Here is a 71,031-nt window from a genome sequence, read left to right as displayed (position 1 = left end):
ACCTGAGATCTTTGATCAGCTTCTTAAATCACCATGCAGTCGGCCGATCTAAGGTTGCATGATAGAACAACTCAAGGAATCTTCGACCTACTCTGGTACTAAGTAGAAATCACTAATTTGCGTTTTAGATAAATTCCTTGTGAAGAGAAATAAGAAGAAGGTGAAGAGTTTCAGTAGTAGAGGAGGAAAGAGGAGAGGAAAAGGAGTCGGATGTCAACCAGAATTAAATTAGTTTTGGTCGCCAACCTCTCTTTGTATTATATACTCAACTTAAAAGAATAAGATATTACAAGAACGCCCTTAGTAGGCTGGCTACTTAATTAGCTGAACAATTACAACTTAAAAACATAAACTAATGGGCCTAAATCACAACAACTTCCAAACTTAATAACTTAAAAATAAGAAATAAATAACTGGGCCCAATAACTAGAAATCGGCTCAACTCAACATGCATGCATGTATGTATGTATGTATGTATGTATACTTCTATATATGTAAAAGCTTGATTAGGTTCACAGGCTTTACAAGCCGAGCTTTGTTGGGCTCGAGCTTGGTTCGAAGCTCGGTTTAGATTGAGTCGAATCAAGCTTTCATGAGCCAAGCTCAAATAGCTAGTGAAAAGTTGGGCTCATGGCCCCCTAATCATATGTAAGTGTTGTATTAAAAAAATGAAAACTTTGAACAATTAATATTGGTTGTGAAAACTTGAGGAATATAAAATTGGTGAGGACTACTGGATTGAGCATGTGGCCAATCTAAGGTCCTTTCTGATGAATGGTCTGGTCTGGATTGACCAAAAGATCCCTCTGTGGCAGAAATAGTTTAGTCCATGTAGTGAGTCTCCTTACTTGATTGGAGAAGTCTCCTCAACTTAAGTGATATGATGTGGCAATTTTGAGCTGGTGAGCCATAACCAAGTAAGAAGTCGGCCCTTTGGATCGACGATATGTTCAATCATTTTGTCTATATCAACCCCAATGACCTAAGTAGTTGAGACTTGAGAATTGTTCTACCAAAAAAAAGGGAAAATTCCACTTTAGTACCTTCAACTTTGTAGGTAGTGCCAAGTTAGTACCCAAACTTTCAAACGTGTCACTGCAGTACCTAAACTTTCAAAACGTGTCAAGTTGGTCCCTACCATTAACCAACCATTAGTTATCTATTAAAAATCTCAAAACTATCCTTCAAAGGAAGACACTGTTCATTGTCTTATACCTTGAGATTGAATTGGTTATCTTCAAAAATAAGAGAGAAAAAACATGAAATATGATAGAGGGAAACAATAATTGAAAGCAATGAAATAACTTGGCAAGAACAAGGTTCAAAGTATCAACATGTATCGACAGAATCGTGTCGTGCCGATGGCTTCCTGATATGCCCCTCTAAGGGTTGTATCAGGTCAGACCATGGTTTAGAGGGTAGACGGGACTTAAACCGACCCCTCTGAACCGGTTTTGAAAAAAATAAAACTTAAAAAAAAAGCATTGATACAGGCCGGTACGCCCTGATACTTTGAACCTTGGACAAGAATGTGTTTCAGATCTAAAGGTAGAAGACAATGATTTCATTAGTCTAGAATCTCAAACACCTCAATCGGTTTAGTCTCAAGGTAGAAGACAATGAACAATGTCATCTTTTGAAAGGTATATAGTTTTGACATTTTCAACAAATAACTAATGGCCGATTAACGACAGGGACCAACTTGACACCTGCAAAAGTTTAGGTATTGCAGTGACACATTTGAAAGTCCGGGTATTAACTTGACACTAACCAAAGTTCAGGATACTAAAGTAAAATAATAAAAAAAAAAGATAGTAGTTTGGAATTGAAATGAAATATAATCTCCCCTTAGTATGGACAGAGGACTTCACATGCAACTTGCTCTTATCCACCCTGGATTCCCCATTTAAGTGTACTATTTTATTTTATACCAAAAAACAAATAAAAGACAAGCAACATAGGTTGGAAAGCAGGGTTTATCATGACAAGGAATTTTTGGCCTAACTTGCCTCCATATCCATTATTATATGGTGAGGGACGTGGGAGAATTTTGAGCACAAAACAATGTGTTCGATGGAAATCTCTTTAGTAATTCAGCCTTTTCAAGGAATGATTCTTTTAACTACCAAACCCGCTCAAACCAAAGCTGCAGAAGGGTGCGCTCTAAACCTACTCAAAACTTCAAAAATATTTCTTTTATACATACGAGTAAAGGTGCTGGCTATGGGGGCGGAGTTACGAATTTTTTATGAGGGGCTAAAATCTAAAGTTGGATTAGAAGTGGGGGATAATAGATATAAATGGGGGCATTAGGGGAGTCCAGATTTCCTATAAATTTTTTCTACCCACTCTCTACTGCCGTGAATTGGAGCTATACATCTCTAAAGTGAGTAGGAAATCCAAATGGGCATAGGGGGGCCAACCATTGGGTTGAGAATAGGGGAGGGAAAAATTTTACAAGAAAGACTGTATTACAAATGGAGATTTCCGGACCATAGGGGGGCCATGGCTCTCCTGGGTCCCCCTGGCTCCGCCCGCTATAGAAGAAGCTCAACAATATTTGGTGCAGCAAAGCACATAATCATAACCCAGGGAAGAAACAACAAGATTGCTGGTCCAACAATATGGTATTTAGTTTTTACCTCATCTCAAAACTATACTACTCAGCCATTCAGTTCAGTAACTACTGCATGCCATGTATTTGGTTTGATAGGAAATATGATAGGAAAAGAAAGTTGATAGAAAAATTTCAACGAAAATATGACATGGTTTAATTGATTTTTTTTCTTGATTCAAGAACTAATGATTTCAATTATTTGGTTGGACAGAATTAGAATCTCACTTTCATTCTTGGGGAATGCCATTATCCCATTTGAGGGAATGATCATTCTCCCCCCTCCCTTGGGAATGATCATTCTCTCCCCTCCCTTGGAAATGAAATCCCATTTTAATTCCCATTTCGATTCCTGTCTGAACCTAAAAGTCTAGAGAAATAGACCATTCCTATCCAAAGATTTCAATTTTATTTCTAATTCGGATTCTGATTGTGACTGCAAATCAAATGGACTCTTAATAACTGTGAGATTAATCTTTGTTATGCTAAATAGATAAAATCCAGGAAACATCTCCCGTGCTTGCCATTGGGAAATGTTCCAAATGCATCTTATGCTGAGATGTGCATGTGGGGCGCTGAAGTGATCATGTTGTCAATGCTACACTTCCAATATTGTTGCGAAAACAAGTAAACAACAATTTTTTTCTTGTTAAAAAACAATGTTAACTAGAATTCAATTGTTATAATTCTTTTTTTGACAGTATTCAACTATTCATACATTTAAAAAATGCCATCTGATCTACCTCTTATTCAGTGTCTATTACGTTTCTGTCCCAGGGGTGCTCCCGGGTCCTTCATGGAAGGAGCGAAAGTGAACTCTGTAAAACATTAGAGCTTCTTCTAGGGCCGATAGACACCTTTTGTTTCTCCACAACCCATGATGGATGAAGGGAGCTCTCCAACTCTTTCCACACCTTCTTCAAATACCACGCCCATACCCATGTAGAAATGAGATTCTATATGGCAATGGAAGGCCCAGATCCCCGGGTTATCTGCCCGAAATCTCAGAGCAGTCCATCCATAACGATGAACGGGCACCGTGTTCTTCATGATGGGATTAACCAGGTTGTACTTCTTCGGATCATTCACGGGGTCGAACTTCCCCTTTCCATACCCCAACACCCAGAAATCATGTCCGTGCAGGTGCCATGGATGTGTTTCACTTGTGTTGTTCGCCAGTGAGTTTGCATTTTGTAGAATAATGTCCACTGTAGAATTGAACTTCAACCTGTAAATGGAGTTACTGTAAGTAGCATCAGGATTCTTTGGGACGCTAAAGATATCGTAGCTTGCGGAATCATAATTTTCTGGTGGTGGGGTTTGATCGAACACATGGGTCATGTTCTTCTTGAGCGCAATGAGATATGGGGTATGAGGGAGGGTGAAGGAGACATTATTAACAGACCAGCGCATGTAACCGTCTATCATGTTCTGTGTGTTGAGGAGCGTAATGACTCTATCAGAGGTTAGGGGAGGTGGGATGATGTAGCCTTGGCGTGCCTTAATGGCAACACTCTGCGCCAATCTGTAGTCCGAGTCATTCCACTGAGGCCCTGTCGGTGGAGCTGTTCGAGGTGATCTACGGGGATGGTTCGGATAGTAATTGAAGATCGCCAAGCCGGTTGGAGTAGTTCTATTTCGACTGATCACGTTTGTAGCAGCCCAATAATTCCTTGAAGGGTCCTGATCTGTTCTCACAAGAACAGAGTATGTCTCCCCAGAGTAGATGTTCAGGTTTTGTACAACGAATGGCTCTACATAGTGTCCATCAGCCTCCACAACTGTCAAGTTGTGCCCCTGTATGACAGAAATCGATCCACATTCAGTGATGGCCGAAGTCAGAGAGTTAACAGAAACGCTCAAAGTTCACATATCTGGTGACCCATTTACCTCAATGGCGAAATTCAGTGCAGATAGAGACGTCAAGCTCCCAATCCTAAGTCGATATGTCTTCCCCGGGACGACTATTAAGAAATAGGGAGAGCATTCTGGGTTTGTCGAATTACAAGTATCAGCTTGTAGGCCTGAAGCCAAGCAGTTGAATCTTCCTCTTCCTTGTATCAAGAGCGACTGGAAAACAATGAGAAAGTTCAGAAAATATATATGCAGAATACAAGAAAAATTGGAACGTTTGATTGTTGCTGAAGACTCTGGAAGAGGATTAATGAAATTCACCTGAGGTTCTCCCACCCACACAAAGGGTCTCGAAGACAAGCCTGCAGCTTGTTCATAGGTGCTTTTGTGGTACCAATCGTTAAGGATGATGCTTCGGTCGTAGTCGTATGAGAATGGCTCCTTAACACCATCAGGAACCAAGACTCGTATGGCACCATACAACCCAGCTTCTCTTTGCATCCCATAGTGCGCATGGTACAAATATGTTCCGGGCTGCATAGATTTCAAACTTTGTTCATTAATTTCAAACTTTGAATGAAAACAAGAGACTACTATAAACAGGGTTCGTCTTGGGTTACTGGAATTTACCCTATCCACAACAAACTTGTAAATGAAAGTGTCTCCCGGCAAAATTGGACACTGAGTTACTCCTTCTGTTCCATCCATCCATGGGGTTCCAATCTGCGATTGATGGTGCAAAGAAATGAACAAAAGATGGAAACCCAGAAAAGTTCAACATGATTAATGAAGAGGGAAAGAGCCCACACCTGTCGGATTCCATGCCAATGAATTGCGACATTCTCTGTCACCAAACCATTCTTAAGCTCGACAATGACGGTATCGCCTTGCTGCGCTTGTATTGTCGGCCCTGGGGTTCTCCCATTGATGGTAATCGCCAGCTTCTTATAGCAGTCTGGTGATTTAAATTCATATTTAACCTCCCATTTGTAGTGGCGAATTCTAGCATCAACTGTTGGGGCAAGTATTAGAGTAAAAAAGACAGACCAAAGAAGCAACCCGATTCCAACTCTTTGATAGTGCATGGTGGCACACAGCAGCATCCAGTTCTTTTTCTTCGTTTTCTGGTGGAAAAAAAAAAAAAAAAAACGGCAAATCTCCAATCTTAGGAGTTGTTAAATTTCCGGTCTTTGACGAGAAACCGGTGGAGAAACTGGGACAGGTTGTGTACCAACTGGGTGTTCCACATTTAGATGTGTAAATATAAATTGAATTAGGCTCCCCTCGGTCTCTTCGACGAAAAGGGAAAAGACCAGTATAAAAGAAGACTGGATCATACGCTGATACGCGTTTAATAAAAGGCAAAGAAAAGAAAAAAAAAGGGTGAGTTGAACTTTGAACTTTTTTTTTTGAAAGAAACCTTGAACTTTGAACTTGATTATCCTATTCTTTAATTGACTTAAAATATAACCAGAGTTTTTCAAAAGGACTTGAAAGATATCTTATGGACCGATTCCATTGGATTTAAACATTCCCTGACCGGTGAAACTTCAAATGTGAATTTATTTAAAAATTTAAAAATTTTATTTTTCCCTTTTCACTTATCAGAGTCATAGTCATGAAACTTTCCTTCTTTTTTGGCCAATAAATTCATTGGATTAAATCTTACTTTTCTCTTCTTTTTTTTTTCTTGTTTCCCCACTTTATGTAAAAGGATAATGAATCGATCTTTCACTTTTCCTTTCCTTGTTGGAGAATTGGATTACAAGATACATTCTAGTAAATGAAAAAAATAAACCATTGATTTGTTTCTTGAATTCAAAAGCCAGAGCATTACAAACCAAGATATCAATTGCTTATTTTTCTTTTAATTTTTCTATCACTTTGATTACATAAAACTCTAAATTTTGTGAAAATAAAAAATTCAAAATTGTCAAAAGTGAAAAAACAAACACGACATTATTAGAAAATTAGCAAGACAGGAAAGTTTTCAATTGGGTAAGAAAAAAATAGAGCAAACTATGGATCCAATCAAAGTTGTAATTTATTGTTTCACTGTCATATTCAAAAGTTCTACAATTTTTTTAACAATATTTAAAGCCATCATGAAGTTCTGGAGCATCATATCATTGATAGGTTTATTATCTAGGACTTAAAATTATTGGGTCTATTAAGTTATTGGGATTTATCGTCTCTTTGTTTCTTTTTGAAAATATGAAACAAAAGTATCTTTTAATTCTTTTTGAAAACTAAGGGTATGTTTAAGTCAATTAATGGAAATTCAGGTATTTTTAAGCTTTTTACCTGAAGAAAAGGCATAATCAAATATTATCTTCATGGACAAATCAATCCCCAAAACCTAAGGATCTCAATTTCAAGGGTGGACACGAATCAAGTTTTTTACAAACTATTCAAATTTGACTCAATTTAAATTGAGCTCGAACCCAATAAAGCTTGGCTCATAAGGTTAGTGAGTCTAATTGAACTTTTATACATACATATATATATAAGTGTGTATATATATATATACACACACACACAAATATATATAATAAAATTATTATATATACAAAAATAATATATATATATATATATATATATATATATACACACACAAATATATATAATAAAATTATTATATATACAAAAATAATATATATATATCTTTTTCTATATATTATTTTTTATATGTACAATAAAATTTTATTTTATACATATAATAAATAATTTTTATATATAAAATCAAAATATTATATATATTATATTTTTATTTTTAATTTTTATAAAAAAATTGGCTCAGAATAATTGAGCTAAAACCAAATCGAGCTCGAACTTATGGTTTTGAGTCAAACTGAATTCGAGTTCATCTATATAGCTCAAGCTTAAACCTCCAAATTTTTTTGTAAGTCAAACTTGAATAGCCAAATATTTGAATCAACTCGACTCCACTCCACCCTGAGCTCAAGATACCGCATTTTGCAAATATAAGAACAGGTTATAACATAAGCTTATACCATTGTTGAATTCATAGATCGGATGGGTAGGTAGTACTGAATTACAGATCCTTGCGAAAAGAAGCAAGTATTGCCTGACGGATGCTGCTGCATTTGAATGTGTAAGGTGATATTGTTTATAATGAATACCTAGGTAACAACTACAAGGGTTTTCTTTTTTCTTTTTTCAAATTTACTTTTATTAACAAGAAATGACATAATCAGTTTTTGTTGTCTCGTTTTGTTTTTTTTAATGGCTTATGATTTCTTATTTCCATCAATGCTTTTTGATATAACCGTTTTCGGCCAAGAACCAATGTTTTGTGATGTAAAATTTTTCGGCAAAGTACCTCGTTATTCGACCCGGTGGTGGCGTGCCTTAGTGACGAGCTACTTGGTGGTGAACTCCCTGGGGGAGAACTGCTTGGTGACTAACTGCTTGGTGGCGAACTGCCTTGGTAGCGAACTGCCTGGTGGCGAACTGCCTTGGTGGCGAACTGCCTGGTGGTGAACTCCCTAGTGACGAACTGCCTGGGGGCGGACTGCCTTAGTGGCGAACTGCCTGGGGGCAAACTGCCTTGGTGGCGAATTGCCTGGGGGCGAACTGCCTTGGTGGCGAACTGCCTGGTGGTGAACTCCCTGGTGGCGAACTGTCTGGGGGTGAACTGCCTTGGTGGCGAATTTCCTGGGGGCGAACTCCCTGGTGGTGAACTGCCTGGGGGCGAACTGCCTTGGTGGTGAACTGCCTGGGGGCGAACTGCCTTGGGGCGAATTGCCTTGGTGGTGAACTCCCTAGTGGCGAACTGTCTTGGGGTGAACTGCCTGGGGGCGAACTGCCTGGGGGCGAACTCCCTGGTGGCGAACTACCTGGGGGCGAACTGCCTTGGTGGCGAACTGCCTAGGGGCGAACTGCCTTGGGGCGAACTCCCTTGGTGGCGAACTCCCTGGTGGCAAACTGCCTTGGTGGCGAACTGCCTTGGTGGCGAACTGCCTGGTGGCGAACCCCCTGGTGGCGAACTGCCTGGGGACGAACTGCCTGGGGCGAACTCCCTACTAGGTGGTCGATGCCTTAGAGAATGTTGGAGCTCCCTGGTGCGGCGCAATCCGACTGCCCTCAGCATGAGGTGGTCTTCTTTCCTTTGTAGGCTGCGGGAGATGAGGGACCTACGAGAACTTCATCTTTTCCTCCTCCTTGTAGATGGCGGGAGCTGAGAGACCTGCGAGAACTCCATCTTTTCCTCCTCCTTGTAGGTGGCGGGAGTTGAGGGGCCTCCGAGAACTCCATCTCTTCCTCCTCCTTGTAGGTGGGGGGAGCTGAGGGACTTTCGAGAACTGCATCTTTTCCTCCTCTTCGTAGGCGGCGGGAGCTAAAGGACCTGCAAGAACTGAATCAGAGGTCCCGGGGGTACTTTCCCGGTGGGGGCTCTCCGATGCTTAAGTTAGCACTCTTATTGTAGAGAGCTTTGAAGATAATATGAGAGAGCTAGAGAGCAGGGTTACTTCCCTTTCTTTTTCCTCCCTTCCCCTTTGGGGGGTGAGGTCCTTATATACTGGAGTCCTCGCGGGTTAGGTGGGTGAAAACCCTCCAAACGGTAAGACCCATCGCATCCTGTCAGAACTGGGGTACGGTGGTGAACTCCTTGAGGTCGTCAGGCTGGCGCTTGTGTCAGGCGGCCAGGTCGGCTTCTGGGCCGGGTTGCCAGAGGGGTGCTTGCGTCAGTCGGCGGGTCAGTGTCTAGGCCAGGTCGTCAGGTCGGCGCCTGTGTCAGCCGGCGGGTCAGTGTCTAGATCAGGTTGTCAAGCTGGTGCCTGTGTCAGTCGGCGGGTCAGTGTCTAGATCAAGTTGTCAAGCTGGCGCCTTGGCCGGATCATGCTTTAGGCTGGTCCAGGCCGGCCAGGTCGCGCAGGCCGCGTGCTAGGCCGCGCGCAAGCCGCACGCACGCCGCGCGCAGGTCACGCCAAGCCGGCCAGACTGGTGCCCGGGTGGGCCACCAACTGCGTAAGTTTGTTGGCTGGGTTTTTTCCTAGTTGTCACGTGGTGCCACGTGTCAGAATTTTACTGGAGGGCCAAATCTGCCCTCATCAATAGCCCCCCACTCCCGAGTTGATAGTAACTCAGCGAAGGGAGTAGATTGCTTTTGGCTCGTAAGTCGATGAGCTAGTAAGTGCTGATCTAATTACTAGTATGGCCCGTAGGCTTTGGGAGCGACTCGTAGTCTATTCTTTTTTGACTTTGCCAGTGCCGGAGAGGCGACCAGGTCTTAAGCAGTAATGTGGCCCGTAGGCTTTTGGGAGCGACTTGTAGTCTACTCTTTTTTGACTTTTGCCCGTGCCGGAGAGGCGACTCGGTCTTAAGCAGTAATGTGGCCCGTAGGCTTTTGGGAGTGACTCGTAGTCTACTCTTTTTTGACTTTTGCCCGTGCCGGAGAGGCGACCGGGTCTTAAGCAGTAATGTGGCCCGTAGGCTTTTGGGAGCGACTCGTAGTCTGCTCTTTTTTGACTTTTGCCCATGCCGGAGAGGCAACCGGGTCTTAAGTAGTGAGGTGGCCCGTAGGCTTGGCCTGCATCAGCTTCGTAATGCCGGTCACCTACTCCTACAAGAAGCTACTAGGGGCTCGACCTTCGGGGGCAACACCACTAACTTTAGGTTGCCAGCTCACACGGGAGCCTTGGAAGGCTCGACCAGTAAGGACGCCTATGTAGTTAGTTGGCCGCCAACTCCCGCGGAAGCCACGAAGGGCTCATCTTTGTAGGGGGGACCTTGCGGAGAGGACTGATGTGGCATTATCTTAATTGAAAGTAAGGTTGGTAGAGCTACTTAGTCCGTTAGCTCCCTGCATAGTCTCTGAGTTCATAAAAAATGTAAACTATAAAGCGATGGTTTCAATTTCTAAAAAGTGAGGACTTTAGTTTTGGCAAGATGAGAACTTAGCTTTGGTAGGATGAGAACTTAGCTTTTTGTAGTGGGTTCCCACAAACGGCGCCAATTGCTGTAACCATTTTCGGCCACGTACCAATGTTTTGTGATGTAAAATTTTTCGGCAAAGTACCTCGTTATTCGACCTGGTGGTGGCGTGCCTTAGTGATGAGCTACTTGGTAGCGAACTCCCTGGGGGAGAACTGCTTGGTGACTAACTGCTTGGTGGCAAACTGCCTTGGTAGCGAACTGCCTGGTGGCGAACTGCCTTGGTGGCGAACTGCCTGGTGGTGAACTCCCTAGTGACGAACTGCCTGGGGGCGGACTGCCTTGGTGGCGAACTGCCTGGGGGTGAACTGCCTTGGTGGCGAATTTCCTGGGGGTGAACTGCCTGGGGGCGAACTGCCTTGGTGGCGAACTGCCTTGGTGGTGAACTGCCTGGGGGCGAACTGCCTTGGGGCGAACTGCCTTGGTGGCGAACTGCCTGGGGGCGAACTGCCTGGGTGGCAAACTCCCTGGTGACGAACCGCCTGGGGGCAAACTGCCTTGGTGGCGAACTGCCTGGGTGGTGAACTGCCTGGGGGCGAACTGCCTTGGTGGCGAACTGCCTGGGTGGCGAACTGCCTGGGGGCGAACTGCCTGGTGGCGAATTCCCTGGTGGTGAACTGTCTTGGGGCGAACTGCCTTGGTGGCGAACTGTCTTGGGGCGAACTGCCTTGGTGGTGAACTGCCTCGGGGCGAACTGCCTGGGGGCGAACTGCCTGGTGGCGAACTCCCTGGGGGCGAACTGCCTTGGTGGCGAACGTCTGGGTGGTGAACTGCTTGGGGGCGAACTGCCTTGGGGCGAATTGCCTTGGTGGTGAACTCCCTGGTGGCGAACTGCCTTGATGGCGAACTGCCTTGGTGGCGAACCCCCTGGGGACGAACTGCCTGGGGGCGAACTGCCTGGCGAACTCCCTACTAGGCGGTCGATGCCTTAGAGAATGTTGGAGCTCCCTAGTGCGGCGCAATCCGACTGCCCTCAGCATGAGGTGGTCTTCTTTCCTTTGTAGGCTGCGGGAGATGAGGGACCTACGAGAACTTCATCTTTTCCTCCTCTTTGTAGGTGGCGGGAGCTGAAAGACCTGCGAGAACTCCATCTTTTCCTCCTCCTTGTAGGTGGCGGGAGTTGAGGGACCTCCGAGAACTCCATCTCTTCCTCCTCCTTGTAGGTGGAGGGAGCTGAGGGACTTTCGAGAACGGCATCTTTTCCTCCTCTTCATAGGCGACGGGAGCTAAAGGACCTGCAAGAACTGAATCAGAGGTCCCAGGGGTACTTTCCCGGTGGGGGCTCTCCGATGCTTAAGTTAGCACTCTTATTGTAGAGAGCTTTGAAGATAATATGAGAGAGCTAGAGAGCAGGGTTACTTCCCTTTCTTTTTCCTCCCTTCCCCTTTGGGGGGTGAGGTCTTTATATACCGGAGTCTCGCGGGTTAGGTGGGTGAAAAGCCTCCAAACGGTAAGACCCGTCGCATCCTGTCAGAACCGGGGTACGGTGGTGAACTCCTCGAGGTCGTCAGGTTGGCGCTTGTGTCAGGCGGCCAGGTCGGCGCCTGGGCCGGGTTGTCAGAGGGGTGCCTGCGTCAGTCGGCGGGTCAGTGTCTAGGCCAGGTCGTCAGGTCGGCGCCTGTGTCAGTCGGCGGGTCAGTGTCTAGATCAGGTCGTCAAGCTGGCGCCTGTGTCAGTCGGCGGGTCAGTGTCTAGATCAGGTCGTCAAGCTGGTGCCTGTGTCAGTCGGCGGGTCAGTGTCTAGATCAGGTCGTCGAGCTGGCGCCTGTGTTAGTCGGCGGGTCAGTGTCTAGATCAGGTCGTCAAGCTAGCGCCTTGGCCGGATCATGCGCTAGGATGGTCCAGGCCGGCCAGGTCGCGCAGGCCGCGCGCTAGGCCCGCGCAGTTCGCGCAGGCCGCACGTGCGCCGTGCAGTTCGCACAGGCCGCACGCACGCCGCGCAGGCGCACGTCAGGCTGCGCGCAGGTCATGCCAAGCCGGCCAGACTGGTGCTCGGGTGGGCCACCAACTTCGTAAGTTTATTGGCTGGGTGTTTTCCTAGTTGTCACGAGGTACCACGTGTCAGAATTTTACTGGAGGGCCAAATCTGCCCTCATCACTTTTAACTCGTCGTTGATTTGGACGGTCAAAGCATTTCAACCATCGTCCAGTCGATTTCCCAACAACGTCCTACAGCACATTCTCGCTGTGTATTGAAAACATCTTCCGATTATAATATTATCATCGGAAGATGTTTTCAATACACAACAGGAATGTGCTGTGGGACATTATAGAGCACCCTTATTTGACCTGGCGGTTGAATCATTGATACACTGGATCTGATCATTGGGTTATGGGTTTAACAATTCATAATTTATTAAAAAATTTTGAAGGTTATAACTTTGTATTGCTATTTTTTTCAAGGAAAAATAAAATACTTTTTGCCCTCAAATCCTAATTTTCAGAATTTTCACAAGTAAAAATATAAATTAGGCATAAAACTATCAGATCTAGACTACCAAACTGTTGACCTGTGACCCAGAAAGAAAAATGGTTGAACCTCCGGATCAATTTTTGAAACACTGATTTACATTTGTTCCTCATTATTTTTTTTCTTATTCTTACTCTTTTTTAACAATAAATAGCATAAGCAGTTTCTTTATCTCATTTTGTTTTCTTTAACCTGTGTTTGTTTTCAGTGTAAATATAGATACATGTAAAACTCCACTCTTGTCCGCATTTTCATGTGTTTGATTGGGATGTAAATTTTACATCTAAAATCGATGTAAACTTCACACACGCAGTTGAATTTTATATCGATAATCGATATAAATATTACATTGATTTTTTAGGTACTTTTATATTGACTATCACATTTTAAAAAGTTTAACAGTTCACTCATTTTAAAATTATTTGAGTTCAATTCCATCAATATACTTTTACATAAAAAACAAACACAACCTTAATGGATTTTTCCTTATTATTTATATTTGTCCCCCCTTTATTTTGGGACATTGATGTGCAGTTGGCCAAAGAAATGATAAAAATAAAAATACATTGTGACTTTTGTCCAAAGAAAATTAGAAAAAGAACTAAATCAACGTTGTTTTCACTGTTGAAAAAAAAAACACAAGTGAAAAATGCATCGATCCTTGAACGTCGATGAAGGAGATTCTATATGCCTAAAACAAGGTTTTTAAAACTGGATCAGACAGGGAACTATTATGGGTTTCGATTCCCAGATTGAACAGTCTAATTATCCGATTTGAATGGACAACTCGTTTCGACAAAAAAATAAAAAAAAAATCCAAAAATACAGCCAAAAACCATTCTCAGATCAAATCAACGGTTTTTGGCCAAAAAACATTTTAGGGGTTAAAAATGGAATCGGTCTGATAACCGATTCTTGATTTTTCTAATCCAACCATTCGGTCCAGTCTAGTTTTGAAAACACTGGCCTAAACATATTACTGAGGGTGGTCCGGTGTTTTTGAAATATTAGAAAAAATAATGTGATAAAGGTACTTTCGGATCCAATGGGTTGGATCAGGCCTGATTATCCCGATTAATAGTTGGTTTCGGTTCTGGGTCCTTGTTTTACAACACCTATTAATAATCGGACCTGATCCATTGACAGCCCTCTGGATAATAAATGCTGTCTTTTCTTGGACAAAACTATTTGGAGTGCTCTCACAGCATTACCGGCTTGAACAATTTTCATTCCATCAATCAATAAAACTGTAATCTCTCGCACTAGCAAAATCTTGTTCTCCAGTCTTGAACAATCCTTTATATATGGATCGATATCAATCCTCAAAGTGAAAAGTAAATTGAAACTTCCAATCTTATTCATTTATCCTTTTTAGACCTCTCATCTGTTGTACTTGTATGATTTCTATCTTAGCGAGCGTTTGGTACTGATGGCTGATGCCATTTTGTTAATAAACAGTGCCAACATATGAAATCTATTTTTTGAAACTGATGTTTGGTTAAATGTTTTTTTCTTTTTTGGAAACATGTTTTGTCTCACACCATGTCTTGGAAATCGGAAAAAGTATGGTTTGAGACAAAGCCATTTTTGGTATTTTCCATGAGACAGCAACTATGCACTTCAATTAAAAAATGGTACAGCACTGTTTTCTCAAAAAATACACCTCTCAGAAAATAACATTGACTCCAAACATGGCCTACGGTCAATCCTAAAAGCCCATACGTGTTCTTTGCTGGAATATTTTTCTGTATTCATACTTGGTTATTTAGAGTAAATAATGACAGATTAGATAAATTAAGTAATAATTTTATATATGAAGCCATCTTAATTACTATTAGTTCATGAATTCAGTAAGACAAAAGAAATGACAAACTATATAATAAACGAACTCTTAAGTCTTAAGTCTTTGACGACCAAATTATACTTCCAAGGAACAAGATTTAATTATAATCAAATATTAATAATTAAAGCCCATACATACATATAGAAGGATGAAAAGAATGAGAAAAAAGTATTTACACCTGGTACTGATAGAGTTGTAGGCCTCTGTGATCTCCATTCGCCTCTTTTTTTTCCCTTACTAGACTACTAGCGGCAACCCGTCCGATGCACAGGAAAATAAAATACAGTTTTTGACAAATTATTGTAATTTATTTAGGTTTATATTATTTGATAATTTGAAGTAATTATCATCCTAAGTTCTACCAAATTTTGGAATTTAATGGTTATTTTTACAAAGTTATACTAATTTCTTCTATTTTATCATATTTTATGGAAATTAGAGATTATTTTTCCCTAAGTTCTACTAATTTCTGGTAATTTCTATTATATAATGTGTGAGTTTGTGAAAACGACAGAATAACAAATCTGTCAAATTGGTGTCTTAAATGATACAAAAGTATGGACATCTGACCTAGCATAGAACCGAAAAATATTACCTGGTAGACACCGTGATTATTTGCCTTAATTTACAAATTTCTTTGTTTCTGAATTGCTTTTTAATCTGAGCATTTTGTGAATGAACAATTAACTTTAATTTACAAATTTATATTTGTCTATATAGATTTTCTGTATTTGAATTTTCTATGGTTTTTATTTAGAAGAATTCAACAATGATATGGCATAAAAGTATATATAGTAATCAATCAGCTGACATTCAGGCTCTGAGTTGTTAGAGTTGTTCCAATATCACACCCTTTCCAATGTGATAGAAATTGCATCATTGACTTTGAAAAGTTGAAGGTATTAAGTTTTGCATGTCTTGTCTTCTCGATGGGGTATAAGATTGGATTTGCAATTATAAGATGAGGGGTGTCATTTAGGTATGAATTGGTCCACATTATATCTTTTGGTAGGAATCAATCCATATTATATCATAATTCATAGTTGTTTTGAACTTAGACAAATTGTGTGGAATAGATTAGTCCATACCCACAATAGTGTTTTATAGTCCATACTATATTTTTTGATTCTATGTATCTCATCTACATTTATGAATGATCTACACCAACATTTTAAAAAATGACCTAGAAATGGAACCGTTCTGGCCACTGGTTTCTGGATGGACAGTCTAGTTGTTTGGTTCGAATAATTAAAAATAAAAAAAATGGTAAAAAACCGTTGAACGGTTTGACTGTTCAACCGCTCGGATCAACTGTTGTTGACTTTTTCAACATTTTTGGCCAAAAACCAGGTTTGGGGTATAACGGAACCACTTGCCTGGACAGTTCCCAGGCAGAACGGTCTGACTGTCCGAGTCAACGATGGTTTGAAAACCTTGATATACACAATTAATCATAATTATCTAATTTTTGCATTTTATATGATAAATATATTGAAAAATACATCAATGAATTAATATTAACTAATAAATATTATTTTTATAAAAACAATAGTAAAATAATTAAAAATTAGAAAAATGTATTTAAAATATTATTTTATTGATAAAATATTAAATTTTTAAAAAATTAAATAAAAAAATAATTAATGTTTTATTAACAAAAATATTAAAATGTAAAACAAATAATAGGATTTCAAAATGTGACGAAGTTGAACCGGTCCCGTCCATTCCCTGCAGAACGGGTGTTCATCCCGTGGACACGGTGCCGAACATCGCCTTAATTAGTTAATGCTTATCCACCCAAGAGAGAGGGAGAGAGAGAGGAGGCAGAAAAACTGGACCTTGTTCAGTCAGCTTTGAATATTAAAACAAACCGGGAAAATTGCCATATAATATAATGCATCAAATCTACGGTGGTAAGAGCCCACTACCACGTGATACATTTTGGTATGTAGGCCACTGGCCACCTATCTTGTGACTAATTGTGAGCAACTTCACGACTTGTTTATCTTATGCGAGTTGTAGTCTTGTATAGTCGTAGCAGACATCCAAACAGCTATTGAGAGTTTCATAGAAATTGCGATATTAATGCGGGGCAGCCGCGCAAGAATGATGATCAGGTACCCTAGCTTATCAAAGACTTTGAACGACACAGTAATCAAACCAGTATAACTGGGTTTCATGGATCTTTTTCTTTGCGTGGACTTTGACAGTTTTAAGTCTTTCTTTATAACTATCAAAAAAGTCTTTATTTGAGTGAAGTTTGGTGTATGGTGGACTTTTCAGCGTTCATAAAAAATAACCGATCCAGATTTTCATTCAAATTCTGGGTTTTTGATTGTTAAAGTCATTTGGGTATCATACAAGTAGTAGGAATATATTTTCAACGTACGACTGTAAATAGACCTTTTCATGGGCTGGGTCAGGCCGGACTTTCACTATCATTAACAGGATTTTTTTAAGCCTAAGCCCGAGCCCGGCCCAACCAATAGGCCTACAATTTGGGGTCAAGCCCGGCCCTTATAAGAAGCCCGAGCCCAAAGATCAATCTAACAAAAGATTGTTTTTTTTTTTTTTCACTTTTATTAAAGATTGTATGGTGAGTTTGCTTGAGTTCACCTAAGTTCACTAGTGGCATCGGTGCTCACTGGAGAGAATGATTTCGCTTGAATTCACTTGTGGTGTCTCTAATTGAGTTCATATCTCTACCCCACAAGCCACAACACATCCCGCCCGTGTATTGAGAAAATCTCCCGATATGGTGTGTATGAATTATGTCTTGGGAGGTAGAGGTGTCGCCCTTCAGTTGGAAGACATCTATCAGACCACGAAACCAAAATATTAGAATAGAGATGGAAAATCTCAGTATCTCATGGCTGTGGAAGGAAGGCAACAATGATAAATGCCCACACAGCCCCATAAAGGGTCACATGGCTTACATGCATTAATTTTTACATTGTGAATAAGAAGCATTAATTAATGTTAATTCCACTAAAAACATAATGCCAAGTTTGTCGATTTGAATTAAGAGGATGGTTGATATGGATAATGAAATTGTTACATTTGGAGTCATCTCTACTTTTCTTTTCTCTCTCCCAAAGTTGGAAACTAAGAATTAACAAATGCATGCTTATTATAATTTACTTCAAATGAATAAATATTATTATCATTAACTAGTTAATAAGCCCATTGCCTAATATGGGGAAGTCATATGCATGCATGCATGCATGCGTGCATATTTTCTTTGAAAACTGCCATTTAAGTGGTAAGTCTTGAAGTATTTAAATTTGCATTTTTATCTAAGTTGGAAGACTAAAATTTGGTTTAATTTAAAATGGACCCACCTTTATGTGAAATTTTGAAAGCTTTTGTTTTCGGCTTTCTATTTGAGCAAGTTAAAACTAGAGATTCAATTTGTTATTATATACAGGGTATGAGTTAACATTCTAATTTGATTCCTAACTTGAATTAGAAATCCATGTACCCACCCCTTTTTCCGAGTGGGATGCCTAATCAGTAACCACACGTTTGAAGGGAAGAAGCCCTCTTGTCTAAGACGACTTTGCTTTAACATGAATCAAACAAGCTTCTTATTTTCTTCTATAATATTTGAAGAGTCCCTCTATCATACTGAAAAGGCATGATTATCGTCTTACTCAAATGTATAATTTTTATACATTGAGATCTGAAATATACATCCTCGTAAGACGTTACTATTTCTTTTCGTTTTGAGTGCAACTTAAGCCATTACTATTTTCTGGATGAAATCCAAGACACTAGACAGCTTCCTCAGGAATTATATATTCCGAAGGCTTGCCCGTGTAAGAATCAAAATATGAAGTTCACTATTTTCTGGAGTTCTCACGACATTCACTAGCGTCAATGGATTGTTATTACATTTACAATGTCATGAGTTAAATTATACACTGGAAATTAATGTTCCTCAATTCGAGGAACTTGATTTAATTTGGGGGCATAGCCTTGCTTCAATTTCCTTGGAACAAGAAAGACGAGACCACGTCTCAGGGAGTGAAGCTTTGTCAATTTTTATATTCTAGTCTATTATTAAATTGCCGCTAGTAAGCTAAATAATTAAATTAATCGTTTGAGCCACTTTTTTATTGTAATCAAACCATCGTGTATGTAAGAAATGTTGTTAAATAATTATTTTGGTAGTCAGCAAGTGGGAGGGTCAAGGGTGGAAGTGGAACTACCAGTTCCTTGCTATATCTACTAACTCCTAACTGCAACTTCAACGCGGTATTTCTTTTTTATTATCAGAAAAATAATAATTTGTTAGAAGTGGAGGACATCAATTAAAAGGATAAATCTGTGATGCTAGCCCGACCCGGTCTCCCCTATTAGGTTGGGTATGGAAACAGCTTAGGAACGGGGATTGGGATAAATTCCCCATTAGGTTGGTTAGTTGTTAAGGTCTCCTGCTCATTATAACAGAGATTTCGAATCGAATGCTGCCTGAACTGGGTTGGGGATTTATGGGGTTTGGGGATGGGCTCCCCCACACCCCACACCCTACACACACCCACACCTTTGTATAGCCCCTTGGAGTCAAATCGAATGTAAATTTAATATGCTTAAAATATTATTTATATTTTAAATTTTGAAAATAGTTCTGTATATTTACAATAATATCGTTACAAATTTTATATGTTATTAACCTGCTCCCGTGTCATTCCTATACCAATCAACTCCCTCTTAGTGAATTTTGATGAACATCAATTAGATAATTCATCATTTTTTTTTTTTGTAAAAGGCAAAGTTTTTAAAACTAAATCGGATAATGAATCAGTTAGGGGTCTGGTTCCCAGGTCGAACAGTTTAACTATTCGAACCAAATGGATGGCCCATTCTGATAAAAATAATAAAATAAAATAAAAACTGGTTAAACCGTTAAACAGTTCGATCACCCGGCTCAGTGGTTTTCTGACCAAATCAATGGTTTTTTAAAAAAATAATAGTTCTGAGATAAAACGGAACCGATCACCTGACCAATTCCCTCTTTTTTCATTCTGATCATCCGATCTGATCTGACTTTAAAAACCATGATAAAAGTATATTCCCTCTGAGTTTTGCTTGGGTGGGTTTGATTGGTTAACCCGTCAAACTGTTCTCGTATCATTGTCGAACCCTTTTACAAAATTCAAATTAAATAAATTTTAAAAAATTCCGTGATGGACAATAATTAGCATGTGATGAAATAGTAAATTATGTGTGTAATGATTCGATGATAGTATTATATTATACTCCATAAAATAATCCTCTATTGCTCTATGGATTAGGATGTTTGCCACGCATTACCTTGTTCTACTAAGAACTATAAGTCTATGACAAAAACAAAAATAAGATGAATAAGAAAAAGAGAATTTATTTGAAAATCAGTTTTCTTTTCCACTCTCATGATTGAATATTCTGGTATATTTTTTTTCCATCTTTAAAACATTATTTAAATTTAATTTATTGTAAGAAAAGACATTAAGGTTGTGTTTGGTCTAATTGGTGCTTTCAACCTGAAGCCCCTTCAATTGAAACGCTATTTCATCTTGAAGAACAAAAAATGCGTTTAGAACCTTGTTTCGAGGGAGGTATGTTGGTTCCAGGGGTGCAAGTTGGGTTGACTTGAGTTAGTATTTTACACTGCTTCGGGCTTTTGCACCCGGCCAATTCGTATTTTGACAAAAAGCCCAACCTGATGCCATCCAAGTTGTACCCCTAGTTTGTTTATTGTATTGGTGCATCCATGTAAATCTCACATTGATGTCACATCAACTAGACCGTTGAGAATTGAGACTTAGGATATCAAGAAAGAGAATTAGAAGTGCAAGTCAGACAGGCTAGGCTGGGTTTAATGTCAATCCAGGCCCAATCATATGGATTAGGCTTGAGGCCTTATCCTGATGTTTCCAAGTTGAGCCCAACCTTAACTAAAATTTGACATATTCGGGTTGGTCCTTTGAGCTTAGGCCCAATGTATTACAAAGTTGCATGGAATTACTTATTATCAATAATTTAAATTTTTAAGTAGTAAATTATATATTTAAATATATGTATGCATGTATGTAGGTTGATATGCATTTAAATGTGTATTATAGGTATATGGTCGGATTGGACTTACTGGCTTAGGTTTGATCTAGCACTGGGATAAGGTTGTGCTTGAACATGGGGTTTTGGGCCTAGGACCAGACTGAGGATTAAAACTCCCAATCTCAACGCATTTAAAATTGGGCGAGGATAGTCTGGGCTTGGATTAGAGCTGGCCTAAGTTGCATCCCTAAAAGAAATGTTAAGTTTATATTTCTTCAAACAGCCCCTGCACAAAATCTATAGTAAATGTTTTTAGTTGGTAAGTCTCTTGTTGGTTGTAATAGAGTTTTGTGATCGAATCACACCTGCACCAGGGTTGGGAGATGGGCTAACGGGCTACCCCAATCCCCATAGAATGAGGGAACCAAAGAAAATTAATTAATTAATTGCTGTATTTCTTCCTCATTCTAAGCTGAGGATCTCAAAATTGATCAGTTCTTTTTTGTTTATTGGATATGTACACGAAGCCGAAGAGCTGGTAACAAATGTAAACTGTCCTTAGGTAGAGACTAGAGACTGGGACATGGGAATTGTTCAATAGCTTGTGTAGCTAAAGCTGAACCATCAGAATAGGTGATGGTACCGTATGCAGCATCCTGACCTAGATCATGCGGTTTTTATTTCTCTTTGTTTTAGAAGGTCCTTAGGGCAAATTCATCCATCAACAAAATTCGGTTTACATCTCTTGGATAACGGTGTCAAGGAGAAATTCAAGGACTTGGGACCATGTTTTCACTCTCGTACAAGTAGTAACAAATTTAGCAATCTTGCGGGTAGCCAATTTTTTCCTTCTAGACGCATGATTTAATCGAGGAGCTTGAGAAGGAACGCAGAAACTGTTTGCATTCAACGTCCAAAATGCTGACAGAACTTCTTTTATTCAATGAAGTGGTCCTTTGTGACAACTGAGGAGTAATTTTTCCTGTTCTAGCCAATGGATAGAGTACTGATAATATATATATATATATATATATATATATATATATATATATATATATATATATATGGTCCTTCACAGAAGAGTAGAAATAAATTTCAAAGGTAAGGCATGGAAGTCTTGATGATTATGCTTTCCACCAATTGAAGGGATAGCATAATCATCCCAACATATCTTCCAGCAGTTCAGGAGATTACATTCTGCTGATTTGATTAAACATTAAGAGATGAACCAACAAGCAATTTAACTCAGGCAATTCAGCTGCTGCTGAATGGCTCTTCCGCAAACTATGTTTAATGATAACGGGAGAGATTATAATGGCACCATATATAAAAGAGTTATTGCATCATGTCTTGGGGATGTCATGTCAATGAGAGCAGCCCACTTGGATCTGTCATCTGCTCCTACTTGGACAGGTTACTTTGATATGAATGTAATGGGTTAGGTCCTTAGGATCAGGTTCTTCCTGAAATATTACACAAGTAATTAAAAATGGTTTCATGTTAAATGGTGCTATTCTAAAATTAATATAGAAATCATAAGAGCCCATTTGGTTCGCGGGAATAGGGGTTTGGAGTTGGAATCATAATGGCCCACTTCAATTGGAATTCCATTTCTATTCTTAGTGAAATGTTATTTCCTTAAGAAATGTCGTTCTTCCCCTTTTGTTGGGAATGAGATTCTATTCCAACTGATTCTAATTCTTTTTTGAACCAAATAGGGTATAGAAATAAACCATTCAGCTGATTCCGATTTCAAAGGATTCTAATTCCAATTTTGATTCAATTCTGTTTACGAAATTAATGGATCCTAAACATTTTTATTTTGCAACTAACAGGGTATGGATGTAGGGCCAATCCTACAAATTTAGGGAGAGCTTCTTAACTCTGAGGTTTGCAATGACGATTTATACCTGCAGACGTAGGTGCTAGTAATTGTGTCGATCGGTTGCTTGAGTATTCATCCTCAGGAAGCGATTTAAATGCATGACACAGCGATTGCTGATTAGCCCAGTACAGGATTTTCATTCAGTCTCTTTGCATGAACCGTTGGTGAGCCTATACATTGAGAAGCTACAGTCCTTCCTCAATTCGAGTATAGCTATTTGAATTTTTTGTGTGGATATTGAAATCTTTTGAATTAAGATCATTCAAAATTAATCTTACAGATAAATTCCCTAGAAACAAGCAGAAGTTTTAAAATAAGTAGGATTAATAATAATAATAATAATAATAATAGGAGTATAAATCAAGATATACTTAGAATTGGAGATCAAGAAAATTTATTGTGACCATTTTTGTACCTTGGTTCAATAATTCACAACAAGGAAGAGATTGGGGAGAGTGTCACCAAGACTAAACCAGGTTGAGCAAAATGGATGGATGCATCTAAATTTTTATATAATAGAAGAATACCAGTTAGATTAAAAGAAAATTTCTATAAAACAGTTGTAAAGTTAGCTATATTGTATAGAGAAGAGAGGTGAGTAGTCAAGAAACAACGTGCTCATTAAATGAGTATGGAAAAAATGCAAATGTTATGATAGATGAATGGAAAAACCCAGAAAAGATAGGTTTAAGAATGAAGCCATCTTGAAGTCTAAAAATAACTCCAATAAATGATAAAATGAGCAAGAATATATTAAAATAACGTTTCAAAGTTGTCATCTTTATTAGGATTATATATATCAAAGATGACGTTTCAAAGTTGTCATGTTATACGCAATTATAGATGTCAAATACAATCAGCTGAGACCTCGATTATCAATAGCTGGTTTAATTCTGATACTGAGTTTTGTTCCCCGATTATAATTGGGCTGGGACCAGTTCCACTCTTTAGCAAATCAGACCCGACCCATTAACAGCCTTATGCATAGGACAGAAGACCATGAACATGCAGTGTGGGCCTTGATAATGGAGTTTGGGCCTCTGGGGGGAGAGGGGCAGGCTTGTGTCAGCATTTGCAGAAGCTCTGCACTTCTGGCGCCTGGAAATCTGGAGGAGCGAATCTTATCTTCTATGAATTCACTCACTGCGAGTTTGGTAGCTCTGCTTCATTTTTTTTCACTTCTACAATTTTTCTTTTATTTTTTTCGGAGGGGGAGGGGGGGTGCGGTTTGACCATCACTATGCTAAACCGATCAAAACATCTAAATTTCCATTAGGCTCAGTAGAATGTAAAATCTTACATTTTCTACTATTTTATATATATTTATACCTTATATATTTGCATTTGCACTCCTTTCAAAATAAGCCTTAAGTTCAGTTTAGACAAATACAAATATGTATAATATAAATATATATAAAATATAAAATTTTACACTTTATATATTTATATTTGTATTTCTTCCAATTTGAGCCTTAGACTGAATTTGAAAGAAGTATAAATACAAATATATAAAAACATAAGATTTTACACTCTACATATATATCTGCATTTTTACTCCTTTCAAACTGAGCCTAATCTTGGAATTCTTGCGCAATGAGTCCACTCCCGTACCAAAAAAAAAAAAAAAAAAAGCCTCTAACCTTTTGACGTGCGTATTGTATAATTTATTTGTCCGTTATCAAAAAAAGGATTAGGGTATTTTAGACAATTAACCAAAAACCCATGCATTTTGGCCATATACCAGTCATCAGATAAATCTGACACCCGGGTTGGCTAGAGGATTTATGTTGCTCCATCTCAAATTCTATTTAACTATGTTCTTCTTACCCAGCAGTGTACGAGGACTGTAGGACACACAGATACAGTCTCTCTCTCTGCGTGTGTGTGTGTCAGAATCTCAGCCATGAACATGAAGACGACCAAGAAGATGAGAGGTTTAATGTGCCAGTCGCCCGGGGCGACGGCGGTGTGTATGCCAGGATACCCCCGATCAGTGGTCGTGCCGAGGAGGCCGGACAGATCGTTGGTTGATGATTCTATGTTGATCAACTCCAAGTACTCTCGGCTCATTGAGCCCCGGAGGTTGTCTACTTTGGGTGATAACAGACCAGCGCCACTGTCTCTGTCGTCGTCCATCCGGAGGGAACGAGAGTTCGAACGAAGGTCCTCGAGCACTTGCTCCATACCCACTTCACTAGCTTCCTCTGATCAGGCCTTTCAGGTCAGAGTAGTTCACAACAACCACCTATTTAGAATATTTCTTTCTCCTCTTTTCCTCTTTCTCTACCTACCGTTGGACTGTCGGACAGAGTTCTGCAACCATATGAAGTCACGGGTTGGGTCCTTGCTTCAACGCTGGCACCCCACATTGTCAGTTTTAATCACAGAAATTATATTTAATTCATAGAGTATTTTGTTTTCTTCGATGAAGAAGATGTAAACAAAATAAAAGGAATATTCTGCCTTTTCTGTCCTACTTAATTTCTTCTCCTATAGTTAAGAGAAGGGCTAAGTAGCTTGTAGTTGGGATTTGGGAAATTGAGAACGGAAACTCCAAAGTCATGCAGAAGCCGATCTTTTAGCAAATTCAGAGTCTTAAGTTTATCTCACAAATCAGGATGCATGTCCTACATGCATGCATGCCTACGGCATCACATCCCTTTTCTCTTTTATTTTTTTCATCTAATTCAAGAAATCTCTTAGGCTGTTTTTGGTTTGAAGGTAAGGAAACCTTTATAAACGTTGTAAAGGTTTTCTTACCTTTCTCTTTTTTTCCTTATCTTTTTCCCCCAAACCAAACACAACATTAGGTAGTAGGTGGCTTTACTCCCTCTGCACATGGGTTTGTATGTTTTACACAGGGAATGGGAAAACGCCATTAAAAAAATGGAAAAAAGAGATGAAGAGAAATTAAAATGAAAAAAACAAATTAAAGATTTAAAAATAACGAATTAATTCCATTTTGTTATATTTTAACTTCTTAACTGCAATTTTCTTTTTCTTTCACAATTTACTTTTGAGGCAGGTGGTTGTTATGAAAGTTTCTCTTCATTGCCAAGGTTGTGCTGGTAAAGTGAGGAAACGTTTATCCAAGATGGAAGGTATTATTTCTGTTCCCTGCAGCAACTGAGTTGATCGCTTTCTCCTCTTGGTTTGGTATATATTTGTTAATTAACGTGATGTTTATGATGTTCATGATAATAAAAGGGGTGACTTCATTCAGTATAGACTTGGAGACGAAGAGGGTGACTGTGATGGGACACATCTCACCTGCAGCCATTCTGGAGAGCATATCCAAGGTGAAGAAGGCGGAGTTATGGATGAATTGTTGAAAGAGATCGATGTACTTCCTTTATATATATATAGGTTGTTGAATGGACGACTACAACTTGAGAAACATTATTGTATTTGGATCTTGTTATCTGAAAAAATGGTGTTGTATCTGCAGCATCAAAGCCAATCATATACATTGTTAAGTGGAACAATGTATTTGTAGGTCAATTTGTTTCAGTTTAGGCCTCTAATGTTTGAGATGAGATTATCATAAACCAGGGTTCAATTATCATAAAAAAAAAAGACATAATACATATTGAAAAAAACTAGCAACCAATCAACCAATATCATAAAAGTGATAACCAATTAGATGTTTATTTATCAAATTCACAAGTGAGTTTTGATTAATCAATGTCCTTTTGCTATCATATCATTTCCGCTTCGTCAATTTTTCCCATATAAACTATTACATTGTGTTTTGGACCAAAATCTCTTAAGGGTGTTCTGTAACATAAATGCTTCTTGTTTTCATTTTTTCTGAAATCACCAAAAATGGTAACATATTTTTTTTGTTTTAAGAAATAGAAATAAGTTGGTGTTTTTTGAAGGGTTCAACTATCATATGGAAAAGACATAATATTCAAAAAACAACTGACCAATAAATTAAAATCATAAATATAAAGTGTTTTTTTTCAGAATGCATGGATGAGTTTTGACTGGTCAAAACTTTTCATACCATATCTTTTTTGCATCATAGATTTTTCCTTTTTTTAAAAGCCATTCATGTTTTCACAACTACTAATATGATAGTTTTTTGAGTACATATATTGTATAGTATCTATAACATGATCATACGACAAAGGCTTATTTTAATCAGTGCTAAAGGTTACCAACAAACCTGCCTAACTCTAATGAACCTGTCTGAGCTGAAGCATGAGCTAGGCCATTAGTAGACCCAATTTACATAAGCAAAAGAAGCATCTAAATCCCTGGCCAATTTTAAGATGCTTTTATCTAGAAAGAAGATATCTGACTTTACTTCAATCTTTGAATCCTTGCCCATCGTAACCAAATTCAAGTAGTTCTACTCAAGCACCATAGGAGCAATGACTAGCTCTAGGCCTTTCATATAAGCAATTGCCTCTGTCCCCATTGGGTATCTGGCCTCCCCAACATGATGAGGATGGGGAGTGAAGTTTTCACCCCGCCCCGCCCGATTGTATATATTAAATATATGTATATATATATATAAATAATATATTTATATTATATATTAATATATTTAAAATATTATTTATATTTTGATTTTTTCCTTTGGCTCAGTTTGAAAGGAATATACATATAAATATGTACAGTGCAAAATCTTGTATTTTGTACGTATTTGTATTATACATATTTGTATTTATACTTTTTTCAAACCAAGCCTTTATTTCAAATAATTCTTTTATCCAAAAACAAACTTTTAATTAAAAATTTTGGGAGGTTGGGCCTCTGATGGTAGAGGTGTCAATTCGACTGGATTTAGTCTAACCTGATCCAATCCAAATCCAAATCCAATCCATTAAGATGTAAATGGATTGGATTGGAAATATCTAAAAATATATAAAAATTTACAAAAATATATTAAAATGAAGAAAATCTAAAATTCACAAAAATATATCCTTTTGGCATTGAAAAAGCACTTTTATAAAAGTGCTTTCATAAACATGAAAGTACTTCATAGAAGTGCTTTTGTAAAAGCACTTATATAAAAATACTTCTGTAGAAGTGCGTTTATAAAAGTGGTCATAAAAGTTATTTTGCAAAAATACTTTCATATAAGTACTTTTATAAAAGTATTTTTGTAGAAGTGCTTTTGTATAAGTGCTTTTGTAAAAGTGCTTTTGTAAAGGTTCCTTCATAAAAGTGCTTTCCTAAAAGTACTTTTATAAAAAGTGTTTCCATAAAAGTGTGTTTGTAAAAGTACTGTAAAAGTTTTTTTAGTAAGTGATTTCACAAAAGTGCTTTCGTGTAAAAGTATTTTTACAAAAGTGCTTTCCTAAAAGTATTTTTTGTAAGTGTTTTTATTAAAGTGATTTTATAAAACTATTTCTATAAAAGTGCTTTCGTATAAGTACTTTTCATAAAATTATTTTTATAAAAGTACTTTTATAAAAGTGTTTTCGTAAAAGTACATTCATAAAAGTGATTTTATGCCAGTTTCAGTTCTTATTGGTTTCAAATTGGATAAGGGTTTGTCCTCATGATTGGATTATTGGAAATTTGGTTTAACTTCAATTTAGACCAATAAGAATATATATGAATCAATTTATTTTGGACTGACCCAATCCAATAATTATAATGAACCGTCCAATCCGATTTAATAAAATTTGGATTGAATTGAATCCAATCTAAAACCGATCGGTTGATACCCCTACCTGATGGGGAGCTCACACATCTGTCAGGGATTAGTGATGAAGGCTAAATTTTTCCTCGAAAGAGATTAAAGTTGGGATGGGAATTATTTTGAAAGTTGGGGTTGGAATTGAAGAATATAGTCCCTGCCTTGAACCAGGCCCATTATCATTCCAGCATGCAAAGTAGAAGAAGCTGGTCCAGAACCATCGAAAATCAGCAACCAAAATATCTCTCAAATGATTCTTTAACACAGCTCCATAGCCAACAATACCTATTAGTTTGGAATGTAAATTTGACAAACACCCCCTAAAGTAACAAACTGAGAGCTAACACTATGTTATTTCTCTTGCTCTCTCTTATTAAAGTATCTTATATATCTCTTACAATACGTGTATGGAATTACTATAAATAAACCATGAAAAAGCATATAAGAGGTGTTTGGTTCCATTGTGCATTCTTTTTCTATTTGCATTTTTTTTTTGTGATTTTTGGGAAAATGTTTATGCATGATATTGTTTGGTTCTATTCATGTAAGAGCCATATCTGTCACCACACCAAGAAAAAAAGTAAAAAATGACATTTTTAAAAAGGGCATATATATATACTGTTTTCTCAAAACAGGATGTGGTTCCAACATGGCAGAAAACAGCGATGGAACCAAACACCACTATAATTTAGTGAATTATCTGTTTGCATGTGTATTAATTGTTAAATAATCAATAATATGTAAAAGGCTAAAAGCAAATCCAACCATATTATAATAAGGATTCAAAATGTTACATTCGTTAGGTTAATCCTAGACCAACCGACAGAATGACAGACTTTTGATTGTGAGCTAGAGATAGCTCATTAACTACAATATAAAGTGTCAATGGACCGGTTTTGGATTGGATCCCATTCAGACCAAAATTAATTTGGATGGACCAATAAGACATATTGGATTAAACCTGTCCGGTCCAAAATATTTATTAGATTGGATTGGGCCTGGTCCCTCTAGAACAAATTTATATTCGATTGGGTTGGATTAAGCCAATATCTAATCCATTGATATAAGATAAGAATATATGTGTCAATGGACAGAATTTGGGTTGAAACCAATCTAAACCAAAATAAATTTGAACAAATTGAACAATCTAGACATTTAATTGAACTGGTCCAAATTGGTCCAAAACATTCATTAGATTGGATTAGACCTGGTCCATTTATAATGGACTCACATTGAACTGGATTGGATTGGACCAAATCCAGTCCAATTGACACCCTACTACAATGTGCCTGTTCATATTGATAAACACCACCTTAATTGACTGTTCATAGCATTTTTTTCCCAGGGAGGGGGGGAGGGCAAGGCTAATATGATTACTTGAATATGATCATAATTTTCATAATCTAATACATGACTCTAAATACCAAAAATGCTAACATTTTTATTTAATTTTTCACTTGATGTTTAATATATCTTTCCTTTTTCAAAAAATTGGTTTCCCTGATTTTGCTTTATTAATTACAAAGGGGATGGCTAGGTTAAGGCCATTGGGCTGGGAACGGGGTGGGGTGAATTGTATGAGTGATCACATAGATCAAGTTGGACTTTACACTTATGATAAGGGCTATAGCCTAGGCCCAACCTGGCCTCTTCTAGCCTGTCTTTCAATATATGCAGGTCGGTTCAGGGTTGGGCTTGAAGTATTAGGTATAGACCCAATCTTAAAAATTTTGGTATGCGGACCTAGGCCTAGGTCCAGAGCTAGGTATAAACATAAAATCTAGGTTCAAGCTAGGCTTATGTGGATGGGAATGAAATGATCACCCCTAGCAAAGTGATAGGGTGGATGGGCATTGGGCAGCAAGGCAGGGCAGCCAAATAGTGCATTAGGTGGGCAGAGCAGGTATGGGCAAGGGGCTCCCGCATGGGTGCCTGTGTACGTTGAGCAAGGCATGAGATACATTTGTGAACATGTCCCATTTGAGACTTTTTTCAAATATATGGGGTTCATCCATTGAAACCCTACCTACAATTCTTAACCTGTTGACTAAAAAGTGTACTTAATTATGAATAAATTTCTTAAACCACTCTTATAATTAGTAAATTAATTAAATATATCCCTATTGTCTAGCATTACCCCTATTATTTCGGACAATTGACTAAACGTTCAAATGCGCCATCAGGCAACTATTATAACCATCAAAAATATCAAAACTACCCTTTTATATTCTAAAATGCCGTTTTCGTTTGAGAGAAACCTTCTCGTCATGTGACTTCCACTACCGTTCCCCATTTCTTGTCATTGAACACCTCGATTTCGAGCTCCTCTGCTTCGGTTGTCTCTGGCGATATTCAACTTTCGGTCTGAATTGGTACTCAGGCCGATGGTATGCTTCCCGAGTCATTGAAATTTGGATGCACTTTATGTGAATCACACTTGGTCGAAGGTTTATAGTCACCGAAGCTCTACTTCCTCCACCTTATCTGAAATGAATAAATAAGGGGTTCTTGATTTCTTCAATAATACGAAGAAACACACCGATTATTCAAACCTTATTGTAGCGAATTATCCCAAACACTAAAATCTTGTTGTCCATCAAACGTCTGGAACCATGATTACCTAGTTCTTCACCGATTTTGTCCTTTTGTTGATGTGCTTTCAGATAAACTTCTGGAGCCAAAAAATCTGTTACTTCAAATTTTGCTGCCCGAGTTTGATAAATCTCATCTTGCTTCGAAGCTCAAGACCTCCATCTTGCTTCGAACCATCAACCGTCGAAGGCGCTAGATATACGAGTGAAAGCACAGTTGGGGTTTCAATCTATACGAAGCAGGCGGATTTGCGAGTAACTTGTTTATATTAATCACTTGATCGATACTCAACAAATCTAGGCACCAGTTTGAAAGTTCAGAGATCTCCAACCTACTGCCAATTTTGCCATGAAGGTGCTGGTGCCGGAGGGGGTCAATGCAAATGACGACGGCGAAGCTGAACCTGACCCCAACGATTCCTCCTATTAATTGAAAAGCTCTCTAGAGGGATTTACAGACCCTTGCCTTGACCGGTGCTTCCAGCTTTGCTCCAACCCTTCAAAAACCCCTACTTCTCGAAGAAATAAAGTTTTGTTTTTCCTCTACAAGTGAGGGAAAAAATAGAGAAACCACTAAAACTAATAATGTCGAGGGAAACGAAAGATACCTTCTGGCGACCGCCGTCGCAGGCGATGACGACGGTGCTTTGGTTAACTGATGGTTCGGTTTATCGGTGTTTTGGTTTTTTTGATTTTATAATATTTATTATAAAAATATATATAAAATATTATATTTTAAATAATAAGTAATATATAATATATTATAAATATATATTTATATATAATGTGTATTTATTAATTTATAGTATATAAAATATAATATACATAAATATATAAAAAATATATAAAAAAACATGTATATCGGTCAGTTCGGTTTTTCAGTTTTTTTGCTCACCCTAGTGAACTCGGACATATGCATCAAAACGAGAGACAAAAAGGTAAATTTAACTTCTGGTTATAAGTTTGAGTTCAAGGATAAAATAGATATTTCATCCATTTCATTCATGTTTAACGATACTAATAAAACCTAGTCAATTGTCGGAAACAGTAGGAATAGGATAGCATTAGACAATTTTCAAACAGTAAGGATACATTTAGTCAATTCGCTAAACCATAAAGGGTTGTTTATGAAATTTACCCTTTAATTTTTGATATTTACCAATTGTTACATTTCAATAATTAAACACATGGATAAAAAGTGTATTTAATTGCCCAAATCTGATTTTTCATGTATAAATATTATATAATCATTTATTTAAATATATAATATCTATATGTATGTCAATAATTATAAGTTTAAAGGCAAAAAATTTCAAAAGCATGATAACTAGAAAATAAATAAAAAAAAATGGAAAAAAGAAATAGACTAATTGGACAAACCCGAGTTCAACTCAATCTTGAAAACTTCAAAATTGGTCTGGTGTTAAGGTCAGGGTTGGGGTTGCATAGCTTGCCTTCTGTTAGTGTTGACCTCAACCTGACCCGACTTGCACCCCCCTATTTATACTTGATAAGTTGATAACTTATCAAGTATAAGTAGTTATATCTTCGAAAGTAACTTGCTTGGGCTTGTGGTAAACAATCAAAATCCATTTTGCGCCTCATGAGTTCAAGAAAAACCTATGTCATCATTATAATAAAAAAAAAAAAAAAACACAAAATAATACAAAAGCATCACAAACCATTTTAATGGGTCAATGATTCATTGCTTGGAGTAGACATAGTTTGGGCTAGGGTTGGGCTCGGGTTTGGAGGAGATTATATCTCTTGCAAGAAAAGCTCTGCACACATGACATCCAATCGCTCAGATGTTTTCATGGTTTTCAAAATCATATTAGACCAGACGGTTAGATTGGAAAAACTGGGTCGGTTTCATTTTACCTTAAAACCGTTTTTTGGCCATAAACTGTTGATTGGGTTATCGAATTGTTGACCCGGATAATGGTTTTTGTTTTTCAAAATTTTTTGATTTTTTTTTCTGTCAGAGCGGGCTGTCCACTTGGACCAGATGGTCAAACCGTTTAACTCAGAACTGGACCCTAAAACAATTCCCTATCTTGTCCGATTTTAAAAACCTTGCCCCAACTTGCACCACTAGTTCTTAAATATAACTAGGGTAACGTTTGGAACCAATGTTGTTTCTTGCATGCTGATGTTGCATCGGTATATGTCGTTTTCTCAGAAAAATGACATTTTTTTTGTTTGGGACCATTGCTGCCACTTAGTCATTTTTAATGCCACATTAACAAACAGTTACCAGCAACGATATAAAAACAAGAAAATGCCCAAAAAGGCATTTCTCAGGCTATGTTTTTCTCAATTTCCAAGATGTCTTGAGAAAATGTCTTTTAAAAAAAACGCCCATCCAAAAAGGCATCATTTTCCCTAGCAATGAATTTCCTATGTGGTGCTGTTTCTTTTTTGAGAAAATGGCATTGGTTGCAAACATATATGCCCTTGGTTTATCTTCGAACATGTCTGGGCATGTGATAAACAACCATAACCTATTTGGGCTCATTCATACTCTGAACAACAATGGAAGAAGATTTGGTCTCTAAAAAGTTTCAAAGCACTTCATTTGAAGTATTTGTCTTAATAGCATTGCAATTAAGTCGTAATTATTTAAACGAGGTATTAGTCACATTGCAATCAAGAAATCATAATCATGTAAACCAGGTATTAGTCACAGTAATCAATATACCCTCTGTGTGGAAATGCTACAGAAAGTATTACTCATTCATGCTCTTCTATCTTGTGACCAGGCCAAAGCTTCTTTTGGCTATAAATTCAGTCTATATTCTAGGAATGCAAACACAACCCCCTCTTTTTCTAAATGGTGGAAGTGGTGATTGAACACTTGAATTTTGCTGATGATTCTGTTACTGAATACTATGTTGTTTTGTTATGGAATTTATGGAAGGCGAGAAATGATTTTATTTTTAATGGAATGTGCAGGTTGGTGAAGTGAAAACAATTTTACTTCAAGAATCAACAAACTTTTTGTGCTCCAATAGGAAAGTTTCTTCGATTGTTTTGAAACCTGGCTGGTGAAAGTTAAAATTGGTGGCAATCACTATAAGTCTCTGGTTTTGGTTTTCTTGATAAACAATGAATTTGGGAATTTTGTGTTTCCGAATTATGGCCCTTGCAAGGTCATCTCTGTTGATTTGTCTAAGTCCTTTGCTATACAAGAATGTTGTTTTCTTTCTAAGACCTTTTAGGACCTATTCATTTTTAATAAGTCATTTGAATAAGGGCACTTACCCAGCGGGAAATAAGCATGGTTTTCAAAACTGGACTGGACCAGGAAAACCGGATTTTTCTCAAAATCATTGATTTTGGTCAGCAAACTACTGACTTGGGCGGTTAATCGTTCGAATAATTGGTTTTGACAAATTTTTATGTTTTTTTTTAATTTTTTTAATTTTTTTGTCAGAATGGACTGACTATTCGGTTTGAATGATTAGACCGTTTAATCTGAGAACCAGACTCCTAACTGATTTATTCTCTGGATCGATTTTAAAAACCTTGAAAATAAGTGCACCATTGTTAGAATGAATAAATTTGTCCTATTATATTTTATAAACTTTTCTTCAAATGGAAAAATTACTTATACACTTGAGAGATGACCTAAAAAAAATAACTCTACTACATGGGTCACAATTTATCTAAAACAGAATACAAAAAAGTTGGTCAACAGAAGCTATTTTCTTGCTGATCAACTTTTCCCCTTCCTATTTCCTGAAAAACAAATAGTCCTTAATATGAATTCTTTTGACTACTCTCCTAATGTCTGGTCTCTCCTGATTTGTTCCCAAAGATGAAATTGAAGCAGCTCATTTGCTAGCCTCAAAGGGTAATGCAGGTAGCCTGTTTGCTGAGGGGGATAATGTTCAATTTCAGCCCCCTAGTTGGTTTTCCTGTCCGTAGTTTTCTGTTTTTCTTTTTCTTTTTTTGGGGGGAGGGGGGTGGGTTGGTTATATCAGATAAGGACAATTTTTGAACCCCAATATCAATAAAAGTAATATATTTAATAGAATTTCAAAAATAAATTAATTTTTTAAAAAATAATAAAAAAAAAGGGTAAAATTGTTTTTCATCTTCTTCTTTAAATTATTCATCAGAGCCACCCACCGCCACCTCTGGCACGTCTCCGACAATCAAAAAAGCATCGCTGATAGTGGAACACCAACAAGTTGTCTTTTTGCTAATATTATGTATCGGATTCCTTTCACCAAGCTGGAATCCGCCTCTTCATAGATCTGATTCTCTTTGTTTCCTCTGTTCAAATCTTCCTTTAACTACCTTTGTCTTTCTGTTGCAGGCTCCAATTGGGGCTCCATCTCTGAAGCTTACTCTGGCTCCTTTTTTTCTGGGTTATAGATTGTCCCATCTGCAATCTGGTTGGGTTGTGAAGAAATGGCAAGGTTCCTGCTTCAAGATCTGTGGTTCATTCTTTTAATCATGGCAACACGTACTTGTTCCACCACCAAGTTACTTAAGTGAATTGGTCAGCAGTCAAATATCGGGGTCAAGGAGTAAACTTATGTCATCATTATAAAAATAAAAAAAAAACACACACACACAAAAAAAAACCAAAAACCCATTTAATGGGTTAATAATTCAACCGCCCGGTCAGACAGGTTATACGTTGTCCCGGACCGGGACCGGTCCATTGACCAGGCTAAATGGCTAATAACGGATTGAAAACACTAGAGGCCTTGGTGAACTGCTTAATCAGAATTTGGGGTTTAAGTACATATTTGGGTGGTATCATGTGTTTCCGGTAGCATAGTGGAAAACCTTCCAATCGTGGAGCTAATTTTTCTGTAGGCTCTTTCTTACGTGGAAACCTTACAATGATGGTCTTGATCCTTCAAGTCTCGACAACGTTTACCACGTGTTAAGTTCTGCCGTATCACCACTCACCAGACCCCACCAAAATGTACAAGCCTGCCAGCCTGGGCCTAGTTGAGTGTCAAAGAAGCTCGAGTAAGAACTTAGAGGCTGAAAGATGGAAAATGGGTACATCTCCAATCGGAACTGCCAAATGGGACAGATATCGAAGCTGGATGACATGATGACACGAGCCTCACAAGCACATCCTGAGGCGCCCGAGTGTGAGGAGCAGATCCCGTCTCTCTCCAATCTCCATGGTTGTTGGTGAGGACTGAGTACTGAGGACAGGATCAGTATTTGAATTGGAATTTGCTCTTCAACGTACCTAACTCCCCTTCTTACCAATTACCAACAAACCCCTTCTCGTCTCTATTTTTCTTTCCCACCAACCCCGCCGTCTCTCTCTCTCTGTTCCTTTCCTTTTTAAACGCAACAAATCAGAGGACGGCGCAGTGCAACCCAATTGATCGCCCGCCATGGCTAGTTCTTCGATTCAGGGTTCCTGCTCTTCCAACATTATTCCCACACCAGCTCGTCGTCATCGAAATCGACCTCTTGGAGTTTCTTCCGATCGGGAACCTTTCAGATCCCTCTCTTTCTCCTCTCATCTCCACAACCTCTCCTTAAAGTATGTTCCCCCCCCCCCCCCCCCCCCCCCCCCACCCCACGCGCGCGCACACACACACACACACACACACACAATTTTGCTTCTCGTTTTGATTACTCTATACTCTTCTTTTCATATTTCTTTTAGAATGAATTTTGCCCTCCAAATCCTTTCATTTGGTAGTTTCCCCTTCTTCGTTTGTCTTTAATTTTCTCCTACCCTCTCTAATTTCTTGTGCTGTTTTAATTAGCATCGATTGACTCAGCAAAACAGTCAAAGTTATACCTTTCTGGAATAAATTTTCTCACTATAGCATGATTTTAGTTTATGTTACGAGGAAATGAGACATGAGTCTTTCAATCAAGTCCAATTTTTATTTTGAAGAAATCCTTGTTGAATTCGTTTGTTTGAGAAGTTTATAAGAAATTCTTTGTGAAGATTTGACGTAAGGTCAAAACACCACTTCATAGGCCACTATGCTGTTGATCCTTCGCCTTAGTACTTTTTATACTTTTTTCTCTTCACTAATCTGCATATGTGGCTGTTTCATGTTCTCTATATTCTCCTCATAGATCCTTGGGGCAAAGGTTGCACGTGCAGCCATTTAAAACGTCTGCTGTGGTAAGAGCAGAGTGCAGCCCTGAGAAAATGCAGATCGACATCTCGTTGAGCCCTAGAGTAAACTCTGTTAAGCCCTCAAAGACAGTGGCTATAACCGACCAAGCAACTGCACTTGCACAAGCTGGGGTACCGGTTATAAGGTTAGCGGCTGGAGAACCTGATTTTGATACCCCGGCTGTAATTGCAGAGGTTGTTAATTAATAACTTACGTCTAGTTTGTTCCTCTTCTCTTTTATATTCCATTTTTATTAATATTACTAGTAGTTTCCACGTAGTTTCTCTATTTTCTCCCACATTATTATTTTTTTTGTTTATTTAAATTTAGGCTGGAATAAATGCAATCCGCGAGGGCTACACAAGGTACACCCCAAATGCAGGTACTTTGGAGCTCCGGAAAGCTATTTGTCATAAGCTTAAAGGTTAGTTCTTGGTGTTGTAAGCATAAAATTTTGCATTGCTCAAACTACTTATCTGCTTTGGATTTTTGATGCTTGTTTTCCATGAAGATTCTAACATATGTTCCCTAATGTTAGAGGAGAATGGACTGACTTATACACCTGATCAGATTTTGGTCAGTAATGGAGCCAAACAGTGTATCCTACAAGCTGTGCTTGCAGTTTGCTCTCCTGGTGATGAGGTGAAGTAGCATATACCTTCATCAACATCTCTCTATTGACAGATATTGTATAATCTCTGGGAAGTCAACTTTGGGCTTTGCGTCTAGAGAAATAACTTTCATGATATGGTCTTCTGTTGTTGGTATATTGCTATGATACATATTACAAGGTCAATTCATTTTCTGTGAGTGGCTATTGCAAATACCAAGTCTTACTTTCTGTCATTTATCAAAAAAAAAAAGTCATACCTTGTGTCAAAAACATGCTTTATTAGATGAAATTTAGTTTATCATATTATATAAACTTTCATGTATATTGACTTATTTCTATTTATGTTTGCTATATATTACATGAACTAAGTTATGTTAGAAATGTATATGATAATTTGTGAAATAAACTGTACAGACTTGCCTGCACTTCAGAAAATTTTCATCTCAGACACTTTGTATCAGGTCTGGAGATTAACATCTTGCTTGCCCTTTACAAGGGCTCCAATGCCTACTATTCTTGTTTTATTGTTTTGCCTCTTTCTACTTTCTGAATTCAGCTCCTAACATAAACTTTGCCAGACTAAATTAATAACTAAACATTTGAGACTAATTAATTCTATCTTCATACTCACCGCTGCTTTTCTGCCAATACTTACCATGGGCAAACGAGGCAGAATTACTGTCTAAATCTCCTATATTTGGTAAAAGTTAATTCCTTGGGATGATTGATAGAAGACAATGGATCTTTATCTAACTAACCAATACTAAACATTGCAATGTCACATGACGTGAGGAATGGGTATGGAGAAAATATCTTAGTAAATAGTAATCTGTACAATGGCCATCGCCCATTGATGTTTCCGGTTGTTTGGGGTCTTGGGATGGATAGACTGGATACAGTGAGGAAAGGGTATAGAGAAAATTTGTTAGTAAATAGTAATCTGTACAATGGCCATCACCCATTGATGTTTCTGGCTGTTTGGGATCTTGCGAGGGATAGACTGGGTACAGACCTAACCTTTGGCATTCTTTTCCACAAAGTGGCCACTCTCAGTAATCTGTAAAATGATGATAGTAATAATAATGCACTTGTATAACCATAGTTTTCAGATTGCTAAGCTAGGAAACCGGGGGGGGGGGGAGGGTGCCTTGTTGCCTAGGCGATGAATTTTTTGAAGTAAAAAACATGTGTCCTAGGGTAGTTTCCTGGGTTCCATAACCATGTTTCCTTAATAATCCATAATTTTCATAAGAAAAGTATACTTTCCATATTTTCCATATTTCTTAATAGAAAATCAACATATTCATGAGAAGAAAAAGAAGAAAGAAAAGAAAATTCACTAAAATATAGAGAGGAAAATGAGTTGATTAGACAAAGTTTTAAGTTCTTCCTTACTTATTTGTTCTGGTTTTGAAGACTTTTTTTTTTTTTTATTGGAAACGGTAACATCTTACACTCTCAACCACTCAGACAAAGAGTGTTGACCACAAACAATTTCAAGTATAACAGTACAGCCCAAAAAAAAGTTTTCCCTAAATGTCCCCTGCTTTGCCAAGCTATCTGCCACATAGTTTGCTGACCTCCTTACCCATTTGAAAATTACTCCAGCTTCCCTTGCCAAGCAGATTATTTCCCTTATTTGCTGTCTAAAATTCCATATACCCGACCTCTTTGTTTGCAATCACCTTATTAACAGTTTAGAGTCCCCTTCCACCTCCAAGTTCTGAAATCTCCATTGCTTGGCAAATCTTAGGCCTTGTAGGAGAGCCAAAATTGCAGCTCTCAAAGAGTCTTCCACTTCTATGGGACCAGAGTATAGTGCCACCATTCTGCCCTCCCCATCCCTGAAGACTCCCCCAGCTCCTGAGGGTCCTGGATTACCCATGGAGCTTCCGTCAAAGTTCAATATTACCCTTTGTTGTGCTGTAGGTGTCCAAGAAGGCTGAAGAATAGGCTATCTGGTTGAAGAGTTTGCCACTGTTGACCAACCCCTTTGTATATCATCCACTGAAAAGTCTTTAAATAAGTCACTAACTTTCAGCCAATGTATGACTTTAATGGCTACACAGTCAATGATTTGTTCTTTTGATCTTTGTGCCCCTTGGAATATTCTATTATTTCTTCCCTCCCATAAAGGCCAAAGAATGGCTACTCTTGTTGCCCTCCACATCACTTTTCCCCTTTTCTTTAGTAGTAGGAAAAAACTTGGGTTGAAAAGACTTGTCACATCCGGGGGAGGGGTCCACCTAGCCAAATAAGGAAGAAAACCAACTCCACACACAAGAAGCAAAGGGAGAAGAAAGTAAAAGATGTGTTACTATCTCACCATATCCCAAACAGAGGCAACAAACATGAGGGGAGAGATAGTAATTCGACCTCCTTTTTTGTAAATTATCTAGAGTATTGATTTTCTGGAGCACCACCTCCCAGCAAAAGGCTCTTATTTTTGGGGGTACAGGATTACACTAGACTTCCTTTGTAGGAAAGGAGCCTCCTAGGTGCGAGGATTGAAGGAGGGCAGAAAAAAAAGGGCATAGGTAAAGGAGCTAGAAGGAGACTTTGACCAAATCCTACTGTCTTAACAAGAGAGGTCCAAGAAAGCAGTATTAAGAAGGGAGATAAGATCATCTACTAGGCCCATTTCAGATTTCCTTAACGCTCTCCTTAATCCTAGATCCCAAGAGTTTTCGTTAACAAGCACTGAAGAAACCACTCTCCCTTTGTTGAGGGACAAGGAATAGATGGGTGGATATCTGTCTTTAAGAGGAGTGTCCCCAAGCCAGACATCCTCCTAGAAGTGTACTTTATTGGTCCAATACAGCATTTAGCAATGTTTGTGTTGATTAAACCCTAACAAATAAGAAAATAATAAAAAAGAAATTAGTATATAAACACACAAAATAAGTATTTAGATGAGGCAAGCCTCCAAGGGTGCCTTGTTGCCTAGGTGTTGCCTTGACAACTATGTGTGTAACCCATTGAATATTGTTAGTATTAATACTTAATAATAGCCATTTGATGAGGCAAGAAACCAAACCACTTTAAAATGGAAAGTGAAATATCAGTAAAAGAATGTATCCATTCCCAAACCATCCACTTAGTAGGGTGTCTGACTACCAAAGAGAATATGTTTTGAAGATCACACTTTTCTAGGTTTGTCTTGACATAGTTTTATTGCTTGTATCTGAGCATCCTTCCCAGTCAAAACCATGATGACAGACCTAGAGACTTAATATGTAAAATTATGAAGAAAACTAGTGCTGCATACATACTTTGTAAAACCTTTTCTTTATTAAATTTAAAGTTTACTATTCTAATGATAAAATTTTGAAACCTAAAATGGTGTATCGCAATAATTTTTTTTTGCTTCAGGTTATAATTCCAGCTCCATTTTGGGTAAGCTATCCGGAAATGGCAAGGCTGGCGGATGCAACACCTGTAATTCTACCGACACAGATATCTGATAAATTTCTTTTAGACCCAAAGCTTCTTGCATCCAAACTCACTGAAAAGTCAAGGCTGCTGATTCTTTGTTCCCCTTCCAATCCAACTGGATCTGTTTATCCGAGAAAACTGCTTGAGGAGATTGCCGATATTGTAGCAAGGCATCCTAGGCTTCTGGTAGGATCATGAATCAATAACCTTAGTAAAAATTGAACACAATTATGCTCTCTATTTATTCATCTAACCTTAATATTTTAACTAATACTCTTTTATTTTTGTCTATCAGGTTTTGTCTGATGAGATATATGAGCATATTATTTATGCACCAGCAACTCACACAAGTTTTGCTTCTTTACCGGGCATGTGGGAGAGAACTTTGACAGTCAATGGTTTTTCCAAGGTAATTTACCTGTGTTATGTATTCATACTTTGTTGTGGCTTCTTACCTTGATTTTGTCATGATTTTGCAGTGACCAATACCCATTGCAAGCTGAGCACTAACTTTTAAAACTTATCTGTATCATTTCTTGCTCTATGCAAAATTTGGTGACCTGAAATTGGATTGAAATGGATAAGATGCCTTTGTGAGTATTAATGATTGAAGATGGACATTTACAGGCCTTTGCGATGACTGGCTGGCGTCTTGGATACCTAGCTGGTCCAAAACACTTTGTTGCAGCATGTGGGAAAATCCAGAGCCAGGTATGCATCTCATTTTGAATGTTCACCTATTATTGTGATTTCACCAACTGTAGTGACCTTGATTACTCAGTGGCTTGTCTAGAGCAGTAATGACATTCTTTAACTGCTCTCTGGAGTATAAGATCTATCGGATTAGTTGCATCAAATGGTGGGTCTGATCCCTTAGCATGTGAGATGCATTCAGGGATCAGGAGGCCCCAGCCATCTGATGGATCCTACTCTGAGTACTTTTTGGCCGGAAAAAATAAAAGAAAATAATAGGTCTTCCAAAATGGATGCGGATGTCCATACCTTTGATTGCATTCTTTGGAGACAGATTTATGGTCAACTTTCCAAATGGTTCTATGGGTTGAACATTGATTTAAAAGGCATGCCTAGGCGCTCAGGCAAGGCACATTTTAAGGTATGCACCTTGCCTAGGCCCCAGGCGCAGCACTTTCAAAAGGTGCACATGCCTGGTGCACCTTGTGAGCATTGTGCTTCAGCCTAGGCATGCACTTTTTTTATTTATTGCGCTTTTTATTCTTTTCCGAACCTACCTTAAGACCCAACATGGATTTGTTTGGGCTTTCCTCGAGGGGGCTTGGTACAAAGGCAGCTTGTAGAATCAAGAATGCAAGATGTTTTACATCATATTAGCTATTTGAAGTAATGCAATCGAGGAAACAAAAAGAAATCGTGGGTTTTACATGCTTGAAAATGTTTTATATGTTTGATTTTATTTTTAAATTTAAAGTTGAATACGCTTTACATGTTATGTTTATGTATTTTAATTTTAGGTAATAGGTTTTTTAAAATATTTATTTTAAAATTTAAGTTTATATTTTTATTATATTATGTTTAATATATATATATTTTTTAATTTTTGCATTTTTTGCATTTTTTGTATTTTGTGCCTTGCTTTGAAAAGGTGTGTGCCTTGCCATGTGCCTTGCACCTTGCGCCTCAGGCGCAAATTGCCCCTTGCATGCTTTTAAAACACTGGGGTTGGATTTGGGCCAATTTTTGCATAGAAGAAACGCACAGGGGACCCAGCCACATATATATCCATCACCTAAAAGGTTAACTAGGGTTCTGCCCTTCCTTAAGTGCAGACATTTTTCATGTATAGTGTTTTCTATGCTTCTCTTAGTCTCTCTCTAGTTTTCACCTAGCTAAAGCCATACTTTCTGCAGAACCTCAGTCAGGTATACTTAGAGGGTGACAAGTCCTGCTTGGTTATTTTGAGTCTTTTCCTGTACAATGCAAAATTTTCCTGGTTTCACTGATTCATGATGTTGTTCCAGTTCACATCTGGTGCTAGCAGTATTTCTCAGAAAGCAGGGGTTGCTGCTTTAGGATTGGGGTATGCCGGAGGGGAGGCAGTCTCTACAATGGTAAAAGCATTCCAGGAGCGGCGGGATTTCTTAGTCAAGAGCTTTAAAGAATTGGAGGGTGTCAAGATTTCAGAGCCCCAGGTAGCAATTTGTATTCTGTCCCTTTTTAGCCATGTATGTAAAAACTTGTCTCTCAGTTGAAAATCCTTTGAATTTGCAGGGTGCTTTCTACCTGTTCCTTGATTTCAGTTCCTACTATGGAGCAGAGGTTGAGGGGTTTGGTCTCATCAAGGGTTCTGATTCCCTCTGTCGATATCTGCTGGATAAAGCACAGGTATTGGTTGTATTGTTATTTGATAATGATAAATGACCACAACAATAATTTTTTTTGGTATTGAACCACTCGCCTTTTTGCCCCCATGGGGGCCGTATTTCAATTTTTCTTGGCATCAGTGTTTTTCATATTGAGATTCCTTCCTAGTTGTTCATCAGGCTTCGGAATATATGCCTGAACCAATGTCTTGAGTTATTTAGGAATTGGTTGGTGGCTGATTTCACAGGTTGCACTCGTCCCTGGAGATGCATTTGGAGATGACAACTGCATCCGTATCTCCTATGCGGCATCCCTTTCCACACTGCAAGCAGCCATGGAGCGAATCAAGGGAGCAATGGCTTTACTCAAGCGTCCTGTTCCTGCTTGATTGGAAAAATTCCTTTGATGGAATTGTTTTCACTATTGATGTCTTTGTATCAAGTCTATGCACTATGTACTAATTATGATTGGAATGAGATAATTGTAAGGGCGTATGTATTAATCTCTCTGTATTAGTCTAAGAGTTAAAAAATGTCTCTTCTATTTTTTCTTCCTCTTCCAATTTTGGGATGTTTATAACGAATGCTCACAGCCTCACAATCGTTACAAAGCCACAAGCTCAAGATGCTAGATGTGTATCCCAAGTTTAAAGATTCACATCTCTTGTGCATTTACCTGAATACCCCTTGTCAGGCAATATTAACAGTGAGTGAGTTCCTTGGCTCCCCGCTCCCATGAAAGATCCCGAGTTCTGATAAGAAAGCCAAATGAAGCCTTTTTGGCAGGACTGGAGTGCATGTACAAATTCATGTTGCATCCTTTGAAAGTTAACACTCGCGAGTGGATGTGGAATCGATTCCTGCATGGAAGAAGTATTTTTTTTGTTGCTTCACATGTACCAGGAGCAGCCCTCACTAAAAGCGGCCGGGAAACCAAATGGGCCAAGTAATTAAGCTGGAATCTTGTTTTAAACCAAATGCCTCTCTTTTTGTTTGCTGTCGCTATTCCTCGCTAACTGCAGTTGGTTTCGGTTTTCCTCTCGCACAATACATCTCCGAGAAGCTAAGCTAAGGACGCCTTCCTGCGATCAAACTCTTAACTTGAACTGCAAGACAATCTAACTCAAGAAGAATATCCACCGATGCTGCTTTCCATTTCTGCGTCCTCGTCTCCTTGACCATTTTATAAGTAACCTCATGATGACGACAACAGGGGTGGGAAAGAAATGGCGGTTCCTAATTCCAGCGGTGAAGGTGCGGCAGAGATTGTGTTCTTCGACTTAGAAACGACAGTGCCCGGCAGAGCTGGACAACGGTTCTGGGTGCTAGAGTTCGGAGCAATTGTGGTCTGCCCACGGAAGCTCATTGAACTGGAAAGCTATTGTACTCTGATAAGACCCGGAGACCTCTCTGCGGTTGCACTGAGGTCAGGGCGAAGTGACGGGATTACCCGCCAAGTGGTGGCGACTGCACCCACGTTCGAGGACGTCGCCGATAAGATATTTGGTATCTTGAATGGTAGAATATGGGCAGGACATAACATCCAGAGATTCGACTGTGCCCGTATCAAGGAGGCTTTCGCTGACATTGGACGCCCTGCTCCCGTGCCCGTTGGTGTGATGGATTCCTTGGGAGTCCTGACTCAGAAATTCGGCCGGAGAGCTGGTAACATGAAGGTAGGTCTGACGTCTAATTAACCACATACATGCTTAATTGCTTATCAGTATCTGACATGAGAAAATGGTTAACGACGATGGGCCTAAAACCCAATTGAATGTTGCACTTTGGTCCTATTTTTAGAATGAAAATGTGGGCGAAGTGGAAGCAAAGAACGAACGACTGTAGTGTAATGTTTATTCCCCTTAGCTAGTCAGTAGCCATGCACAAGATTCAAAATATTTATGGCTGTTCAAGTTTTTTCGCTTTGTTTCATTAATACCCATAAATATAGGCTTAAATTAATAAGTGTCGAGCTTGACTTCTTCATCTCTTCTTTAGATGGCGACATTGGCTTCGTACTTTGGGCTTGGACAGCAAAAGCACAGGTAATATGGATGCACATTTACAACTTTGACATATATAGGAAGCAAACAAAACTATTACTGTGGGACTTCTCCTTAAATTCTAACTGCGGCAACTGCCTGGCAGGAGCCTCGAAGATGTCCGGATGAACCTGGAGGTCCTCAAGCACTGTGCAACTGTTTTGTTTCTGGTAAATATATTATATATGGACAATTTTACTTTCTGCTTTTTTTTTGGGTCTGTTTTAAATTTCCTTGTAAAGTAACTTGGAACAAGGTAACTCCATTAATCTTAATCTCACCGACCGGTTTGTTTAGGAGTCAAGCCTCCCAAATGTGTTGGCTGGTAATTCCCAGGGCTCCCCAACTGTAACAACAAGGAGCAGAAGCAACGGAAGGTTGTCATATGGGGAAGAAACGAGCAGAAGATCTCCTCCTACTTCTATTGGGCACCACAGAGCAGTTCCTTACGTAACTGGAAGATTTGGAAAGGTCCGTATTCTTCTTCTTCAATAAGCAATGGTTCTTCATAGCTAAAATACTATTCAGTTAACAATTAATGCTTAAAGTTGAATTCCTGATGAAATAACAGATGACGGACAGAGTAATAAAGGATCTCCCATGCAAGGCCTACGAGAAATCACCACTTAGTAACTTCCTCAAGCATTCTCATTCTGTACTAAGATGAACAAGGAAGAGGCTTCAAGTTTTCATCCCCTTCCATTGTTAGCAATACAACAGTAGTCAAATCGGAGAGGAAAATGAAAATTGCAGAAATACCTTGTGTCATCTCTGGTGAGCGTCTCTCTCAAATTGGAAGTGGACATCGGCTTCTTTCAATATAATGCAGACCAAAGACTCGTGCTAAGATTTCCTCTCACTCTCTATAGAGCTTGGTGCTCCGTGCTGAACCAGAGTCACGAATTCATGAAATGTGAATATGTGATTCTAATCCTAGATGTTTCCTTTGTATATTTTCATTCATTTACCCTACAATTGTGTTCTGTATTGAGAAATGAAATCGTTATTTATTATTGATAAACACACATGGGATAGCTCCCCTTTTAATAAGTTGCACCCGAGGGTATGTCATCCCATGATTGACAATAATGCCCCATTAGATTTTTGGTAAGTTACTTATCTGCGTAAATATAATTATTTGGGTAATTTTTAACACTTACCCAAGTAAGTGCATTTATGCATATTCTTTTATTTCTTAGGTAAATAAGACAATGACCATTTTAACCATAAAATCCATTATTAAGGGACATTTTTGTCCCAAAGTGTTGACAGTGGGAAATTTATTTATCCACTTTTTTCTGGTCCCACAAATATGAAAAAAGACCATAAGATTCAGTGAAAACCAAAATCTTATTGACCAACTTTTCCCCCTCAAAATCTAAAAAAAGAATGCCCCCCAAAAGTTATGAGATATTCCTCATGTGCGACTGGTGATGGGTTCTCCTATTAAAAAAGAATTCCAACATGATCTGTGTCACCTGTGAGGTGGTGTGAAGAGCATTCTATGAGGAGCAAATCTGAATCGTCATATCTCATCACCATAAGACAGGTGTGGGATCCATCGTGTATGAACGTGCCGATACGGATCATGTTGGAACGGATCTGAAGGAATTTTGGTTGAGAGGAAGGAGTTCCGAACTCGTATGATAGGATCATGTGGCCAGCATTTTATGGTCTCTGTATCTACTTCACCTTTAAATCCCACTAATATGATTATGACAGTCAGCAGTTCAAAGTTGAAATTTGCATCTTCAAATATGGTAGGAGGAGCAAGTGGGCCTAGACATTTTCAGGGCTCCAAGTGATCTTTTCACATGAAACTGTTGTGTCACTCATCTAAAGGCTGTTCATAACAAGACTCAAATTGATCAAATCGACCAATCCAGTTCGATCCAATCCGAGTTGGCCGGTTTTTCTTCATCATTGGTCGATTTTGGGTTGCAAAAAAATATAAACCGATGGTTTGGTTTGGTTTCAGTTTTCAAACCGACCCAAACCGACTTAGATATATAATATTATATATATATACAACTTTATTTCAGAAATATACATATTATATATAAAATTTCTGATATATAAAATATCGGTTTTAATCCATCAAATCATTTTTAATTTCCAGGCTTCCGGCCTTTGCTTTCTTAAACTTGAATCTTTTATCGTTCACACCGAGAGAATCATTCACAAAACCGATCACGTCGGCTTTACTTAATACTGGGTCGGTTTCGATTTCATTTCTAGGTAAACCGACCAGGTCGGGTTGATTGGAAAAATGCCAGTAAACCAACCCAACCCAACCCGTGAAAAACCCTAATATAGAGGAGCCTTTGGGATGTCCATGTGATCCAAAACTAATTACAGTTATTTCTATTTCTTTCGTTTACCACTATTATATGCTTTCCTAGCTTTCTTTAGTTTTTTATAAAGAAAACATTATCAAAGGAAAAATTATAAAGAAAACATTATCAAAGGAAAAATTATAAAGAAAACATTATCAAAGGAAAAAGGAGAAATAGTTTGTCATTACAGACAAAGTCAATATGATTATATATATATATATATATATATAATTCCAAACTTTATTCTAACAGTTGGATTGGCCACTTTAAGATTTTATTAAAATAACCCAAATAATTGAAAGAAAATAGGAGAGGATGTAGACCGCTTTGCCCCAAACCTAGATACAAGAGATTTCTCTCTCTATCTCTGATCCCAACCAATATTAATAAAAAAACAGAAAAAAAAATAATCAATACAAAGTGTTGAAAGATTGTAGTATGCAAAAGAGTGATCAGACCTACAAGGGGGAATGGATTCAGGTTCAAAAATTAATATGATACTAATTAGAAATTTGGTGTAACTAAAAATAAAATCAATGGGCAAGAGGGGTGCAAAAAAGAAGAAAACTCAAGAACTTTTAGGGCTTGGATGAGAGAAGTTGGGCTTCCGTCATCGGGTTGGTCTGGGGCCCAGGATATTGTTTTCTCCATTCCTCACTCCCTTTGGCCTTTGCCCCCTCTTCCCATGGAAGCCTTATCCGCTATGTTTTTTTCTTAACCTGGCGTGGATCAACTGTCGTTGATGTTGGATCAATTTTTAAGTGGATAAGTAATTTTCCTACTTAGGGGAAGGCGCTAATATTTGGATGGGACAAAATTGACACTTTTAATAATGATTTTTTATGATAAAAATGGTCATTGCCTTATTTACCTAGGAAATGAAAGAACATTTAACTGGATAAATGCATTTACTTGGGTAAGACCCTATTTGATGATTAAGTACTTGTTAGTATTTCTTAGAAGTACTTATTTTAACAACCGCTTAAGGTTGTTTGGTAACCCACTTTTCACTTCACTTATTATGTTTTTAAGCACTTATTGGGGTGGGGATGTTTGGTAAACTACTTTCCCTATAAGTGCTTATATTGACACAAATGACAATTTTAACCATCACTTTACTCATATATATATACATATTTTAATTGAGAGTCCACGTGGACCCCACTTCAAGGTCAGTACTGTTTCTGCCATCGATGGCCCGGTACCCCAGTCCCTGACGTTGTTGGTACACCCTTCTGCCAGCTGGTACACCGACCGTCGACTGGTACATCGACCGTCGACGTTGTGTTGGTGGAGAGATAGAGACAAGGAGAAAGAGGGAGAGAAAAATGAGAGAATGAGAGTGGGGGTATTTTAAGTATTACAAGAAAATATTAGGGGCTGGTTCGTCCCATTTTTTGGAGAAGTAATTCTTTAAAAAGTACTGAAAAAAAACTAACTTGAAATCACTTTTTTAAATAAGTGCTTCTTTAAAAACAAGTACTTCTTACCCTCTTTTTTACCTAACACCCATAAATATTTAAAAATCACTTAATGTGCGATCCCATGTCTTAAAAGTACTTGTTTAAATGAGTACTTCTTTTAAGTGTTCTCAAACACTACCTAAGTAACTTTCCAAAAAGGGAACAGGACCTAAAAAATCCCACAAATTGAGACAAAACAGAACACCCAACAAAAGAACATTGGGTGGTATTATATTTCAACTTAATTATATGACAAATGTGATTATCCATACAATTACCACCAAATACATAACACATATATAAATTAAGCTTTACATACACAATCACACACAAATTACAATGCAGATACTCCTTGCATACATACATACACACAAACCACCAAATACATAACTATTTGGAGCGCTCCAAATAATTAAGGATTGGCCATCTTAGAGGTAACGCATGCATCCACGGCTTCGACGGTGGTGAGGAAGATCGATGTTGCTCCAATTTTGTTCACAAAGTTGGCCGACTTTAGTTTGTGAATCACGTACCACCATGGGTTGGTAATTGCTAACTGCATTTATTATAATGGTTGTGGGTTGTAGTAATTATACTATATGAACATCATCTATCATAAATTACAAGGTTGCGACGTGAATTAAGTACCTGTATACCCAGCGAAACCAACCTGTTGTGAAGCTCTTCTAATGCAAGGATTCCCGATGTATCGATATTCATCAAGTCTGTCACCACATATAACCCAAATCTGGCCACTCAGAAATATATTGAATTCTGATTTTATTCATTTTGTAATAAACCGAAATGGGTATCTGACGATATATATAGATTATAGGCAGAACTTACCAGACAAATCAAGGATTAATACTTGAGTCCTCGATTTGGCCTTTTTATCTTCTTCTTCTCCTTGCCCTTCCTTATTCACCCACAACATTATTCTGATACAAGCACAAGTAACAGAATGGTGTAAAACTGTAATTAAATAAATTTTCTTCTCTCTCTCATACACACACAACACAAACAGACAGAGAATGAATTTTACCTTTCTTTGATGGAATTGGCATTGACAAAACAAAGGAAGGCAGAATGAATGCGGATTATCAAGATGCCTGAAGTCTTGACAGCCATAGGATACTGATTGGTACTGCAGAAAACATCAGTTCCAGGAAGCTTTCCGAGAACCTCCGTGCCTGGTCTAATGGCATTCAGTAAGATCCTCCCAATGGATATGGTTACCTGCAGTGTCCCTACCATGATCAACCCACAATCTTAAAAAAATGCTCATCTATAAGATACGGATAGAATTTTGACTCTCTGATTGGTATTGGAAGAAATCTATGCCAACAAGAGGTTGGCTGGGCGTTACTTCAATCCGGAAAATAAAGAAAATCAACTAAAATTAACCCTCAACCTCAAGTAATCTTAAATCCCAGTTGCCACCGAATTGGACGTTGACAGGGTAGCCTGCCTTTGTCTACTGGTATATCCACTTACAGTACTTTTGCCTACATTAAAAATAAAAGAACACAATCATCCATATATGCTGCATCAGGTCCTACCATTGCAGGTGGATGTTTTGGGGGGAATCATTGACCCCACCCACAAAGATCAATATGAGGTTCATATTGTTTTATTTGTTAATGGGAATTGAAGAAAATGATACCGCAGCAAGAAGACCGATCTCCACTGATACGAACAACACTCCAAAGAAAGCTCCAATGCAAGCAAGGAAGTCTAGTTTGTCGATCTTCCAGATATTGTAAGCTTCATTGAAGTCGATGAGTCCAGGAAGCGCGGACAAAATAATTGAAGCAAGGATGGCAGTAGGGGTGTAATATAAGAGCCTAGTAAACAGTTGCAGTGATAGAAATACTGTGGCTGCCATGATGATATTTGACACCCCTGTTTCACAGCCCGCGCTGAAATTAACAGCAGTGCGCGAGAATGAACCTGCAGTATTTATATCAAACGGTTGGTACTCGGTGTCCAGTGGTTATCCCATCTGATTAGTTATACTATTGTTGAACACTCATCACCTGTTGCTACATAGCATGAAGTCAAGGAGCCTGCAATGTTCATGAAGCCCATGGCAGCCATTTCCTTGTTCCCATCAAGATGGTACCCTCTAATGGATGCAAATGATCTCCCAATAGCAATGCCTTCCTAAAAGTAATTGTTACAAAAAAAGTTACAGCATAGAGCTTTTCCTTTCTTTTGAACTACAAGAAAGCATGCAATTTAATATAGGAGAATTTGTAATCAGTGCAGGAGTAATATAAAATAGACCCTCTTTGGCTTTGATAATTAGAATTCTAGTCCAACTGTCCAATTCCAGTTATTAGAATAGAGAAGCCTGGTAACTGGATCACAAACTACCTAATTACCTTATTTCTACTTTGGGAGCAGAAATATTGATATACCATCTTACTTTCCATTGTCCTTACTTCATGGGGCCACCCAAATCACTAATGCTGTGTTTGGTTTGACAGAAAATAAGAGAGATGAGGGCAAGCATTCTTTACTGGAGTACAGGACCATGATTAAAAAGCACCCACCGCGAGAGCTACAATTGCAGAAATCAACCCAGTTTTGGCAGCTGCTCCGACATTTGGGCCATTGAGCTGTAAGTGCTTAGCTGAACTTGGACTGATGCCTCCTTTTATGTGTTTTAGTATCTTGATTCCATGCTTATCTGCTCTCGTCAGAAAGACTATAAGAGTGGATAATATAACAGAGAGGAGAAGAGCAATAGATGGTAACCAGAAGAGTTTCTTGTTCTTTTTGCCCTGTAAACATAGAAGGATTTTCATATTAATTTCAATAAAAACATCATGGACAGCAAAGGTAAATGATGAAGGTACTTAGGAGGAAAGATGCTGCTTACCAGGAATCTGGCCATTAGGATGAAAATCAGGAATGAACACCCAAGCGCAGCGTTGAGGGGGTACCACTGGTATAAAAGAAGCAGATGAAAGTTGACATCGGATGATGTATCTTAGATGTCATAAAAGAAAACAGTATTAATATCTCCTTACTGGATGATGGATAGATCGCCACACAGCTTCTGCAACGGAGATGACATCAGTTTTGTCTGTGAAATGATTGATTCCTAGTAGTCCCTTCAACTGTTGCAGACCTATGACAATTGCAGCACCTCCCATGAACCCAACAGAGGCAGCATGTGAGAGGAAATCCACAAGGAAACCCAACCTACAGAATCCCAAACAAAGTAATTTGTTTCCTGAGTAAAACATGGTGGCAGAACTATATATCAAGACATAACACTTGATCAAGAATACCACCTGAACAATCCAAACACTGCTTGAAAGACACCAGCAAAGAAAGTTGAAGTGAAAACAAGGTCTCTATAAGCAATGGGATCAGACACGGGGTCTACTAGTTTCGGAATCATGGATGAAATTAGCAAGGAAACCACTGCCACAGGTCCAATGGCTATCTCTCTTGAACTCCCCATAAGAGCATAAATAAGAGGCGGGAGAACACTTGTATCTGAAAAGAAAAGGCCCAAATCACATACTCATATTAAACCCATGGTGAAGCTCCTAATCTGCAGATTTGTAGACAAACCTCATGCTTAAACTAAATTAGCTCTGTTAAGATGCCTTCGTAAATTGAATTGAAAGAAAGAAATTAAAACATCGTTAACTTAGAACAAGCTACTTACAGAGCCCATACTGAGGATCAAGCCTTGCTAAATTAGCATATCCAATACTCTGCAAGAAATTGGGAATCATAGTATTGATGAAACAGTAACACAAAATAGAGCAGTAGTAGCAAAACACCGGACAGAATTCTGTTATCAAGTTTGTGTACCTGTGGAATGCTGAGGCTTGCTAGAGTTAAACCTGCCATCAAATCATTCCTGAACTTAGTTGCCTTGTAATTCCGAACCCATTCAAGGATTGGAAATAGGCCCTGCAAGAGTGACACAGCGTATCTGGATCCAAGTTTCTGACTGAATGAAGAAGATGACTTGTTTCCACGAGGAAAAACATTCTTCTTAATTGTGCCCACGAGCTCATGGCCTAAACCTGGTGGGTCAGGAGCGTTCAGCACCCAATGAGTCCTAACAGCTCGACTGTTGTTCTCAATGTCAAGCTGCTCTTGGAAATCACAAGCATCCTTGTCCATAGAGCACATGGATTTTTGAAGTGTTTGGGGGAACTTTGAGAGCTACGATATGCCGTCCTACCAGAGATGCTGAAGAAAATTTAAGGTTCTATTTGTGTAGACAGCGCATTTAATGGCTCTGCAAGTAGTGAAAATGATATATGGATTCAATGGTTAACATTGAAGGCTAGAGACCAAGTTTTCTCAGCTGCAGAGCCATAGAAGAGATGTGAGAATAGTTGAATACATGAAACACCGGAGACTTAGGCTCTGAGTTGAGATAGGGTGTTGGAGAATGGTGCATATATATTTATAATATTGATCGGCAGCCCATGCATTGTCCATTAGTATTGAATATTTCCCAAGCAGTTTTAGCAACAACTCTATTGAAGAAGAAAAATTAAAATTGTGATTGTGGTAAGACAATGTTAGATAGTGGAAAGTGGCCCACTGGACATGTTGACACAAAACTCAATATTTTAACAGGTGTCTTAGAAGTTTATTTGAATATGGAGAACCTATGATGCTGGAAAGACATGATATTGATCAATCAACCCCCCGCCCCCCTTTTGGTGAATTTTGATGAAAATCACTCGATTGCTATTAAGTTTTTCTGGTATCATATTTAAATCCTTGAGTTACTTTTAAGGGTAGGTAGGGGTATTTATGGGACATGAGTTACAAAATTTATTGAGTGCTAACTCAATGTGTCTAATTGGTAAAGACTTGCTTTGGATGTAGCAATTTTTTATGATGATGGTATTTTTAAGACTATTTTTTTTTTAATTTTTTATATTTATATGTATAAAAATTATTCTTATTTATTATACTTATTATTTTCTACAACTTTTTATAAATTTTAATTTTTTTATCTTTTTTTTTTTTAATTTTTATTATTTAATTATGGCATTAAGTGTTGATACATTTGTCCCAAAAGGATGAAATGTTGGTCAGCCACCAAGAAAACAATTTGATTTCCATTATCAATAAAAACAATTATTGTTGATCATATTTTTTTAATATTATTAGTATAAAATATTAGAGATATACCTAATTTTTCTATATTTTTAAGATTTTTTATTTATCTATTTTAAAAAATTTATTATTATATATGACATCATGGGTATATAGATGGTTGAATTGCTTAACGTCTACTTCAATAGAGGAATGGTTCCATTTTTGGGTCTATTTCAAAAAAAAATATGAATTTAATATTGTTAAAAGTATTGAATATAGATCTAATTAGTGGAATTTATTGATGAGGTAAAAATACATTAAAGGTAAGACTATTAATGAAAGTAAATTGGATGAGGTATAAAATAGTACTTCAAATAACATTTTATACCCTCACAAGCAATTAAAGTTGCACGGAATGCAAAAATAGGGGCATTGATGTAAAAAAAAAAAAAAAAACAGATTTCCCATTAAAGGTGTGGTATCGCTGAAATTGTAATTTACGTGCCAAGGCCAATAATCATAAAATCTGCAAACTATTATTTCGACTAATCCAAATAAATAAGTTTTTACTTTGTAGGCCACCCCATATGTCATGAAGATTTTCAAAACTAAGGGTCCGTTCGGTTCATAGTCGGAATCAGAATCATAATCAGCATCAAAATCCTCCGGAATCGGATTCGAAATGGTCCATTCCCATAGTTTGTTTGGTTCAGAAAGGAATGAGAATGAGAATTAAAATCAGCAGGAATGAGATTTCATTCCCAAGGGAGGGGCAATGACCATTCCCTCAAATGGGGGAATGCCATTCCAGCAAGAATAGGAATTGGATTCTGACTCCACCCAACCAAACAGTTGAAATTAGAATAGCCCATTCCGATTTCGATTCTAAATCCCTATTCCCACAAACCAAACTGGCCCTAAAGACAGCAAATAATTAGGATATTGACTCTTTTTGGAATGGTTAAAAACACGGATATTAATTATTTTGCAACACTTATAGTGGTAAGCATCAAATCCAGATAGTCTTTTGTCCAGTAGCCTCTTACGTATGAATCAACAAATTTGTTTTTTTCCCTTTTATTTAAAATATTTATCACTATTAATTATCTCAAATAGATTGACTAAGTAATTTAGAGGAGTTCTTGTCAATATGACATAGTATTGATTGATTGATGAAACCAGATTATATTTATGAAAAAATGTCTTAAAAATATGAAATTAAATAAGTAGAAATGAAATAGAATATATGCAATATAAATTTAATTGGAGAAAGAGATAATTTGAAGTAACATATTTTGATACATTTCTTTGATCATCCATAATTACTCCATGGAATGGAAGCTAGGCAACAACATCAAGATTACGTGAGGCCAATTATAAGGCTACTTACTAAATGATTCCTACTTTAATGTGTCCGTATTCCCACCCACCAACTGATGGTGGTTCAGCTGGTAGGATCTCTAACATATCATCGGAATAGAGACCTACCATTAAATTCCATTAAATTTTGTTGCACCCTGGGTTATGGGAGAGGTATGGTTATTAGACCTGTTCATGGGCTGCGTTGGGTTGGGTTTGAGTCGGGCTTTTATTCTTCATAAACATGATTTTATTAGGCCTGAGTCTGAGACTGGACCGACGAACGGGCCTATAATTTGGGCCCAAACTCGACCCTGATAACAAGTTTGAAGCTCGTAGCCCGACCTAATAGAGGACTCATCGTCGGTGACTATGTTCGCTGGTGAGCTGAGATTTTGACAATGAAAAGTGAAGTCAGTTCATGTATGAGAGAGAGAGAGAGAGAGGACTCGCCGCCGCCGCCGCCGGTGCTTGTATTTGCAGCCTCGCCGGTGTCTGAGATTTGAGAGAGAAGTGAGAAGAGGATAGAGAGAGAGAGAGAGAGAGAGAGAGAGAGAGAGAGAGAGAGAGAGAGAAAGAAGACTCACCGCCGGTCTGTTGGAGTTTACTGGTTGCATCGGTGAGTGTTCGCCGGTTCTGTGGTTGCCTGAGAGTGTGAGGATGTGATGTGAGTCAATATGAAGAGAAGAGAGGTTCAACAGTTCAGCTAACTCGAAAGAGATGAATGAGGAAGAGGGGTTACTTAGGAGTTAGGATGTTAGGGTTTTTGGGTTTAACCTATAAGTCGGGCCGGGTTATTTTGGAAAATCCTGAGCCTAACCCGTTCGGGGTTATTACGAGCTGGGCTTTTTGGCCCGAGGTCAAGCCCGCGGGCTCAAATGTATGTTCAAGCCCGTCTGGGGGCCGAGCTGGCCCATCGGGCCACCCAGCCCATAAACAGGTCTAATGATTACCCTCTTTGTAGCCTTAAGAACCTAAAAAAAAGAAAAAAAAAATCTACCAAAAAGTAGAGACAAATCCAATTCAGATTTCTCATAGATGTATAAACATTCAAAATACCCAAAACCCCCACTTTATACACCAAAACCCGCTCATCAATTTATATGAATTCCACACCCACCCCAATTGTACTTTGGGCCTAAAGATCCCAAAAATTTAAGCCCGTCTTCAATAACAGGGAGCAATGATGTGACAATCCATAGATTAGAGGGAAAGGTCATATATATGTACATTCGCTTGGTCTCATGATTTATTTTTTTTAGTCTGATTATTTAGTTTGTGAATGCCCTACAATAATGAGGTAAACCCACCTCATTCTTTTCTGAGAACAGTAAACGGTTAAGGCATATTTTATAGTTTGACTCTTCAGTATAATATATATGTATGTATTAATAGAATTATCGTCCATTGTACTCTGGAATTAGTGGGATCATTCTTTTTCTGAATATCTCTTTTTTCACGTGTACTCGAACTAGGGGAATTATGAGAGTTGTGGTCCCACTACTTGGAGTAAACTAGGGGAAGCAGTAGCATTCCCCTGGCATCAAATATACTGATGAGTTGAAGATTAATGTCTGAAAAATTCACAATAATACACATCTGGAATATCGCCTGGGACCCACCGATACCCAATATGCATAAATACTTACTCTCACTAGTTCCAATGTTTAAAGTAATTATTCAAAATTTAACTTGTTTATTTATTTATACACCAATACATTCCTTGATTATTACAATTCATATTTATTTCCTAAAATTCAGAAAACAAAACCTGAAACTAAAAATGAAGATTTGAAACGATCACAAATTGAACCGGACCATTTTATAAATCTAGACCAAACCAAACCGCCAATTCTAATTTAATTTGACCGTCTAAACTGTACAAAAACACCCCTAACATGAATTATTCATGCCTATCCAAAAGAAACAATTATTGAGATAAGTACATTTAAATGACTATCATGAGTGAGAAGAGGACTATCATGTCATTGTCTTCTTTATACAAGTGCTTAAAATGTAGGGTGGAGATGGTTTGGCGCAATATTGCCAATGGTTAATGAGGGGGACCTACCACGTGTGGATTGTCAAATCTCATCCCCTGGTGTGGTGGTTGTGGTTGCACTGGCACGCGCTCCCAGTGCAACAAGATACTGTGTGGCGTGAATTGGTGGTAATAGGAAAAACCCTGCTGTTACTGCTTCTTATAGTTGAGGATGGACCCAGTAAATGGACAAAGTCCAACCAATTTGGTTTTACTCTGTCCAATTAATAAGATAGTGGACACCCCATAAGATGATCGAATTCAAATTTGAAACATTATCCAACAGATAGATATTCAGATCGGTTGAATTTCTTATGTTCTGATCGGATAAAGCCGTACTGCAGTCCAGGCACCTGAATTTATACGGTCATGTGGCATTGGGTTTAACACCCCAAAGTTTCAAATTTAATTAATTTCACTAAATGATCCTAATACCTTAAATTCGCTCCAATGATCCCATTCCCTTTTAATAATGGCAAATTTATTATTTATAGAAAGTTAATGGCGTGTTTGGTTTGAAGGAAAAATAGGAAAGAATGAGAAAGTCTTTACGTGTCTTGTATAGGTGTTTCTACTTTTGCCTTCCTTTCCCGGTTTTCTTACCTTTTCCTTCAAATCAAACGTAGGCTTGCAGCATTACTTGGATTTGATTTATTGGAAAGTTTAATCCATTACTCAATTGTTCAATGTTGGTCACGAGCTCTTCGGAGGGGTGGACTCGATAAATGTGGACTTCACTTAGAGGTGTAAAATCGGGCCCGGCATGATTTTGGATTGGCCCGGTATGATGGCATGAAGGGAACAACATCCTTCGCTATTTACATATGTATAGCGATGAAAATACGCTGTCAATAAGATAGATCATTGGTACATGGCAATTTGTTTGTAATGCCAGGCATGAAACGATTGTGTAGGCTGTATTGCGCCCGGGGTTTCAGGTTTGTGGACTGGCATGACATGGCACGATTGTGTGTCATGCTGTTTATGGCCCGTGTGTCAGTTCGATCCAACATGATCTATATATATTTAATATATAATATATTAATAAAATAAATAATTGTACAATCAAAATGCATATAAAATAAAAATTTTAAGATTTTTTCTATTTTTTTAAATAAACCTTTTATAGCTTTGGCCCGGTCTAGTCCAAGGCTTGGCCCATGGACTAGCCCTCGGCCCGTGGCATGGCACGGGCCTATATAGGCTTGGGTCATGGGCCATTTTGAGCCGACCCCCCAAAATATCCCAAGAGAGGAAGGCATGACCCGGGACAGCCCACGGGCTCTACAAAATGTGTTGCATATGATAATTTCACTTTTGGGCCTTTTGTTGATGTTAATACGTGTTTCATATGATATTTTCAGGTTCTATGGTGAGGGGGTCCTCTCACTCTCACCACAGAACTCACATGTGCCTCTTCCTACTCTCCTTTTTCCTATTCGTTCATATTTATTTTTGAAGTAAAATTCCATATTAATACCCTGTATTTTGAGTGTAGTGTTACTTTCCTTCCTAAACTTTAAAATATGACAATTTAGTATCTAAACTTTTAAAATGTATTAATTTAATCTCTAAGTCAGTTATCTCAAGTGATGGCATATACAACTTAAAACTTTTAGGCTATATTTGGTTTGAAGGAAAAAATAAAAAAAAAGGAAAAAAAATATAAAAAACCTATACAAGTTTTACAAAAGTTTCCCTACATTTTTTTTTCTTTTCCTACTTTTTCCTTCAAACCATATATAACCTTAATCAAAATTACCCTCTAAAATAAATCAATGTTAATCATCTTCTTGAGCCCAAGCGCCCAAACGAATATGGTGTAAGCATAATTCCTACGTGCATAATTGAGAATAACGGCCGAAAGATTACTGAAGCGGAATGGCAGTTGATGAATCAAGTTCTTGAGCTCCGAAAGATCTCTTTTAAATTAGTGACGTCGGTTTTGGAGGCTGTCACTGCAAGCCACCATCATGGACGGACGGAATTGAGCCAATGAATGTTTGCATAAATGATTGAGAGAGAATAATCAATCAGTACAGATCAGAATTTTATAGCCCCTACAGGGGGCTGCTGGATGTGCTTTACAGGGGAGAGTGCCAGTAATAGGGGGAGGGGGGTCGGAATTCAGAATCCGTACTTCTCCGTAAATGATAAACCATTGATGGTGACTGGTGAGACATTTAAGCCCTACGCACTAATAAAACTATGGAACACGTGGATGGTTTAATTTCCCCCAAGTTTCAGGTTCAGGATGGAAGTAGATGAAATTTTTGAACAAAACCGAAATGCTTTCTTATAAATTGAAAGTTCGCTAATTTTATACGTCGAAAGATATAATATGTGTTTGATTCTGTTTATGTTTATTGAATAAACGTTTGTATTTTATTTGTAGGTAAATCTATAAAATGTAATAATTGTAATCGTTTATAATAATTGGGCACTACTAGGTGCCATTTTTAACGCGCCTAACCGTTTGTGAAAGTTTCAATAAATAATTTTTACAAATGACTGACATGTACATAAACTAAAATTGATTTTTTACATTTTAGATGTATGCAAAAGAATAAGAAAGAAAACATTAAGATGACACCTATGTGACACCATGGATAAATATTTACTGAATAAATATAAACAGTATCAAACATCACCATAAACTTGGAAGTGTGACATCTGAGATATGGACGGGTTGTTGAGGAGACAGCCATATAGAGTCAGGGATTGCCAGCAAATGCAGAGGTCTTGAAGTACAAAAGTGTCCAAATTCTGGTACCTTATCTGAGAAACCGTTGAAGGACAAATCTGCAACAATTAAGCTTTTCATGGTCCCAATCTACTTGGGTATGGTGTGTTATTAAGGTGATTCATTCCATGATAGGTTCAAATAATTCAATAAATTAATACTGGAAATTTGAGGTGGGATGGAGGTGGTTCTGGATGAGGTCTATATAGGTTAGATGAGAACATTTTCCAATATCTGGCGGAATGTGGTGAGAGAGTGTTTCTGAAATGTAAGACGGTAGAGGCCCTAAAATTGTTAGAGAGGTTCAACTGACCGAATTTAGTTGGCCTGGAGCCACTGTTCGTGTTCTCTGATAAAGTTCTTGATAGATATTTGTCCTGTAACTCTGCTAAATTGAGCTGAATTAAGCAGAGGAGACCATTGGGAATGTTACCATTCAAGTAATTTTGCCCCAATCTTACTCCAGTGAGACCCCAACATGTCCCAAATCTTCAGGGATCTGGCCGAAGAGAAAATTTCCAAAAGATTTGGGCATTTGGATGATTGATAAAGAAAATTACATGATATCTAAAAGGCACTTGTATCTTTTTACATGCCACTTAACGGTTGGTTAACAATTTTTACTCTTAAATCTCTTTTAACCCCTTTTAGCTTTATTTCATAAAATAGGGGTGCTAACTAGATGTATTGGGTTAGGTTACTGGCCAACTTAAATATGAACCCAACCTTGACTCAAATTAATGTCAAAACCCAAATTAGCCCACCAATACATGGGGTGAGCCAATTTTCTTCTCATATAAAAGTATAAGGAAACTATTTCTCCTTTTCATGGGTTATTAGGTTTTTCTTTAATTTTTATTAGTTTAATGTGGACTTGTTTTATGGATTTTCTCGTTCAAGTAAAATACAATAAGAAATCACTAAACACAAGCTTTTGGTTATATTTGCCATTTCAATTATGAAATTGTTTTTTAACTTGGTTAGTTATCTTATGCTAAGTACATTTTTGGATTTATAGAGCTACAACGAGAGGTAATCCATCCCCCAAACCCTTAAGCCCCCAATCTTGGTAGTAATAGGATTCGTTCCAAGTATGTATGTATGTATGTATGTGTGTTTTAATCTCAATAACTAAAAAGTAAAAGAAAATTATTTCTTTTCTACTATTTGATATGTAAAAAACTAGAAATATATAAAAACTTTGATTAATCACTATTACTCATTTTTCCCTTAATATACATTTTTAAGTTAAAAAATAATTTAAAAGAAATATGCCCCCTTTTAAAAAGAATTCTTTTCCAAAGTCGTCAATAGGGATGGATTCAAGAGGAGTTGAGCCGAATACTTGGCTATTCGTGCTCGGCTCGCTGAAATTGTGATAGGCTTGGGCTCGATTTGAGCTAGAGACTTGAGCTCAAGCTCAGCTTGGTTCAAAGCTTGCAAGTTGGAGCTCAGCTTGGCTCAATCTTGATTGCAAGCCAAGTTTTTTCTAAAAATTAAAAATCATACATATAAAAAAAAAAAAATATATATATATATATATATATATATTTATTTTAGATACAAAAATTAAGAATTATAAAAATTATTTATTATTATACATATAAAAATGTTTTTATTTTACATACAAAAAAGTATCGATCATAAAATTATTTAGTATTATACATAAAAAATGAAAATAATGAAAATCTCTTAAACTACCCCTACTGTTCACGAAATTAGCAAACTGTACCCTTACTGTTTAGATATTGTCTTAGGCTACCCATAATTTTTCTGACAATTGATATGCCGATAAACACTAATAAAAAAAATGAAATGAAATTTTCAAAATAAAACCCAATCGATGAAAAACACCTAACTGGGGCTGGTCTATTATGGATGGGTTGGTCAGGTTTCAATGGTGGCGCCCCTTACGCAGCGAATATCGTGGATTCGGTTCTAATCTGGCTTTCCGAACACCTCCTCCGAATTACATTGCAGAGAGTGGCACCTTGGAGGTGCTTCAACTCCACAGACTGACAGACGTTTTCGGAACTGCCCAGGAGGTGTAGAATTCCATATGTATGAAATATATCAGGTCACCTCTGCATGAGAAAGCAACAGAATCAGCACCTTCTACCTCTGCATTAGGGCAAACTCCGACAGAAAGCATTCGCCTCCGATTTTATGATCAACTCCTCGTCTGGGACAAGGTACCGATTTTATGATCGTCTTTTAATTTTATGCTTTGCAACAGCAGAACGGTCACATCTCTCCTTTTAAGTTTGCCAAGTTGTTAGATTTTTTATGCAGAGGTGACTTGATATCTCTCCTTTGTCAACGGAATCAATTTTGTCACATCTCTCATCGTCTCCTTCGCCATCTTCAACGCCAAAGATTTAGGTCCCTTCGTGCGTATAGCATTCGCCTTCGAAAAACCTGAAACTCTCCTCCACCTACGCCACATATTACATTCTCTGCTACTACGATATTGAGGCCGGTGGTGTGATTGGAAAATCCGGGAGCACCATCAAGACAATCTGACAGGAGACCGGCATGTGGGTTTAGAGCCGTTCATGGCTGCCGAACTCCCTGACGACATTGCGTAAGGGGTGCAAGGGGCGCCACTGGTTTTTTGGGTGAGAATACAAGGGCCGATACCGCCGAACTCCCCATTCGGAAGTTGTAGTGGCCATCTTCGCCTATGACAATGATATCAAAATCACCGTCACTGTTTCAACTTCCTACAGTGGCAATGAACAATAAAAGTATTATATATATAAATATGCATATAATAAAAAAATTATTCATTTATCATATTAGGCTCCCAAGACTCACGAGCCGAGCCAAATTTCCATATGCTGAACTCGAATAACTCGTAACCACCCCTAATTCATCACCAAATAATTGATTTAAAATATTTTATAATATTTTTGGAAAGATCAATTATTGGGTTACTAACTGTGAGCCACTCATGGTTTGATGTCACAAAATAAATGCAAACATGTTTTCTGAAATCTGAATATAATTAATGCCTGTAAAATTTGGGTGGATTTTCCCAAAATTATTGAATAATACGTGGGTGGATTTTCCCAAAGTTGATAACAAGGGAGTGATTGAAGCTGTCATGCAGCTATAGAATTACAGCATGGTAGCCAAAAAGAATTTTTTTATAGAACGGTAGTACTGCCAACTTTTGCCATATGGAAAAAAAAAAGAACTGAATGGTCGAGAAACAGTATGTGCAAAAATGAGTATGTGTTGAGATGAATCAGTGGAAAATCAGAAAGGAACCTAAGAATAGTTTCAATAGATGATAAGATGGAAAAAAAATAGATCATTGATTGCACCTATAGGAAGAAATAACCTGTTGCAAGCTGAAGGGACAAAAGGGGCCAGGGGTGGTGGAATAAAAAGGGCAAGACCCTAAGTAAATAAGAAATGCTTTTTTCTTTTTTGGTTTTTGATGATATACCTGAATCATATCCGTAATGGCCATTTGAGTAGCACAACACCACTACTAATCCCCCTTTTCAAATGTTTTAAGTGTTCATAACTTAATAATGGATACGAAATTAAATAAAACAGAATAGTGATATAGAATTCATGTAGCTGACCCTTGTAATTGGGATGAGGATAATCAAAATCCACCCATAGAGCGTGCTTAATTAGGAAATAGATACAATAGCTTAGGATCCAATTCTATTACTCTTGAGAGAATAATCTCATTCCATAGACTTCGGAACCACATAATCTTCTTTCGTCTTCCCCATTTATGTAAACATCTAATTAATACAAGTCTTACTTCTCACCATCAAACGTCTGAATTCGCATCTACGCCCCACAGAGCGTCATGCTTCATGGGCAACCTACAGCACATCCCAACCATATATAAGGAACATCTTCCAAACTCCAAACATCTTCCATGCATCACAGATTCTCTCACTAATTAGTATGTATCTTCACATCTCTCTATGTGCACCAATTGTTCTGTAGACAATAGGTCCAGCATCGATTTCGTTTTTCCCTGCAATGGATGGAAAAATAAATAAAAGATCAATAGATGAATTGGTTTTGGGAAAGTGGATAAAGATGAAAATATAAAAGAGAAAAGAAAAGTTCATCGAAGCTAGTCATAATGTGTATTGAATTATGAATGAGAAAAACAGATATGAATAAAAAACAGTCCTAAAGATGTCTCATAATGTATTAGAAGGTTAATATCAGGGGAGTTGATGATTTTTCCATAATGTACAAGAGACGAAAATGGAAATATAAGGCTTGAAAAGAGAGATTGCTTTGTGGACAAAAAGTGGATAATGAAGTAATGGAACACTTCAAACATGGATTTGGAGATTTATGTGGATGGATTTAAACTTGAGATTCTGATGTCGGTTGATTACTTTTTAATTTTGTGAGAAGCTTCCAAATTACTTCAAGGGGTTACTAATGGCTGAAACTATTCGGATCCACTAACAAAAGAAATAAAAAACAAATAAACAAACAAACAAAAAGCTAGGCTCCCTGGACTATCCACTATCACATGTGGATTCTCTCACTAGCTAATTGGGAATTGGGGAATTGATTTAGTATATGTTTGGCTCAATGCTGCATATATATCACCGTTTTCTTGTGGGTTGGGAGCATTGTTTTCTGAGAAAATAGTGTTTTTTCTTTGTTTGGATACGTTGTTGCAAGGTAGGACGTTTCCTGAGACAATAACAATCAATACCTTCTATTTGGTACCGGTGCTGTATATCTGTTTTCAGCATTGGTATTCATTATAGGAAGTCCACGTCACTGCCACATCATGTCCTCGTTGGCAGTCAAATTCGGCATTTCCCTAGACTACGCCTTTCCAATTTCAAAGGCATGGTTTGGAGCACCATTTTTTATGGGAAAACGGTTCCAAACATATTACCATTTTCTGAAGCACCAATTTTTCCAACGTGGCACTAATGTCTCACCATTTTCTGGAGCAATGACATTGATGCCAAATACCACTTTACGTGTCAAGGTGATTTTTACTGAAATTCCCCAATTACATAGTGATGTAACCGTTTTCGGCCACGTACCAATGTTTTGTGATGTAAAATATTTTGGCTAAGTACCTCGCTATTTGACCCGGTGGTGGCGTGCCTTAGTGACGAGCTACTTGGTGGCGAACTCCCTGGGGGAGAACTGCTTGGTGGCGAACTGCCCGGTGGCGAGCCCCCTGGTGGAGAGCTACTTGGTGATAAACTGCCGGGTGGCGAACTGCTTGGTGGCGAACTGCCTGGTGGCGAACTGCTTGGTGGTGCTCCCTAGTGGCGAACTACCTGGGTGTGACGGTTCAGCCACCATCAGCGCCATTAGCACGCCATCCAAGTGTTTTGGGTTGGGTCCTTGTACTCTTTTTGTAAGGGGGGTATGCTAATGGCAATTATGTAAATAGTAGTATGCATGTACAGTATTTCAATGTATTATTCTGTCACTCCCCCAAAAGCTTAACGTACTCTTTGAGGGGAGGTAGGTAGTCGAATGAGCTCATAAGCGTGTAAAGGTTAAGCACGAGATCCCCTCGACACTGTACCGTGTGTTTGTGCTTACCACTGATTAATGCAATACAAATGGCTTTTATCTAATTTGTGTGCACTCTTGTTTCCTTTTGTGTGTTGTTGCTTGCTTTTGTAGGCTTTCTCGACCCCAATCGAGCGCCGCACGGGGCCCCGTCGACTAGCCCCGTGACAGTTGGTATCAGAGCAGGGTTGACACTATCGGTTGTCAAGCCCAACGAGTCCCTGTCGTGCCCCGCAACAACACCAGCCCGATGAAGAATCGTGACACGCAAGAGGAGATCCAAGAAGGGATCTCATGGGTTTATTATGAGGACGAGCCTAGAGATAGCTCTCCCAAAGACAAAGGCGTCAGCTCAAAGCATAGCAAGCGTGACAAGTCAGTTGACAAGCTTGCGACCATGGACAAGTGCATCATGCGCTGTGAAGCAGTGGTTGGAGAAACTCGTGACCGCGTGGACGAGCTTCAACTCAACCTTGAGATCGTGGCCTCGGTCGTGGAAAGATTGGAGGACCAGTTCGGTGATAGCTCCAACAAGCCTGACAACCCCCTAGAAGACCTGGTGAAGTGCCTACAGATCCAGCTCGAAGACTTGAAGGGCGAAGTGACCCTTTTGAAGAGGCTGATGGCCAATACAGCCAACACACCTGCTGCTCCAGCCCCTCCAAAGATCAAAGTCCGCGAGCCTACCTCATATGCAGGGACCCGCGATGCCCGGGAGCTTGAGAACTTCCTGTGGCAAATGGAACAATATTTCACCGCCGCCGAACTTGTTGAGGAGGCGGCCAAGGTGCGTACTGTTGTTATGTATCTTACTGATGTTGCTATGTTATGGTGGCGCAGGAGATGTGCTGATGCAGAGCGAGGATTATGCTCCATTAATACCTGTTCCGTGTTCAAGAGCGAGATAAAGCGCTAGTTCTATCCAGAGAACGTGGAGTACCAAGCCCGTTGGAAGCTCAAAAACCTAAAACACACGGGCTCATTGCATGAGTACGTGAAGGAGTTCTCCGCACTATCGCTCATAATCACGAACATTTCAGATAAAGACCTGCTCTTCAACTTCATGGACGGCCTACAACAATGGGCCGAGCTTGAACTCCAGAGACGAGGTGTGAAGGACCTCGCTATAGCCATGGTCGTTGCTGAACAACTGGTAGACAACAGACGACCAAGCAAAGACGGCACCAAACCCAACTCATATCAAGGCGTAGGGAAGGTTGGAGGTGATAGGAAACCTTACTACGCGCCCAAGGGAGACTCTGGGCCAAGTAAACCCAACACTATGAAGTTCTACAGGAGACCCTAGATACAGGGGTGGCCAATTTGTGAAGAGAACACCTCCGGCACCATGCTTCATCTGTGAGGGAAAACATTGGACTAAGGATTGTCCTAGTCGGGGGAAGCTCAATGCCTTGCTTGCAAAGCTTAGTGATGATGAGCATAGCGAGGAGGAGAAGGAACCAGGGGAGACAAGAATGGGGGCTCTACGAAGACTCAATGCAATGAAGAAGAAGATGAGCCCGCAAGGAGCATCGAAGTTCAAGCTGAAGGGACTGATGTATGTAGACATTCGCTTGAATGGCAAGCCCACAAGGGCCATGGTGGATACATGTGCTACCCACAACTTTATCTCTATGGAGGAGGCATCCCGAGTAGAAATTGCACCTACCAAGGAAGTCGGATGGTTGAAGGTTGTGAACTCTAATGCCAAACCCATACAAGGTGTAGCTCATGGGGTGGTCTTGCAACTTGGTGACTGGGAATGGACGATAGACCTCTCAGTCGTGCCCATGGATGATTTTCAGGTTGTTCTCGGCATGGACTTCTTAACTCAAGTAAAGGCAGTGCCCATGCCTTTCCTCAACAAAGTGTGCATATTCGAAGATCAGGCTCCTTGCATGGTTCCAGTTGTGCCAGAGACCACGTCCACCCCCAAGATGCTCTCAGCATTGCAACTCAAGGATGGAGTGTGGAAAAGACATGCCACTTACCTAGCCACATTGGTGGACTCCGGCCTACCTGACCCACCAACCGGGCATATCCCGCCAGCGATTGCTATGGCACTAGAAGAATTTCAGGATGTCATGCCTCCCACATTGCCGAAGAAGCTTCCCCCAAGGAGAGAAGTTGATCACAAGATTGAGTTGGAGCCTGGAACCAAACCACCGGCACGCCCGCCATACAGACTGTCTCCTCCTGAGCTGGCCGAGCTACGAAAGCAGTTGAATGAGTTGTTGGATGCTGGATTGATTCGGCCTTCTAAGGCCCCTTTTGGAGCACCAGTCCTATTTCAAAAGAAGCATGATGGATCTCTTTGGCTCTGTATTGACTACCGAGCTCTCAACAAGCTCACCATCAAGAACAAATATCCCATACCTTTGGTGGCCGACCTCTTTGACCAGCTCAGCAGGGCCAAGTACTTCACTAAGCTAGACCTGAGGTCGGGGTACTATCAAGTGCACATAGCTGAAGGAGATGAACACAAAACAGCTTGTGTTACACGATATGGGTCCTTCGAATTTTGGGTCATGCCCTTTGGGCTCACCAATGCTCTAGCCACCTTTTGTACATTGATGACCAGAATATTTCATCCCTACCTAGACCAATTTGTGGTTGTGTATATTGATGACATTGTAAATTACAGTAGAAACTTGGAGGAACATGTTGACCACCTCCGTACTATTTTCCAGGTCTTGCGGGACAACAATATATTTGTTAAGAAGGAGAAATGTTCTTTTGCCACAGAAGAGGTGGCCTTCCTCGGACATATAATCCGAGCAGGCACAATCAGCATGGATCCAGCGAAAGTTAAGGCCATTCAAGATTGGGCACTGCCCACCAGGGTTACCGAACTTCGCTCCTTCCTTGGCCTCGTGAACTACTATCGAAGATTCATCTCTGGATTCTCAGCACGAGCCACTGCCCTCACCAACTTACTGAAGAAGACTAGTACGTGGACCTGGAGTGAACGTTGTCAAACAACTTTTGATGACTTGAAGAGAGCTGTCTCAGTAGAACCTGTCCTCGACTTGCCTAATCCAAGCAAGTCGTATGAGCTACACACAGATGCTTTTGATTTTGCCATTGGTGGGGTCTTGATGCAAGAAGGACATCTCATCTCCTTTGAAAGCCGCAAATTGAATGATACAGAGAGGAGGTACACAGTGCAAGAGAAGGAGATGACAGCCATCATTCACTACCTCCGCACATGGCGACACTACCTTCTTGGCTCCAAGTTTGTGGTCAAGACTGACAACATAACTACTAGTTATTTTCAGTCACAAAAGAAGCTGAGCCCTAAGCAAGCTTGATGGCAAGATTTCTTAGCGGAGTTTGATATGACTCTAGAGTACAAGTCAGGGCCGATGAACAGGGTTGTTGATGCACTTAGCAGGAAGGCCGAGCTTGCAGCACTATCCACAGGTGAAGGTCCCTCACAAAGCCAGATCAGACTAGACATCATTAAGAGCATCAAGGATGGACTCCAGAAGGACCCCATCGCTCAGAGCCTATTGACAGCGGCCCGTGAAGGGAAGACTAGGCGGTTTTGGGTTGAAGAAGGCCTTCTTTTGACAAAGGGAAGGCGGATATTTGTACCAAGAGTTGAAGACTTGAGGAAGACTCTTCTATGTGAATGTCATGACAGCTTATGGGCAGGACACCCTGGGTGGCAGCGTACCTTGGCACTCCTACAACATGCCTACTATTGGCCTTATATGGAGCAAGACGTTCGAGAATACACAAGAACATGCCTGATTTGCCAGCAAGACAAGCCTGAGCGTGCCAAGCCTCTTGGACTCCTGCAACCTCTTCCAACTCCCTCACAACCTTGGGAGAGTGTTTCCATGGACTTCATCAGTGGTCTTCCTAAAGTGGGAGACTATGCATCCATCATTGTTGTCGTTGATAGATTTTCCAAGTATGCCACTTTCACCCCAGCACCAAGGCACCTTTCAGCTGAAGACATGGCCTACCTTTTCTTCAAGCACGTGGTGAAATATTGGGGAGTCCCACAGAACATTGTTAGTGATCGAGATCCCCGATTCACTAGTGCTTTCTGGACAGAACTATTCAAGCTTCTTGGTTCGAACTTGAACTTCTCCAGCAGCAGCCACCCAGAGTCAGATGGGCAGACAGAGAGAATGAACTCCCTCCTTGAAGAGTACCTCCGCCATTTTGTATCAGCTACACAGAAGAATTGGGTTCGATTGCTGGACATTGCACAGTTCTCCGTCAACTCACAAAAGAGCTCCTCCACCAATCAAAGTCTTTTTGAAGTCATCACCGACCAACTACCAAGATGTCCGCACAACATCGCCAACGACCATCAAGGAAGAAGCCCTCGAGCCTTCACTTTCACCAGGGAATGGAAAGAATGCCTTGACATCACTCGAGCCTCCCTAGAGAAAGCCTCCAGAAGAATGAAGAAATGGGCCGATTTGGGTAGACGACCCGAGAACTTCCAAATAGGTGACCTGGCCTTAGTAAAACTCCATGCCCATTGCCTTAGGTTCTTTCGAAGAGTACACCCCGGGCTGGTGAGAAAATATGAGGGACCCTGCAAAATAATAACCAAAGTAGGAACATCAGCCTATAGGCTCAAATTATCCCCCTGGCTAAAAGTACACCCTGTCTTTCATGTAAGCCAACTTAAACCCTACCATGCCGACAACCAAGATACCTCCCGAAACCAAAGTCAACGCCCACACCCATCCTACCAACCACCCAAGAACCGATCCCTCGACTCCATCCTCGACCATAGGTTGTCCCAATCCTCCCAAACATCAGAATGGGAGTACCCGGTGAAGTGGAAGGGACCTGCAGAAGAAGACACCTGGGAGCTAGCAGAATACCTCCTTCCGTTCGTGGAGAAGCTGGACGAGTACCTGAGGAAGAATCTTTGAGGACGAAGATTGAATTGAGTGGGGGAGACTGTGACGGTTCAGCCACCATCAGCGCCATCAGCACGCCATCCAAGTGTTTTGGGTTGGGTCCTTGTACT

At 38.9% G+C, this 71,031-nt stretch overlaps 5 protein-coding genes and 1 long non-coding RNA gene across 6 annotated transcripts; 3 read left to right on the top strand and 3 right to left on the bottom strand.

Moving 5' to 3' along the window:
- Positions 1-3,186: 3,186 nt before the first annotated feature.
- On the bottom strand, positions 3,187-5,701 carry LOC148851372 (Cupredoxin superfamily protein). Its single transcript, XM_088943586.1, has 5 exons — positions 5,278-5,701; positions 5,099-5,191; positions 4,790-5,002; positions 4,505-4,684; positions 3,187-4,411 (listed from the first exon to the last, which is right to left on the bottom strand). The coding sequence occupies exons 1-5, from the start codon at positions 5,569-5,571 to the stop codon at positions 3,455-3,457; spliced, it is 1,737 nt and encodes a 578-aa protein (XP_088799712.1). The 5' UTR covers positions 5,572-5,701; the 3' UTR covers positions 3,187-3,454.
- Positions 5,702-24,230: 18,529 nt separating this feature from the next.
- Positions 24,231-26,164, top strand: LOC148851371 (uncharacterized). The gene is made up of 3 exons (XM_088942545.1): positions 24,231-24,884; positions 25,689-25,764; positions 25,871-26,164. Exons 1-3 carry the CDS (start codon positions 24,567-24,569, stop codon positions 25,993-25,995), a joined length of 519 nt encoding a protein of 172 aa, XP_088798671.1. The 5' UTR covers positions 24,231-24,566; the 3' UTR covers positions 25,996-26,164.
- Positions 26,165-30,387: 4,223 nt separating this feature from the next.
- Positions 30,388-31,538, bottom strand: LOC148851370 (uncharacterized). Its single transcript, XR_016099622.1, has 2 exons — positions 30,940-31,538; positions 30,388-30,803 (listed from the first exon to the last, which is right to left on the bottom strand). It is a non-coding gene; the product is annotated as an uncharacterized LOC148851370 (long non-coding RNA).
- Positions 31,539-35,987: 4,449 nt separating this feature from the next.
- On the top strand, positions 35,988-43,982 carry LOC148851369 (bifunctional aspartate aminotransferase and glutamate/aspartate-prephenate aminotransferase-like). Its single transcript, XM_088944062.1, has 10 exons — positions 35,988-36,437; positions 36,989-37,226; positions 37,363-37,456; positions 37,571-37,674; positions 41,018-41,266; positions 41,376-41,489; positions 41,708-41,791; positions 43,078-43,248; positions 43,328-43,441; positions 43,668-43,982. The coding sequence occupies exons 1-10, from the start codon at positions 36,286-36,288 to the stop codon at positions 43,806-43,808; spliced, it is 1,461 nt and encodes a 486-aa protein (XP_088800188.1). The 5' UTR covers positions 35,988-36,285; the 3' UTR covers positions 43,809-43,982.
- A 533-nt stretch (positions 43,983-44,515) lies between these two features.
- LOC148851368 (protein NEN4-like) lies at positions 44,516-46,507 on the top strand. The gene is made up of 5 exons (XM_088944064.1): positions 44,516-45,095; positions 45,418-45,464; positions 45,568-45,631; positions 45,759-45,932; positions 46,033-46,507. The coding sequence occupies exons 1-5, from the start codon at positions 44,646-44,648 to the stop codon at positions 46,126-46,128; spliced, it is 831 nt and encodes a 276-aa protein (XP_088800190.1). The 5' UTR covers positions 44,516-44,645; the 3' UTR covers positions 46,129-46,507.
- A 2,939-nt stretch (positions 46,508-49,446) lies between these two features.
- On the bottom strand, positions 49,447-53,737 carry LOC148851367 (low affinity sulfate transporter 3-like). The gene is made up of 12 exons (XM_088943097.1): positions 53,095-53,737; positions 52,946-52,994; positions 52,563-52,770; positions 52,296-52,470; positions 52,145-52,210; positions 51,816-52,046; positions 51,297-51,423; positions 50,924-51,210; positions 50,303-50,496; positions 50,107-50,198; positions 49,909-49,985; positions 49,447-49,816 (listed from the first exon to the last, which is right to left on the bottom strand). The coding sequence occupies exons 1-12, from the start codon at positions 53,419-53,421 to the stop codon at positions 49,673-49,675; spliced, it is 1,977 nt and encodes a 658-aa protein (XP_088799223.1). The 5' UTR covers positions 53,422-53,737; the 3' UTR covers positions 49,447-49,672.
- Positions 53,738-71,031: the final 17,294 nt, after the last annotated feature.

Source organism: Nelumbo lutea, chromosome 5 (genome assembly GCF_056320005.1).
Source record: "Nelumbo lutea isolate HS-2025 chromosome 5, American lotus-T2T, whole genome shotgun sequence".
Taxonomy (NCBI): Eukaryota; Viridiplantae; Streptophyta; class Magnoliopsida; order Proteales; family Nelumbonaceae; genus Nelumbo; species Nelumbo lutea.
The sequence above is the reverse complement of the archived record's forward strand: the minus strand, read 5'-3'. Positions and strand labels throughout refer to the sequence as shown.

Excerpts from the sequence above, each read along its gene's own strand:
- LOC148851372 (XM_088943586.1), bottom strand. The coding sequence starts at position 5,571 with ATGCTGCTGTGTGCCACCATGCACTATCAAAGAGTTGGAATCGGGTTG. Across the intron at positions 5,192-5,277 it reads ATTGGCATGGAATCCGACAG|ATTGGAACCCCATGGATGGA; the intron begins GTGTGGGCTCTT and ends CATCAATCGCAG. Across the intron at positions 4,412-4,504 it reads CACTGAATTTCGCCATTGAG|GGGCACAACTTGACAGTTGT; the intron begins GTAAATGGGTCA and ends TCTGTCATACAG.
- LOC148851371 (XM_088942545.1), top strand. The coding sequence starts at position 24,567 with ATGAACATGAAGACGACCAAGAAGATGAGAGGTTTAATGTGCCAGTCG. Across the intron at positions 24,885-25,688 it reads CCTCTGATCAGGCCTTTCAG|GTGGTTGTTATGAAAGTTTC; the intron begins GTCAGAGTAGTT and ends CTTTTGAGGCAG. Across the intron at positions 25,765-25,870 it reads ACGTTTATCCAAGATGGAAG|GGGTGACTTCATTCAGTATA; the intron begins GTATTATTTCTG and ends TGATAATAAAAG.
- LOC148851369 (XM_088944062.1), top strand. The coding sequence starts at position 36,286 with ATGGCTAGTTCTTCGATTCAGGGTTCCTGCTCTTCCAACATTATTCCC. Across the intron at positions 36,438-36,988 it reads CTCCACAACCTCTCCTTAAA|ATCCTTGGGGCAAAGGTTGC; the intron begins GTATGTTCCCCC and ends TTCTCCTCATAG. Across the intron at positions 43,249-43,327 it reads TCAAGATTTCAGAGCCCCAG|GGTGCTTTCTACCTGTTCCT; the intron begins GTAGCAATTTGT and ends TTGAATTTGCAG.
- LOC148851367 (XM_088943097.1), bottom strand. The coding sequence starts at position 53,421 with ATGTGCTCTATGGACAAGGATGCTTGTGATTTCCAAGAGCAGCTTGAC. Across the intron at positions 52,995-53,094 it reads CAAGCCTCAGCATTCCACAG|AGTATTGGATATGCTAATTT; the intron begins GTACACAAACTT and ends AATTTCTTGCAG. Across the intron at positions 49,986-50,106 it reads ATTAATCCTTGATTTGTCTG|ACTTGATGAATATCGATACA; the intron begins GTAAGTTCTGCC and ends ATGTGGTGACAG.
- LOC148851368 (XM_088944064.1), top strand. The coding sequence starts at position 44,646 with ATGGCGGTTCCTAATTCCAGCGGTGAAGGTGCGGCAGAGATTGTGTTC. Across the intron at positions 45,465-45,567 it reads CTTGGACAGCAAAAGCACAG|GAGCCTCGAAGATGTCCGGA; the intron begins GTAATATGGATG and ends ACTGCCTGGCAG. Across the intron at positions 45,632-45,758 it reads GTGCAACTGTTTTGTTTCTG|GAGTCAAGCCTCCCAAATGT; the intron begins GTAAATATATTA and ends CGGTTTGTTTAG.